Source organism: Scomber scombrus, chromosome 10 (assembly GCF_963691925.1).
Source record: "Scomber scombrus chromosome 10, fScoSco1.1, whole genome shotgun sequence".
NCBI lineage: Eukaryota > Metazoa > Chordata > Actinopteri > Scombriformes > Scombridae > Scomber > Scomber scombrus.
The window spans coordinates 10,844,003-10,916,091 of NC_084979.1; the positions used below are offsets into that span (position 1 = coordinate 10,844,003).

Here is a 72,089-nt window from a genome sequence, read left to right on the forward strand (position 1 = left end):
ACAGTGAGACAGAAAGAGCGTGAAGTGTTCTGAATGTGTTGTCAATTAGCAGCAGCGGATCAATGGTATAAAGTGAAAGAAGAAGAAACAGGAAAGATCCTGAATGAGTCAAAGCCATCGGCTGTTTTTTATGCTGTCTGTGATGTGGACCCAGAACTAAATGTTTAATTGTGTGTTTTTCAGCCTCTTCAAAGATTTAGTGAAGAATTACGTTGACAAAAACAATGCAGCAGCTTGTGCAAAGAGGCCCTCAGTGTGCTGGTTGCTATATTGTCCCGGATGTTTCCTTTCAGTAATGTTCTTCCCTCCTTTTGCTGCTTTTCTTCCAGCTCTCTTTCAGGCCTGTCATTCATTCAGTGTAATTCATTACCACTCACATTCAGATACTTACACACATGCACACACATGAAAGCACGTACATTCAACTGTGTAAGAGAGGCGTGAGTGGTTTAGCTGTGCCATTTATTTTAAGTGTTTTATTCATTAATAGTTATACATGTATGCATGGATTTGATTGTGTGTGTCATTGGAAAAAGCACAAGTGTTACATACTGAAACCATGTATGATTACTGATTTTGTAAGTCATGATTTGAAATGTTTGGACCTGTAGTGTCTGTATGTCTCTACTGTATCTGTCAGTCTAGATGTGTTTTCTATTTATTTTATTTATTTAAAGGTTTAATGATCAGGGACAATGCACATTAATAAAACATTTTTAAAAATGTAAATATGCCAGAATTAGCCAAAAGACTATTTTACATCTGCTGTCCTTGGACTGATGTTGAGTAGTCACCCTAAAAGAATATAAAAAGATTTAGTTAAAAGCATACAAGTAATACATTAAAGAATAAGAAGACTAAACCTGAATAAAGATTAAAAAGCAGAAAACAATGCATAAATCCACACATACACACGCAAGCTAACAAAGACTCAGCTCAAACAGCAGACAGTTGCTACAGACAAAAACAAGAACAACATTAAGCAGCAACACAAACATCAACAAAATTGATTAAACAAAACACAATACCAAACTAGCAGGCCACAAGCAAGCAGGACATAGACAATAGACACATTATAAAAAGCCATGCACAGAAAGCAACAATAATTCTAGACAATTAATAAACTGACAGACAACATGATGGATGGCATCAGAGAGCACTGACAGGTAGAGCAGCAAACGTGGAGGAAAATTAAGCACTAAAATGTAATGTTGACAGTGTTGATTACTAATTAACAACTTTTTTAAAAAATGTTTTAAAAGAAGCATCATTTGAAAGATTTCTAATGTGAGTTGGAATGGAGTTCCACTCACAAGCAGCCCTGATTTCAAATGCAGACTGGCTAAAATCACTTTTTCTAAATGGGACAACACAGTCTCCTCTAGCTGCGAACAATTATGTCCTCCAACATGGTGAGACGACACATTATACAAACAAGTATAACTTCACCACATGTCCATCAGGTTCAAGATTAAGCCTTATTGTCATTATACAATACAGGTTTGTTCAATGTAGTTGTGTCCCTCTTCATGCTGCACATTTAAAAAAAGAGACATTTAAGTAGAATACAATAAAATGTTAAAAAAAAAAAGGTAGCAAAACAGCACAACATAATAAAAAACTGTAATTGGCACTTACAAGAAAGGGATTTACAATAGAAAATGCTGTATACAGTTAGACATATATACACACATACAGCTCAGTTAAGATACATTTTTTCTATCACATTTTTCAGGTATAACAACATAAATGACTGCAACCAACAACCTTTCCAACATTTCCCATCTTTATACATCAGAATCACATACTATTTCAGTTTTTAGACATTTTACAATCTTACAGCGTACATTAATATTCAAAAATGAACTCCTACCAGCATCCATTAGATTTAAACCACTGTGCCAACATATTATGGTAGTCACTTACAGTTAGCATACAATATTTTTTTCCCATGTATGACACTTTTTTTATTAAAATCTGATTCATGTTTAAGCATTCTAACATTAAATACATTGTAGAAAAAAAGCCTGATTTGAAACTTGTAGAATAAAACTACTCCAATCGACAGGAGTAAAGCTGCTCTATCTGCAAGCTGATATATCTGCAGCATATTTAGCATCTGCATTACTTTCATTGATTTAGGAAAATGTATAAAGTAAGAATAATATGGCAGTTTTATCAGCTCACAAAAAACTACAGCCACACAGAAGTCTGTTTAAATAGTTCTCTGAAGTGTCTTGAAGGTTGTAATACTGTGAACACAATATACATGAAAAACAAATATTTGTAATAAAAAAGAAAAGGTATTAACGTTTTGAATGTACAACTTATAGAATGTGCTGTAAGATGTCTGAGGAACTGGCAAAGTATCACTGATTTACAACAATTTAATGTATGTATAATATGATGAAAAATAATTTGTTTTAAAACAAAAAAAGATGATCTACAATGTTGATATACTGATTTACAGTATGAACAGGTAAAGTAGAACTGATGCATGTATGCTTTTGCTAATCTATCAAAGTGTCAAGTGAAGCATCAAGTGATCACTACATTACACTTTTTCCCATCACAGAGAAGTTCAGTTGATCTCACACAAAGTCACAGAGCCCTTCTTAAACCAGAAACCTGGGTAGAGGGGTTTTGTGAATTTGGTTTTGAAGGTGTGAATGAGGCTCAGCTCTCCAGATGTGACACTGTAATAAGTCAGAGTGCCACCTTTCTTATCTAGAAACACTGCTATTTTTTGGCTGAGGGGCCCTTCAATATCTATGGAATCTTTCCCATGCATGGCCCTATATCCAGTGCTCGAGCACACCAGACTCCAGGACATGTCATTGAAGCCTAGGCCACCAATACTGTCCAAGGTTCTGCTCATTTGTTTATATGCCACTGCGATGCCGACCGTCCCACTCCACTCCACCTCCCAGTAGCAGAAGCCTTTCAGGCCCTCCTCACACAACACCTGATTCCACTTAAACCTGTTCTTGTTTTCAGGTTGAAACTTCTTCTCCTTCACACTCTCCATAGTTTTCACTCTTCTGTTCTCTTCAGACAGAATGAGCCTTCTGTTTGCTGTGTTTTCATCAAGCCTCAGATCTTCACAATCTGATAGACAAAACAAAGAACACATAATTCAGCATGTTTCATGTTTTGTTGCAGTTAAAATACTGTATAACATTGAAAACAATGTAAATGAACCAGACAACAAAGAAATCAAGATATGTCATATGTCTAAAGAAAAGTAAAATCTTTTTTTAAATCAGATGTCTTATCGTAAAATCATTTCAAAATTATCAGACATCAGCTTGGTGTCCAAATGTTGGAAATCAGAAAAAGACTTACACTTCTTCAGCCCTGGTTTTAATCGATGTTCTCCACCATGGTCCAAACTGTACAAAATGAGGGGCAAAAATGTCCAACTTCAATACAAAAGGTTTGATAATTGCTGTTATTTGTAGGTTCAATCATGGGTCAACTTCACAAGTGCTACCTTACAATTTGCCTTTGTGGGTAACCATAAGACCTCATATATAAATATGTGTTTACCTACCGTTATACTTCAGAGCAACACTTGCAAAGGCTGCAAAGGATTTGAGCTGCTGCCATCTCTGGCATACTAAAAGTTAGCATGGTAAGTGTTTGGGTGAGATGTGTGTCCATGTGTTTGTGAGAGTGGCTCAATGTGGTACCATTTAAAATGTTCACTACTGATATGTATCAAAAAGACAATATTTTAACAAAGTACATGTTCGATTAGTAAGCAGAAGCACACTTGTCACATAAATTGTCTGAAATTGATTCACTGAGCACACCATTATCAGCTCAGCCATAAAACACAATACATAAGAAGAATACAAACTGTATGTGCCATGCTACAACACATAGAAGGTACTACTGAAGTGAATACAGTCAGAATCAGTGCTGAACATCATGTCTGTATGAATAATGATGCAACCACTTAGCTTAGCTTAGTGCAAACTACATAGTCATTGACTACTGAACTTTGAATTGGAATGAAGTTGATGAGTCACAAGATTTAGATTTAGATCTAGTATGAATATATTCTGCTGTAGAAGAAGTATCTGTATGAAGACTGATACACTGATATCCTGACATGTTAACATACCAGAGTGTCTTCAGCTTCATATTTGGGTCCTCAGCTATAGCAGAAAGCATCTCCACCCCTTTTTCTCCAGGGTGATTGTAACTCAGATCCAGGTGTTTCAGGTGGGAGGCTGTGTTGGACCTGAGAGCGGAGGCCAGGAAAGAGCAACCTTTCTCTGTCACCTGGCAACCCAACAGTCTGCAGACACACACACATTGTATTGTATGATTGTATTATTAAATTTCTCTTTCTTTATCACAACAAATGTTTAGTGATGACGAATTTAATTTATAAAGTCTGAGAAACATGTTGCTTTCATTTAGTCATTGCATTTGGCAGAAATATCTAGACAGCTGGGGTCAAATGTGTAATCAGACCCTAATGTTGAGTATGAGCCCAGATGTGTGTCCTGATAAATGAAAATATTGGATGCTACCAACTACTCCACAATGTGGGAGAATGAGTCCACTGTCCTCTAATTGGACATTTGTCAGACATTTATTTTCAGCAGCCATAAAAGTCTGAAATAAAAGTTTGATGTTTTATTTTGATGAAGTGTGTTAATGTTACCTTTTGTAGCAGCAATTTATGTCATCGATGGGCATATTGACAGAGCCTAAACATTGTATCTATGAGCCTTGTCCTGGCTATATGAATAGATGATTTGTACAACATACATGACTTGTTCATTCACATAATGAATCAATTCATAATATGCCATCAGTTTTTAACATTTTGGTACTTATTACCAGTAAGATTTTCAATACCATCAAATAATAGAACATGTTCTGAGAGCCAAAGCAAAACTGGAATCCAGAGATTTTTTTAAAAAAAAACCCTACCTGTGTGCTTTTCCTGTCACTCCATAAAACTATAGAATGTGCAGCAAATGTAATGTACACTTACTTGAGAATCTCCAGTTTACAATGTAGACTCTCCAGACCATCAGCCAGTTGCTGCAAACCTGAATCCAGCAGATCATTATGACTCAGGTCCAGTTCTGTGAGATTAGAGGAGGCGGACCTGAGGACTGAGGATGACAGACCTTTGCAGGACTCCTCAGAGAGCTCACACCAACTCAGCCTATGAAACATATTTCTAATCAGACCACCATCAAAGTCATAATGTGCAACTAGTGGAGCTACAAATTTGTAATCCCCCATTCATTTCCAACACTGCTGATTCAGGAAAACCCCAGATAAGAAGATTCTGTTGTGCTGACCAAGTGTGTTTAATAATTTGGCTTGCAGAATCATTAACTACTGAAGTTAGCTGCTAATGGCCCTATTTGTTCCTCTTGGGTTAGATACAGTACTAATAACATGCTGGTTAGTTGTATGTGACTTAGAAACTAGCCAAACAGTGTTAGCTTGCTTTTTAATTGTGTGGGAGCAAGTAAAAAGGGAGGTGGTTCTGGGACTCTGGAAGCCCCTGTGTCCTGTGTCTTGGACCACATGCAATGGAATATGAGTTATCAAGTTGGAGAATGGTGTGGAAAACGTTCCAATTGTGAGATTATTGGATCTGAATAAACAGGGATGGTGACTGGACTGATGACCAGGTAATACAATTCAGAGGAAACTGTCTATCAAGCCAGTGGGTCCAGCCACTATGAATTAGCCTGAGCAGATACGATGTAGATATAAGTTCTGGTTGAGCAATGGGTATCTACTCTTTACTTTTGGCAAGTGTACAACTCACAGGCATTTAACAACATTAGGTCAAAGTCAGAGGGCTAATGTCAGAGGGCTCAATAGATTTGTGACAGCATAACTTAAAACCTCCTGTAGGGCCTAAAAAAGGTACACAAAGTGAGGTACATTTACCATTTGTATTCATAAAACATGAAGCCTACTTGTTGCCATGTAAAGATTTATATTTAATGCTGTATGTAGCAACATAAAATCATATTTGCAAGAGAGATATTTCTTTAATTACTTACAAAGTAGTTTTAGAGACCTTGACCACCGGCAACATTCCTAGAAGAACGCTCTCTGATTTCTTGTACTTTTTCAGATCAAACACATCAAGGTTCTCATCTGATGTCAGCAGCACAAAAGTCAGAGCTGACCACTGGGAGGCAGAGAAATGTTCAAATGCCTGTGTTTTTGAGTGGAGGTACTTTTTGACTTCTTCCACAAGAGAGTGGTCATTGAGCTCATTCAGACAGTAAAAAAGATTGAGGTTTTTGTCTGCATCACTGATCTCTTCCCTGATCTTCTCTTTGATGTACCCAATTGTTTCCTTGTTGGTCTTGTTGTTATTTTCTGTCTTGTTCAGCAGGTCTTGCAGTAGACTCTGATTAGTCTCAAGAGAAAGTCCAAGAAGGAAGCGGAGAAACAGATCCCAGTCTCCATTTTCACTTTTTAAAGCCTTGTCCACTGCTGTCTTGTAAAAGTCTGATGCATTAGAGTCTGCAACAGTTAACGCAGGTTCAGTAAGCAGGTTTTCACCTTTGTTATTGAATGTGTGAAAGACATAAAAGGCTGCAAGGAACTCTTGAATGCTTAAGTGTACAAAGCAGTACATTTTCTGTTGGTACAGCCCACAGCCTTCTCGTTTGATCTGAGTGAATAATCCTGAGAAGACTGCAGTTTCTGCATCAATCTCACACTTTTTCAGATGATCTTCAGTGAAGAGAAGGTTTCCTTTTTCTAGCTCTTCAAAAGCTAGTTTACCCAAAGATAGGATTGTTTCCATGTTCCTTTTATTCAAGCATGAATCTGTCTCACCTCCACCATACTTCACATTAGCCTGTCTGCATTGCAACAGAAGAAAGTGTATGTACAGGTCAGTCAGAGTCTTGGGCATCCCATCTTCTTTGTTTTGGCTCACAATGTCCTCCAGAATCTTTGCAGTGATCCAACAGAAGACTGGGATGTGACACATGATATAGATGCTTCTTGATTTCTTCACATGTGAAAGGATTTTTTCAGCCAGATCCTCATCACTGAATCTCTTCCTGAAGTACTTCTCCTTCTGCTCATCATTGAATCCTCGTACTTCTGTAACCTGGTCAACTATTTTAGCAGGGATTTGGTTGGATGCTGCAGGGCGGGAGGTGATCCAGATTTGAGCATTAGGAAGAAGGTTTCCCTGGATGAGGTTCGTCAGCAGAACATTCACTGATGTTGGCGTTCTCACATCCGTCCAATAATGACCTCCGCTGAAGTCAAGATCAAGGAAACATTCATCAAGGCCATCCAGGACAATCAGGATTTTGTACTTATCATAGTCGCTTATTTCTGATGTCTTCATAGCGGGGAAGAACTGATGAATGAGATCCTCAAAGCTATGTACGTTATCTTTTCTCAAATTCAGCTCCCGCAAAGGAAGTGGAAATGTAAAGAATATGTCTGTGTTGCCTGTACCCTCAGCCCAGTCCAGCATGTACTTCATTGAGGCAATGGTTTTCCCAATGCCTGCCACTCCAACTGTTAGCACAGTTCTGATGGGTGTATCTTTCCCAGATGCTGGTTTGAAGATGTCACAATATTTAATGGATCTTTCTTCAGTCCCTGGTTTAAACTTTGCATCTTGAACCTGTCTGGTTTCACTCTGACGATTGACGTCACCCCTCTCACCTTCTATGATGAAGAGATCTGTGTAGATCTTATTCAGTCGGGCAGATGTTTCCTTCTTATCAATCATCTGAGACACACGATCAAATTGCTCCTGGAGCTGAGATTTGACTAGCTTTTGACTTCTGATATCAGGCTTCTCTGTAAGAAAAATGTTGTTGTGGACAGAAATTAGCCAATAGTTGTGATTAATTGTTTGGGCAGTAAATTACATTTTAGCACGAATCTAGCATAAATCATCAAATATTTGTATTTGTTTCATTTAGGCACACTATGTTCAAAACATGGCAAATGGACTAGTATGAACCCATTATGTTGTTTGTACTTTTTCTGATGTTAAAACATTTAAACCTCAATCAACCACAAGATTAACATGGGAATTATGAACAGTATTGGATAAGTTATGGAGTTAAGCCACTTTCAATCACTAAGTTACTTAAAAAGCAATCACTTTGTCACACGTTACATATTAGTTTCAAAAGTAACTACATTTCTTTACAAATGACTCACTAATTAATTATTCTTTACATTTCTCAGCATAGCTCTGTCAAAATTGCCCTTTAAACAACTTACAAGCCTCCACAACTACATGTTACATCTTCTGTGTTTGACATGTAGAAAATAAGGTGTTGTGGTTAGGGCTGTCAAAGTTAATGCATTAATAATGCGTTAATGCAAATTCACTTTAATGGCGTTACTTTTTTTTAACTTGTGTACCTTCTGTTTGACCCTTGTCCCGGCCTGTAGTTTGGAAATAAGGAAGTGATGCTGAAGTAACGTTTTGGATGACAACAGCAATGGATAAAGAAAAGAGTCTTATGAACGGCAAATTCAGCTCCAAAACCCTGCTAGTGTTCTATCCACAAGACCAAAGTTATTTGTTTTACAAAGTACGTCGAGTCTCAAATACCAGTCACTGACCAAGCAGCTGATACTTCTCTTCAACTTTGAAGATGCCTGACTGGCACACTCCTACAGGTCCACCTCACAAAAAAGGTAGGAGAAAGTTAAGGTAACAACACAAGGCCCATTGTGTCTAAAATGTTGTCTGTTGAAATAGAGGGAAAAAACGCTGAATACCAATTGCAACGACTGCAGCAATTGGTGGTCCGAGACGAAAAAGGATGACAGCATCTATTATATCAGCGACCTGTCTGTGCAGGCATCCAGTGGGACACTGTAGATGTAGCACAAAAGGGTGGAGGAGCTTAAATTGCTCCTCTGTTTCTACAAGTAATATCCCTCCAAGAATTTCTGAGGATCATCATATCCAGAAACATTTTTACATGAACTGAGCTCAGAAGAATACTAAAATAACTGAGTAAAGCTGCAGATAACTATTCTTATGTCTGGCCAAATTTCGAGCTGACGTGGGTATATTTTCTTTGAAAGAAATAGGTATTTTACTGTCAGCTGGGGTGGGATATGCACAAGGTGTAAACACACTGAAGGTTTGTTCTTGTCCCCATAAAATATGTGAAATTATGAAAACCAAATGCTGTGTACTTGTCTTTTCTTTGTGTGGAATCCATAATTGTCTAAAGCCTATAAAGATAATTAGTAAAAGAAAAAAATCTTATGCCTAAGATATCTATTATCCAGAACTAGGACATACTGAAATCATAGTTGTGCTCTTTTTGATTATTTATAGTCGTGACCAGGTGATTTTGATGAAGCCTTGGCTGCACACTTATTTATGAAGCTTTGGCAGCCTTCATCTATTTGTATACACTTACCTCGTATTTGTGTCTTCCTGTCCACAAATGAATCAGGCAGCTTTTTAGGAGCTGAAGGTCTGGAGGTGATCCAGAGCTGAGCAGAAGGAAGCAGCTTCCCTCTGATGAGGCTTGTCAGTAGCACATCCACTGAGGCTGACTCTCTGATATCTGTCACGGTCTCTTTGTTGTCAAAGTCAAGAGGAAGTTCACAGGCGTCCAAACCATCCAAAACAAAGACAACTTTTAAATGTTCATAGTTGGAGATTACAGAGTCTTTGGTTTCCTTGAAGAACCTATTTAGAAGTTCCAACATACTGAATTTTTGCTTTTTAATCGGATTCAGCTCTGACAGTCTGAGAGGAAATATAACCTCTAGATCGTCTTTGGCTTTGCCAAGTATTGCATTTGTAAACCAAGTGAAAACTGAAGACTTGTCACTTTTAGCCCACTCTCGTGTGAACTTCCGTGCATGGAAGGTTTTTCCAATATCAGCTTCTCCAGTGGTCAGCACGGTTCTAACAGTCTGATCATTTTCACATTTGAAGATTTCAGATATTGAATTCACTGGTATTTTTGAGTCCTTCATAGTCTGTCCATTTTTCTCTTCAGCATTGACCTCACTACTTCTGTCTTCTTTCATGATGTGTTCTGTATCTTTCTGGTTAGCATGATTTCGGTCTTCAACTTGAGTGTTTTCTCAAAGAAATGTTTTCTTCAGGTTTGATACCAGCTGCTGCCGCCGCTTCACAGTCTCTGAATAAATAAAGCAAAGTTGAGCAAATTATTATAAATATTCACATATTTAATGTGGAAAACAGTGATCAACCTATTTTTTTACCACTTTCTGAAGTTTTATAGAGCAAACCATGAATGGATTAATCAAGAATATCAAGCAGATGATTAATGAATAATCAAAATAATTATTTGCCATCCTACATAAAAGTGATTTGTTTATTTTGTTGTGATGCAAATCACACTCTGTATAGAAGTATTTTTCATCATTTGTAGTCTGTCCATCTTTTGGGCGGATTATATTGATAAACTTGCAAAGATTTTATTGCACTTACAGTAATGTAACAAGTTTAGTTGTTGTCAACTCTCCACTATAAAGGGGCCACTAGAGACATCATTCAGAATTACCATTCACATACATATATTTGCCCTCTCTCATACACATTTTAAACCAACCTCATTCACATACCATACTGAAAACCACACACACTTACAAGTTAAATGCCTTTACATACACAACTAATGTGCTCTCATTAAAACTACTCAAACGTTTTCAAACGTAAAAAAGTAAGATGTGCTCATATACAGTTAAAATGCTCTCTCAGAGTAATTTAATTGAATCTGCACAAAGGATGGACAGACAATGTGGTGGAGGGTGCACAGACCAATTATTTATTAATTTCATTTAAATATGCTATATCCAGATATTTATCATTATTGGGACATTCGATTTTGGTCATATCATCCAGCTCTAGTGACTGCTAAAGTTTCATACCTTTACATTTTGTCACTTTGTGGATATATCGTGTAGGAATCTTGTCAACTCCTGAAGGTTGAGAGATGATCCAGAAATGAGCAGAGGGAAGCAAATTCCCTTTGATGAGGTTTGTCAGCAGCACATCCATCGAGGCTGGCTCTTTAATATCAGACAGGTCCTTGTTGTTTTCAAAGTCAAGAGGAAGTTTACATTCTTCCAAGCCGTCAAGGACAAAGACTATTTCACATTTATCATAGGGGCAGACTACTGTTTGTTTCATGTCAATGAATAAATGAAGTAAATCCTCCATGCTTAAATCTTTGTCTCTTTTTGAATTCAGCTCACTGAAACAGAGTGGGACTACCAGGTGTATGTTTTTGTTGGATTTCCTGTTTGCCCAGTCAACCATGAACAGCCTTGTTTGAAATGTTTTGCCAATGCCAGCCTCTCCTACTGTTAACACTGTTCGCTGTTTGTTGTTCTTTAAAAGATTGACTATTGCATCATATTTAATCTGTGGGGGTTTATCTTCATCTTCATTATTTTTAGCAGATTTTATTTCATAGAGCTCTGTGTCAGTCTTATGATGTTCCTCTTCATACTGCTTGCGAATTTTCTTCTTCATGTGATCTGTGAGTTTGTCTTTGGCATATTTCTCTGAAGTGAGAAAAAAAACATAGAAGAATTTATGCAAAGACCTGAGGAAGAAGTAATGACTGTAACCTTGCATTCATGAGTAAGGTTACAGTAAAAACAAAACAGGTTAAAATAATTTTTCTTTTTTGGGGAGGCATGGGGGGTGTAATGGTTAAGAATGCTAATACTAACATATTACTTATAAATTAAAACATCTGGATGGCAAAGTTAAGAAAAATTACAATGTATATGCTAATTTTTCTGTTAACTTCTGGTTTTCTCAATCTGACTAAACTGACATTGATATTTCAATTAGGTAATCACTGCCTGCGTTCACATAAGCTATGGTATATGTGTGTTTGTGTATATCTACACGCACACACACACATATTTGTTTATACTCCAAGACTTTCTCAATTTACTTTTATTTGAAACACAATCAAAACACACATATATTACACCTGAAACAGTGTGTCGAGTTGATGGTTAATGGTCTAGTCATGATTTGCTTAACTGAACTGGACCGGTATATTAGCTCTGACTGGGTTCGGGTTAGGCTATGAGTCTCAATTAAACCATTTAAAAGAACACAGTAACTTTTACATATTTAATACAGTGTGTTCCTGTGTGCTTACTTGAGTCCCAAATGGGCCGTCCATCTACTTTTATACACTTACCTCGTATTTGTGTCTTCCTGTCCACAAATTCATCAGGCAGCTTTTTAGGAGATGAAGGTCTGGAAGTAATCCAGAGCTGAGCAGAAGGAAGCAGGTTTCCTCTGATGAGGCTTGTCAGTAGCACATCCACTGAGGCTGGCTCTCTGATATCTGTCACGGTCTCTTTGTTGTCAAAGTCAAGAGGAAGTTCACAGGCGTCCAAACCATCCAAAACAAAGACAACTTTTAAATGTTCATAGTCGGAGATTACAGAGTCTTTGGTTTCCTTGAAGAACCTATTTAGAAGTTCCAACATACTGAATTTTTGCTTTTTAATCGAATTTAGCTCTGACAGTCTGAGAGGAAATATAACCTCTAGATCGCCTTTGGCTTTGCCAAGTATTGCCTTTTTAAACCAAGTGAAAACTGAAGACTTGTTACTTTTAGCCCACTCTTGTGTGAACTTCTGTGCATGGAAGGATTTTCCAACACCAGCTTCTCCAGTGGTCAGCACGATTCTTACTTTCTGATCTTTGTCACATTTGAAAATTTCAGATATTGAATTCACTCGTATTTTTGAGTCATTCATAGTCTGTCCATTTTTCTTTTTCATGATGTGTTCTGTGTTTTCCTGGTTAGGATGATTTCGGTTTTCTTCTTCAGTGTTTTTTTCAAGAAATGTTTTCTTCAGCTTTGATACCAGCTGTTGCCGCCGTTTCACAGTCTCTAAATAATCAAAGCAAAGTTAAGCAAATTATTGTTGACGAAGGGTATATGCAGCATGAAATAATTATCTTTAGTAATGATTAGTCAATTAATAGAATAGCAAATTAATCATTTCAAGTCATTTTTGAAAACATATTAGAATTCACATATTTAATGTGAATATTGTGTCATTCAATTCATTTAAATTATCATTAGGAATTTGAAATGTATTTAAGAGTATACAATCTTTTATTTTTGACATTTTAATTCCTCTGTCAAACATACAGACTTTATGGCTGGTAGAATGAGTGTTATTTCTTGTTTGAATACCTGAATCTTTCGTGTTGTCCTCAGACTGGTCAGTTATCATGGAAGTGGTGATGGCTTGACTCTGTGACACAAGCATGCTTCAACAGAGAAAAAACAATTTAAGAATTTGTGTCAATAAAGAAAAAATATATCTGTGTTAAAGGATTTGGCTGGCAACTTTCTGTATTTTTCTCATTGTCAACAAATCTCATGTGCAAAGCCAAACCAACAATGAACTCATCCTTCTTACAAAGTAGTGTGTGTGTGTGTGTGTGTGTGTGTGTGTGTGTGTGTGTGTTTGTGTGTGTGTGTGTGTGTGTGTGTGTGTGTGTGTGTGTGTGTGTGTGTGTGTGTGTGTGTGTGTGTGTGTGTGTGTGTGTGTGTGTGTGTGTGTGTGTCCACAGTCTCTTTAGCTTTTTTAGAAACAGCTTCCTTTCTTATGTGAGCTTTAACGTAAATATAAGAAATGCTTTTACAATTCCAAACTTCATCACATTTTTCCATTCTTTTTTAAGGACTTTTTTGGGGCATATTTTACCTTTATTTGAAAGTACATGGCATATACGCTGACAGGAAACTGGGAGAGAGAGAGGGGAATGACATGCAACAAAGGTCCCTTGCCAGAGTCTATTATGTGGCATGCGTGGTAACCACTTGGCTACCAGAGCGCTCCAAATTTTTACATTCCTACCATCATTTTTGAGCTTCTCCTTGGAATTATTTCGCTTTATACGTCAAAATGATTCTGTTCAGTTCATTTTCACTTCATTTCTGAATATTTATGTATCAAACATTCAACATTAGCAGTTAACTTACCCTGGTAATCCTTCACTGAATTTGTGAGGTTCATCCTTGGATCTGTCACTCTTCATGGAAACATCACTGGGTGCAGGAGAGACTGGTCTTCCTTTCTTATGTGAGCTTTAAATGAATATAAGAAATGCTTTTACAATTCTAAACTTTAAAAAAAATGTATTTTTGTTTTTTAAAGAGTTTTTTGGGGGAATTTTTTATTTTTATTTGAAAGTACATGGCATATACGCTGACAGGAAACCGGGAGAGAGAGAGGGGAATGACATGCAACAAAGGTCCCTTGCCAGAGTCTATTATGTGGCATGCGTGGTAACCACTTGGCTACCAAAGCGCTCCAAATTTTTACATTCCTACCATAATTTTTGAGCTTCTCCTTGGAATTATTTCACTTTATACATCAAAGTAATTCTGTTCAGTTCATTTTCACTTCATTTCTGAATATTTATGTATCAAACATTCAACATTAGCAGTTAACTTACCCTGGTAATGCTTCACTGAATTTGTGAGGTTCATCCTTGGATCTGTCACTTTTCATGGAAACATCACTGGGTGCAGGAGAGACTGGTCTTCCTTTCTTATGTGAGCTTTAAATGAATATAAAAAATACTTTTACAATTCCAAACTTCAACACTTTTTAAATTTTTTTTGAAAGATTTATTTTTTGTCATTGTTTCCTTTTATTTGAAAGTACATGGTATATAAGCTGACAGGAAACTGGGAGAGAGAGAGGGGAATGACATGCAACAAAGGTCTCTTGCCAGTCTATTATGTGGCATGCGTGGTAACCACTTGGCTACCAAAGTGCTCCAAATTTTTACATTCCTACCATAATTTTTGAGCTTCTCCTTGGAATTATTTCACTTGATACTTCAAAGTTATTCTGTTCAGTTCATTTTCACTTCATTTCTGAATATTTACAGTATGTATCAAACATTCAACATTAGCAGTTAACTTACCCTGGTAATCCTTCACTGAATTTGTGAGGTTCATCCTTGGATCTGTCACTTTTCATGGAAACATCACTGGGTGCAGGAGAGACTGGTCTTCCTTTCTTATGTGAGCTTTAAATGAATATAAGAAATGCTTTTACAATTCCAAACTTTAAAAAAAATGTATTTTTGTTTTTTAAAGAGTTTTTTGGGGGAATTTTTTATTTTTATTTGAAAGTACATGGCATATACGCTGACAGGAAACTGGGAGAGAGAGAGGGGAATGACATGCAACAAAGGTCCCTTGCCAGAGTCTATTATGTGGCATGCGTGGTAACCACTTGGCTACCAAAGCGCTCCACATTTTTACATTCCTACCATCATTTTTGAGCTTCTCCTTGGAATTATTTCACTTTATACATCAAAGTAATTCTGTTCAGTTCATTTTCACTTCATTTCTGAATATTTATGTATCAAACATTCAACATTAGCAGTTAACTTACCCTGGTAATGCTTCACTGAATTTGTGAGGTTCATCCTTGGATCTGTCACTTTTCATGGAAACATCACTGGGTGCAGGAGAGACTGGTCTTCCTTTCTTATGTGAGCTTTAACGTAAATATAAAAAATGCTTTTACAATTCCAAACTTCAACACATTTTTCCATTTTTTTTTTAAGGACTTTTTTTGGGGCATTTTTTTCCTTTTATTTTAAAGTACATGGCATATAAGCTGACAGGAAACTGGGAGAGAGAGAGGGGAATGACATGCAGCAAAGATCCCTTGCCGGAGTCTATTATGTGGCATGCGTGGTAACCACTTGGCTACCAAAGCGCTCCAAATTTTTACATTCCTACCATAATTTTTGAGCTTCTCCTTGGAATTATTTCACTTTATACATCAAAGTAATTCTGTTCAGTTCATTTTCACTTCATTTCTGAATATTTATTTATCAAACATTCAACATTAGCAGTTAACTTACCCTGGTAATGCTTCACTGAATTTGTGAGGTTCATCCTTGGATCTGTCACTTTTCATGGAAACATCACTGGGTGCAGGAGAGACTGGTCTTCCTTTCTTATGTGAACTTTAACGTAAATATAAGAAATGCTTTTACAATTCCAAACTTTAAAAAAAATGTATTTTTGTTTTTTAAAGAGTTTTTTGGGGGAATTTTTTATTTTTATTTGAAAGTACATGGCATATACGCTGACAGGAAACCGGGAGAGAGAGAGGGGAATGACATGCAACAAAGGTCCCTTGCCAGAGTCTATTATGTGGCATGCGTGGTAACCACTTGGCTACCAAAGCGCTCCACATTTTTACATTCCTACCATAATTTTTGAGCTTCTCCTTGGAATTATTTCACTTTATACATCAAAGTAATTCTGTTCAGTTCATTTTCACTTCATTTCTGAATATTTATTTATCAAACATTCAACATTAGCAGTTAACTTACCCTGGTAATGCTTCACTGAATTTGTGAGGTTCATCCTTGGATCTGTCACTTTTCATGGAAACATCACTGGGTGCAGGAGAGACTGGTCTTCCTTTCTTATGTGAACTTTAACGTAAATATAAAAAATGCTTTTACAATTCCAAACTTCAACACATTTTTCCATTTTTTTTTTAAGGACTTTTTTTGGGGCATTTTTTTCCTTTTATTTTAAAGTACATGGCATATAAGCTGACAGGAAACTGGGAGAGAGAGAGGGGAATGACATGCAGCAAAGATCCCTTGCCGGAGTCTATTATGTGGCATGCGTGGTAACCACTTGGCTACCAAAGTGGTTCAGTTCATTTTCACTTCATTTCTGAATCTATCTGTATCAAACATTCCCGTTAGCAGTTAACTTACCCTGGTAATCCTTCACTGAATTTGTGAGGTTCATCCTTGGATCTGTCACTTTTCATGGAAACATCACTGGGTGCAGGAGAGACTGGTCTTCCTTTCTTATGTGAGCTTTAAATGAATATAAGAAATGCTTTTACAATTCCAAACTTTAAAAAAAAAATGTATTTTTGTTTTTTAAAGAGTTTTTTGGGGGAATTTTTTATTTTTATTTGAGAGTACATGGCATATACGCTGACAGGAAACCGGGAGAGAGAGAGGGGAATGACATGCAACAAAGGTCCCTTGCCAGAGTCTATTATGTGGCATGCGTGGTAACCACTTGGCTACCAAAGCGCTCCACATTTTTACATTCCTACCATCATTTTTGAGCTTCTCCTTGGAATTATTTCACTTTATACATCAAAGTAATTCTGTTCAGTTCATTTTCACTTCATTTCTGAATATTTATGTATCAAACATTCAACATTAGCAGTTAACTTACCCTGGTAATGCTTCACTGAATTTGTGAGGTTCATCCTTGGATCTGTCACTTTTCATGGAAACATCACTGGGTGCAGGAGAGACTGGTCTTCCTTTCTTATGTGAGCTTTAACGTAAATATAAAAAATGCTTTTACAATTCCAAACTTCAACACATTTTTCCATTTTTTTTTTAAGGACTTTTTTTGGGGCATTTTTTTCCTTTTATTTTAAAGTACATGGCATATAAGCTGACAGGAAACTGGGAGAGAGAGAGGGGAATGACATGCAGCAAAGATCCCTTGCCGGAGTCTATTATGTGGCATGCGTGGTAACCACTTGGCTACCAAAGTGGTTCAGTTCATTTTCACTTCATTTCTGAATCTGTCTGTATCAAACATTCCCGTTAGCAGTTAACTTACCCTGGTAATCCTTCACTGAATTTGTGAGGTTCATCCTTGGATCTGTCACTTTTCATGGAAACATCACTGGGTGCAGGAGAGACTGGTCTTCCTTTCTTATGTGAGCTTTAAATGAATATAAGAAATGCTTTTACAATTCCAAACTTTAAAAAAAAATGTATTTTTGTTTTTTAAAGAGTTTTTTGGGGGAATTTTTTATTTTTATTTGAAAGTACATGGCATATACGCTGACAGGAAACCGGGAGAGAGAGAGGGGAATGACATGCAACAAAGGTCCCTTGCCAGAGTCTATTATGTGGCATGCGTGGTAACCACTTGGCTACCAAAGCGCTCCACATTTTTACATTCCTACCATCATTTTTGAGCTTCTCCTTGGAATTATTTCACTTTATACATCAAAGTAATTCTGTTCAGTTCATTTTCACTTCATTTCTGAATATTTATGTATCAAACATTCAACATTAGCAGTTAACTTTCCCTGGTAATGCTTCACTGAATTTGTGAGGTTCATCCTTGGATCTGTCACTTTTCATGGAAACATCACTGGGTGCAGGAGAGACTGGTCTTCCTTTCTTATGTGAGCTTTAAATGAATATAAAAAATGCTTTTACAATTCCAAACTTCAACACAATTTTCCATTCTTTTTTTAAGGACTTTTTTTTGGGGCATTTTTTTTCCTTTTATTTTAAAGTACATGGCATATAAGCTCACAGGAAACTGGGAGAGAGAGAGGGGAATGACATGCAGCAAAGATCCCTTGCCGGAGTCTATTATGTGGCATGCGTGGTAACCACTTGGCTACCAAAGCGCTCCAAATTTTTACATTCCTACCATAATTTTTGAGCTTCTCCTTGGAATTATTTCACTTGATACTTCAAAGTTATTCTGTTCAGTTCATTTTCACTTCATTTCTGAATATTTATGTATCAAACATTCAACATTAGCAGTTAACTTACCCTGGTAATCCTTCACTGAATTTGTGAGGTTCATTCTTGGATCTGTCACTTTTCATGGAAACATCACTGGGTGCAGGAGAGACTGGTCTTCCTTTCTCATGCAAGCTTAAAGATTAATATAAAAAATATATAACTAAAAAATCCCAAACTAATTGTATAATCTTTTAAACATAATTTTTGAGCTTCATAGTATTTCCGTAGACATAAGTTATTTTTTTCAGTTCATTATAACATCACTTGATTTCCATATCTATTGAGCTGAGACTTAGCAGATTTAAAAGTGTCACTCACTTGTCAGCAGATGTGTTACTGCCATGTTCCTCAGACATTCTGGCTTTACAGGCAGTGAGGCAGAATACAACAATGGTTATATGTTGCTCCTTTTGATGAGAATTACATTATTTACAGTTCCTTGTATTTTTCACAAAGCTGTAGTCTTCTTTTTGTTCTAGCTGTGTTTTTGGCTTCCCTTCATCACAATGGCTGCCCATCACCTTCTCCAGAGCACAGATAGGTTTTAAGACAGTCTTTCTCTACATACTGACTTAGTAAAAGATCTCTCTGTCCCAAAATCCGCTCATTATTGGACTCATACCATAATCGATGTTTAGTTTCACTCAACACCAACACTGGACCAAAACGACTCTCACTTCAAACCTTTAAATCCAGTCAGCCAGCCACAGTAGAAGTTCCCTGAAAAATAAATAAGTTAAAAAAACACTAAGCTCCTCTGACTCCTTCAAGAAAAATCTGATCAAAGTGTAGTTAGTATCTTGTTACTACTTTGAAGGTTATTGTGGGAGGGTAAAGTCAGTGGTTAATGATTAATAACATAGAGATTGTAAAATATGGACCTTGACCGTGACTTTGACTTTGATATGTAGCTTGATAATTTAACTATTTGATAAAGGATTAATTCCCACTTCCCCCTGAGGATATGCATTGTCTATAAAATAAATGCAAGCCAGACATCTAAAGCTTGTACAATTAAAATTAGTCTAAATAAAGGTTTGTTGTTTTTTAATCACATGATACTTACAGTTAGGTCCATAAATATTTGGACAGTGACACAGTTTTTGTAATTCTGGCTCTGTAGACCACCACAATGGATTTGGAAATGAAACAATCAAGAAGAAGTGCAGACTGTGGCTGACCACTGCTCCTAAATAGTTAAGATTGGTATATAGGATAACATCATAATGGTAAGGATATCATACAGAGTATATGAAAATGTACTTGGAAAATAAAGAGATTCTGATTCTGACAGGATGGTAAATTGATTTCTGTATCAACAAGCACTAAACAGTCCAAAACTGTCTCACAATCCACATTCCCTGTCAGGTCACTAAATTTTAACATATATATTTTTGTAATGTTTATATCCATGTAGTGGGTCATCTTGCAGCATTCATGAGCACTATGGTCCATGTTTCCTTATGAGTGACACAGTGACCAATACCTCCTGAAACAAAGACAGTTTATTTTTGACCCATGACATGATGACCGTGAAAGCTTTCTGATACCTAATCTGGGCATTAATAATCTAAAATGGCCTGACCAATATTGTGGTAGTAACTTATGGGCTGCACATACAGGGACACACACTTGCACACAGACACACAGTACTTTGGAAGGAAAGTGTTTGTTTGTTCATCTTCATCAGTATCCAATGAAACCCCAGATTTGGCTTGAAGTGCCTCTGGGCTGTTTAAACAAACAAACGTACTGTATTCATGGTATTCAAAAATAGCTTTCAGTGAAAGACCAAATCATAAAAAATGATAATATGTGAGGACAAGTTAAGAGAAACACACATGCAAGTTCATGTTATCACAGAAAAAGGCCACATTTTCCTTTTTTAATTGGTTTCATTTTCATGGTTGTAATGCTGTCTTGGTGTGTTTGTTTGCTCTAGTACATCAACCTTTGTAAGGACCAATTTGAGTTTTTGTGCATCGACAGACTATAAAGTGAATAAGTGAATGAGATTCAGAGTTCAAGAACAAGAATGATTTACTACACATTCATAAATGAGTTGGATGCTGCTTGTGTCTTCAGAGGGCTAGTTTAGGGTTGAGACTTGGTTTGGGGTGAAGGTTAGAGTTGAATTTGGTTCCATTAGATACATTTAGTTGTGACAGTTAGGGATGGGGTTAGGGGAATGAAAGTATATAAGGACACACAAGTTTGTCTGCAGTCAAAGGTGTGTGTGTGTGTGTGTGTGTGTGTGTGTGTGTGTGTGTGTGTGTGTGTGTGTGTGTGTGTGTGTGTGTGTGTGTGTGTGTGTGTGTGTGTGTGTGTGTGTGTGTGTGTGTGTGACTTGCTATCTCACTCTGTCACAAATCTCTGCTCATCAGGTCAACATACACACAATGCAAAGACAGATAATGACACACATTACCCTGCAGACTTGTGTGGTGTTTTGTCTGCATATCTGTACAGGAGAAGCCATTTGACTTTTACAGCACCTGTTCAATTCAATTATTACCCATGCTGCTCATTGACCCTTTATTACCCTTCCACCTTGATTCACCCCTTCTTCGCTTTCCTTCTCCTTATGTGTCGCCGAACCACCTTCTACCTTCTGCCTGCCACCCTTAAAAGTCACAAATTTAAAAAAGAAGGGTCAAAATTGTGCAGAGGCCAAGATCTTGACACTTTTGGGTTGAGCTCTAAAAATGCCCAGACATCCCACTATGTAACTCAGTTTCTATTAAAAAGACACTTCTTTCATATTACTCCAACATCTGTTAGACTACACGCCCTCAAGCTTTTTGCAGTAGAACTACTAATAAACTGACTTAGATGTATAAAATGGCATGGGTTTCCTATAATCAATGGCATTACATGCTTACATCTATTTCCCAAATTACCAGATCATATCTTACAACCATACAACTGCAGTACCTTGTCTCTCAAGTGGAAAAATTGTGTGTATCAAAAATGTAAATGTAATGCCAACAAGCACTGGAACATGTTAAATATCACAAGTTGAGAATTTCAAAGGGGAACGTTTAAAGGTTTTAATCGTTCATGTTACTCCACTGCCATTATTTTCCTTCATGTGTCTTTTCTGTCTTCCATTCATATTCTATTTGTCCCTTCCCTTCATTTTTATTATGAGTAGCTCACTGAGCCTTCATTAGTCCTATACTGTTTCTCTGTTTTCAAAATCCCACTATTTCAGCCATCTGACTAATTTATACCCTCTTTTTTCTGCTTTTCCTTTTCTGCTGTCTTTCTAATTTTGATATTTTATTACGTGTGAATTGTACATCTGTTTTTCTATCTTGGTTTTCATACATTTTCCTGTTTTTTTTATTTAGTCTGTTTTCCCTTTGTCTGCTCCATGCGTTATATGATCAGTCTGTATTTAATTTCATGTTTCTGTTTTTTATCTTCATATTTTTTATCATTCCCTCTTCTTGTTGATTGGTTGTCCTCTTGAGTTACTGATAAACTAACCAATATGTTGCCAGAGCAGTGGTAATTGTAGGTTTGAAACATAATGTTTTATGTATTTAACTTACACTTAATCAGGAAGTCCTTGACATTGAAATCTCTCTTCTGAGGCCTGGGACACAGGATGTGTGAGCAATGCGTGTATGTCACTGAACATGTTGCTTTTTATTTTGGTGCCCATGTTAACAGATTATAGCAGCCAAAGAGTCCATGTGAGATGCAGCTGCCACAGCAGGCAGTGTGTGGGCAGTGTACGCATAAAAGAAGCAGTGTGCATGTAGACATCATGATTATACAAAACATTGAAAAAAAGGTAGCCTGCACAACATGCAACATGTTTTTATTTGAAATCAATTAATACATGTATACCTTTTAAAATAGTAGATGCTGTATTCAATCAGAATTTGATTAAGACATTAAAAATCTTTTTTTTAACAAAAAAAACTATCAATACAAAGGTTTTTCCCCCAATATCTATAATAAAGTATATGGGTCAATGACGTATAAGGATGTGCAACAACTCAATTTTAGAATAATACAAACAAGCATATCTAATGCAGTAGTTCAAACATTCAGAATGTTGTGTACCTGAAAGTTCATATTATACATTTGAAATTAAGTGATTTTAGTGGGTTTTTTTCAAGATTAATTGGCACTGGCCTTAAAAAAATTCACGTGCTGCGACCATGATTCATCTTGAAATAAATTAATTTACTTAACACGCTTCACATCTTTTTTTACAAGTTTTCAGTAATATAAAGTGTTTGGAAACAAAGTATTTGCATTTTTTAAGATATATAAGATATAAGATATTTCAAGATGAATCATGGTCGCACCACATGACTTTTTTTTAAGGCCAGTGCCAATTAATCTTGAAAAAACCCACTAAAATCACTTTCAAATTGTAAAATTAATTGTCAGGTACACAACATTCTGAATGTTTGAACTACTGCATTAGATATGCTTGTTTTTATTATTCTAAAATTGAGTTGTTGCACATCCTTATACGTCATTGACCCATATGCATTTCCGTAATGTATAAAATAACATATTTTTAGTTGTAAACACATATACAGTGGAACATTGTCACTACTGACAATGAGCATCTACAGGATTGCAGGATTGTAGATGCGATGTGGGTTTGCACAAGATTTGGGGGAAAATAAGGAGAGAAGATAAACTGTTCACTACTGTGTTCAGACTTTTGAACATCTGTTACTGTACTTGAGTCTGGATGCAGAAACATGTGCTGTATGAATACATGTACATAAGACGAGATAGATGATAGACCTCTATCATGTTAAAACCAGGGAAAAGAGACCTGTGAAACACAGAGACTATACTGTACATGTCACAAGCAGACATTTGCTGGATGTTTAGGGTCATAAGGAAAAGCAGGACGTGATACAGACAATGGAAACGTATAAGTCAGTGTGTGTGGGTGTATGCCCTGCCACAATAAAGTTATTATATTTGTACTTTTAAGCTTGGATGTAACATTTTATCATGTGATGCTGCTGAGCTGGTCAGATGAGCCACTTTCACATGACCGCATTTGATTGTCACTATAGTGTCATATAACTTAACTGTCACATCGATAGCAGCAATAAAGTTAATGAGAAACTGGATTATAAAGTCAAGAAAGGTCACAAACATGTAGTTACTGTTTTTACTGGCACTATTTAGCTTGTGACTAAAAAATGATCTCCTTCTGTTCATCTCCTGTTTTGAGACATTTCAATGCTGAAAATTTGTTTTGGGAAAATGTACTAATAACAACAAAGGGCTAATATGAATGTTCATTACTTTTGTTATAGTTAAAACCACTGTTGCTAAAGTCATTTAAATAGGGAAATTCTGAAGCTCTCATTCATTTACAGATTAATTCAAGTCACAGGGCTCTATTTCCCTGCAGGTGTAAGGCAGCACTGGTCCAAACGCAGTCTCTATGCAATTTTCCCTGAATGCAAGTCTACTTTTTGTACGTCTGTTCTTGTTTGGTAAATTCAAGAACCCAAAGGCATTCACTTGTGCACTTACACTGGCATGGAAGGAAAGGAACAGCTGAGAGTTTATGGAGAATGGTGTTGGATTAACAACACTCACTGTAAAAAATAAAATTGATAATTTTTTCTAAAGCCTCCAATCTTAGATATTTGAGGCGGCATGTGTCTGCTGTAATAAATCAAGGCACCAGCAGATATACAATATTTATTTTTAAAATGTAAATGTGTATTTTTCCCGTCCTTCACAGGTGTAATTCATTACCACCTACACTACCGTTCAAAAGTTTGGGGTCACCCAAACAATTGTGTTTTCCATGAAAAGTCACACTTATTCACCACCATGCGTTGTGAAATGAATAGAAAATAGAGTCAAGACATTGACAAGGTTAGAAATAATGATTTGTATTTGAAATAAGATTTTTTTTACATCAAACTTTGCTTTCGTCAAAGAATCCTCCATTTGCAGCAATTACAGCATTGCAGACCTTTGGCATTCTAGCTGTTAATTTGTTGAGGTAATCTGGAGAAATTGCACCCCACGCTTCCAGAAGCAGCTCCCACAAGTTGGATTGGTTGGATGGGCACTTCTTGCGTACCATACGGTCAAGCTGCTCCCACAACAGCTCAATGGGGTTCAGATCTGGTGACTGCGCTGGCCACTCCATTACCGATAGAATATCAGCTGCCTGCTTCTGCTCTAAATAGTTCTTGCACAATTTGGAGGTGTGTTTAGGGTCATTGTCCTGTTGTAGGATGAAATTGGCTCCAATCAAGCGCTGTCCACTGGGTATGGCATGGCGTTGCAAAATGGAATGATAGCCTTCCTTATTCAGAATCCCTTTTACCCTGTACAAATCTCCCACCTTACCAGCACCAAAACAACCCCAGACCATCACATTACCTCCACCATGCTTAACAGATGGCGTCAGGCATTCTTCCAGCATCTTTTCATTTGTTCTGCGTCTCACAAACGTTCTTCTTTGTGATCCAAACACCTCAAACTTGGATTCATCCGTCCACAACACTTTTTTCCAGTCTTCCTCTGTCCAATGTCTGTGTTCTTTTGCCCATCTTAATCTTTTTCTTTTATTGGCCAGTCTCAGATATGGCTTTTTCTTTGCCACTCTGCCCTGAAGCCCAGAATCCCGCAGCCGCCTCTTCACTGTAGATGTTGACACTGGTGTTTTGCGGGTACTATTTAATGAAGATGCCAGTTGGGGACCTGTGAGGCATCTGTTTCTCAAACTAGAGACTCTAATGTACTTATCTTCTTGCTCAGTTGTGCAACGCGGCCTCCCACTTCTTTTTCTACTCTGGTTAGAGCCTGTTTGTGCTGTCCTTTGAACACACCGTTGTAGGAAATCTTCAATTTCTTAGCAATTTCTCGGAATAGCCTTCATTTCTAAGAACAAGGATAGACTGTCGAGTTTCAGATGAAAGTTCTCTTTTTCTGGCCATTTTGAGCGTTTAATTGACCCCACAAATGTGATGCTCCAGAAACTCAATCTGCTCAAAGGAAGGTCAGTTTTGTAGCTTCTGTAACGAGCTAAACTGTTTTCAGATGTGTGAACATGATTGCACAAGGGTTTTCTAATCATCAATTAGCCTTCTGAGCCAATGAGCAAACACATTGTACCATTAGAACACTGGAGTGATAGTTGCTGGAAATGGGCCTCTATACACCTATGTAGATATTGCACCAAAAACCAGACATTTGCAGCTAGAATAGTCATTTACCACATTAGCAATGTATAGAGTGTATTTCTTTAAGTTAAGACTAGTTTAAAGTTATCTTCATTGAAAAGTACAGTGCTTTTCCTTCAAAAATAAGGACATTTCAATGTTACCCCAAACTTTTGAACGGTAGTGTACATTCAGACTCTCACACACATGCACACACATGAAAACAATGCACAGACATTCGACTGTGAAAGAGAGGCGTGAGTGGTTGAGATGTGCCATTTACTTTAAGCGTTTTATTAACAGTAATAAATGTATGCATGGATGCGTGTGTGTGTTATTAGGTTTGAAAAAGTGTGTTACATACTGAAACCATGTATGATTACTGCTTTTGTAAGTTCCATCCATCCATCCATCCATCTTCTTTCCGCTTATCCGGGGTCGGGTCGCGGGGGCAGCAGCCTAAGCAGGGAAATCCAGACTTCCCTCTCCACAGCCACTTCGTCCAGCTCTTCCCGGGGGATCCCGAGGCGTTCCCAGGCCAGCCGAGAGACATAGTCTCTCCAGCGTGTCCTGGGTCTTCCCCGGGGTCTCCTACCGGTGGGACGTGCCCTGAACACCTCACCCGGGAGGCGTCCGGGAGGCATCCTAACTAGATGCCCGAGCCACCTCATCTGGCTCTTCTCAACGCGGAGGAGCAGCGGGTCTACTCCGAGCTCCTCCCGGATGACCGAGCTTCTCACCCTATCTCTAAGGGAGAGCCCAGCCACCCTACGAAGGAAGCTCATTTCGGCCGCTTGTACCCGCGATCTCATTCTTTCGGTCACTACCCAAAGCTCATGACCATAGGTGAGGGTAGGAACGAAGATCGACTGGTAAATCGAGAGCTTCGCCTTTCGGCTCAGCTCTCTCTTCACCACGACGGATCTGTGCAGAGCCCGCATTACTGAAAACGCCGCACCGATCCGCCTGTCGATCTCCCGCTCCATCCTTCCCTCACTCGTGAACAAGATCCCGAGGTACTTGAACTCCTCCACTTGGGGCAGGATCTCATCCCGACCCGAAGGGTGCACTCCACCCTTTTCCGGCTGAGGACCATGGACTCGGATTTGGAGGTGCTGATTCTCATCCCGGCCGCTTCACACTCGGCGGCGAACCGATCCAGTGAGAGTTGGAGGTCACGGTCTGATGAAGCCAACAGGACCACATCATCTGCAAAAAGCAGTGACCCAATCCTGAGGTCACCAAACCGGAACCCCTCAACGCCCTGGCTGCGCCTAGAAATCCTGTCCATAAAAATTATGAACAGGATCGGTGACAAAGGGCAGCCCTGGCGGAGTCCAACCCCCACCGGAAACGAGTCCGACTTACTACCAGCTATGCGGACCAAGCTCTGACACCGGTCGTACAGGGAACGGACGGCCTGTATCAGGGGGTCCGATACCCCCTACTCCCGGAGAACCCCCTACAGGACCCCCCGAGGGACACGGTCGAATGCCTTTTCCAAGTCCACAAAGCACATGTGGACTGGTTGGGCAAACTCCCATGCACCCTCAAGGATCCTGCAGAGGGTGTAGAGCTGGTCCACAGTTCCACGACCCGGACGAAAACCACATTGCTCCTCCTGGATCCGAGGTTCGACTATCCGACGGACCCTCCTCTCCAGTACCCCCGAATAGACCTTACCAGGGAGGCTGAGGAGTGTGATCCCCCTATAGTTGGAACACACCCTCCGGTCCCCCTTCTTAAAAAGAGGGACCACCACCCCAGTTTGCCAATCCAGAGGCACTGCCCCCGATGTCCACGCGATGTTGCAGAGTCGTGTCAACCATGACAGCCCCACAACATCCAGGGCCTTGAGGAACTCCGGGCGGATCTCATCCACCCCCGGGGCCTTGCCACCGAGGAGCTTCTTGACCACCTCGGCGACCTCAGCCCCAGAGATAGGAGAGCCCACACCCGGGTCCCCAGGCCCTGCTTCCTTACCGGGAGGCGTGTCGGTGGGATTGAGGAGGTTTTCGAAGTATTCCTTCCACCGATCCACGACGTCCCGAGTCGAGGTCCTTTTGTAAGTTATGATTTGAAAATGTGCATTCGTCCTGTGTTTATTTTAAGTACGCCTTCCTGTATGTGTGAGAACTATACAAGAACCAGAGCTTCTGATTGGAGCAGAAATTATTAAAAAATGTTCAGGGTATCTGACATTTTTTTCTGTGTTTGGTTTGGATACTCAAACTATTTTTTTATTTTTTTTAAAGGGTGACACTACCCTTCTATTTTCTCTTATTTCTGTTTAACTCTTTTGTTATCTGTACAATATGAATAACATTAATAGGAATCATTTCTCCCCTCAGTCTTGACCACATGTGTCAGTCTAAATGTGCTGTTTCACATCACACATCTTACTGTAAATGTGTACGGATGGTTGAATGTGTGAAATCTCGCCTGCCCACAACTTTCTGACATCAGAATTGGGGAGACAGCTTGTGATCATTTCTGTAACTTACCAAAACAGACAAAGGGACATTCACATCCGCTTCATTTGGAGAAACAATAGGCTTTTCACACCAACTTCAAGTCTGGCTTTTTTGAACAGTGTCAAACAATTCTGTCCTCCAATATGGTGAGACACATTATACAAAGAAGCATAACTTTACCTTATGTTGATCAGGTTCAAGGTTCAGCTTTATTATCATTATACAATACAGGTTTGTTCAATGTATCGGTTGCCACCTTTATGCTACGCGTAGCATTTTTTTTTGTAAACATGAACAAAAATTAAATTTAAGTAGAATACAATAAAAAGAAAACATGTTCAAGATAGTATAATATAAAAAAACGGTATTAATAACACTGACAAAGGAAGAAAAATACTGTATTTACAATGGAAATTGCTGTAAACAGTTATACATATATACACACACACATACAGATCAGTTAAGATCAATAATGGAATTGTTATAATTGTTTTCCATCACAGCATTTTTCAGACATAACATCAATGACAGAAACCAACAACCTCTCCAATCTTTACACTTTAGAATCATATTAGTTATTATTAACTATTTCTATCTACAGTTATTTTACAATCTTACAAGGCATATACATATTCCAAAAATAAATCCCTCATCATCCATTAGATTAAAACAACTGTGGCAACACATTATGGCAATCACATACAGTTAACAAACAATCTTTTATGTTTTGTTTTTCTATTACAGTTTACAGTTTTATTACAGTCTGACACATGTTTAAGCATTTTAACATTAAATACATTGTAGAAAAAAAACTGATTGAACTGAATTGAAACTTGAGTAAAATAAAACTATTACAAGTGACAGGAGTAAAGCTGAACTACGTTTGCTCCCATCAGAAGCAGGTTTACCTTCTGCTCTATTTTCATCGATTTAGCAAAATATATGAAGTAAAAATAACACAGCAGTTTTATCAGCTCATAAAAAAAAGTCTGTAAAAAGTCTGTAAAATAGTTCTCCTCTGGAGTATCATGAAGGTTTTACAGTGAACACAATATACATGAAAAAAACCCATTTGTAATAAAAAAGGTGTAAACATTTCGAACGTAAAGAAACTAGATGTAGATAAAGAAAAACTAAGAATTAGTTTTAAAATTAAAAAAGGCTACATTGTTAATATATTCATTTACAGTATGAACAGGTACAGTAGTAGAGCATGACTGATGCATGTATGCTTTTGCTAATCTATCAAAGTGTCAAGTGAAGCATCAAGTGATCACTACATTACACTTTTTCCCATCACAGAGAGTTTCAGTTGATCTCACACAAAGTCACAGAGCCCTTCTTAAACCAGAAACCTGGGTAGAGGGGTTTTGTGAATTTGGCTTTGAAGGTGTGTATGAGGCTCAGCTCTCCAGATGAGACCCTGTAATAAGTCAGAGTGCCACCTTCCCAATCTAGAAACACTGATATTTTTCGGCAGGGAGGCCCTTTAATATCTTTGGAAACCTTCCCATGCATGGCTTTATATCCGGTCCTCGAGCACAGCAGACTCCAGGACATCTCATTGCATCCTAGGCCACCATTTCTGTCCCATGTTCTTCTACCCACATCTTCATATGCCACTGCAATGCCGACCATCCCACTCCACTCCACCTCCCAGTAGCAGACTCCTGTCAGGCCCTCCTCACACAACACCTGACTCCTCTTAAACCTGCCTTCATTTTCAGGTCGTAACTTCTTCTCCTGCACAATCTCCACAGTTTTCACTCTTCTGTTCCCTTCAGACAGAATGAGCCTTTTGCTTGCTGTGTTTTCATCAAGCCTCAGATCTTCACAATCTGATAGAGAAACAAGGAACATATAATTCAGCATGTTTCATGTATTGCTGGAGTTAAAAGATTGTGAAACATTGAAAATAATTTAAATGAGCCAGACAACAACAACAAAAAACAAGATGTGTCATACAGTATGTCTCAAGAGAAGTTGACATGAATTTGATTTGGATCTGAAAAAAATAAAATCAATTCAATTCAATCATTATTTCAGACCAGTTCGGTCCATAAAAACACACATACAACAAGAAACAACACACAAAGAAACAAAAAAAAACATATCTAAAAGACATAAAAACCCCCTCTCCAGTGCCTCCAAAAACTAGAGAAATAGCAGGTACTGCTCTTTTTAGGCATGACTAAAGCCATAATAATTTCATTTGTAGAGTGCTTCAGCCGCACCATAAAAGTAAACATAAAATTCCTAAGAAGAGCGTCGAAGGTGGGAACATTGCTGTGTACAAACAACTGACTGGCACTCGTCCATCTAGGGAGCTTCAACAAGATTTGCAGTGCATCATTATATGCCACCCGAAGTTTGTTAAATTTAGCCTTACTGTAACGGCACCACAAGTGGGCAGTATACAGTGGAGTACAATAGGCTTTAAACAAAGCAATTTTAACATCATCTGAACACATATAACATTTTCGTGACAGCATATTTGCCTGTGCATACAATTTACAGTACTCTCGCTGTATATCATCATCATCACTCAGGTCATCCCTGATGATGTGACCAAGATATTTCACCTTGTCCACAACAGTCAGTGAATTCTCTGCCAAGAGGAAAGAGGGTAATATTCTCTTCATGTCTGCCTCAGTCTTTATAATCATAACTACACTCTTTTTAGAGTTAAATTTGATATCAAACTGCTTTCCGTAGTCTGAGCAAACTCTAAGAAGTTGCTGCAGACCACCAGAATATGGAGACATGATGACCAAATCATCAGCGTACAGTAGGTGATTAATCAACTTTTTCTCCCACCATACAGCCTGTCCTACACCCTTTAAGCCTTTTAGAGAGCTCATCCATATACAAACTAAACAACATAGGTGACAGAATCCCACCTTGTCTAACCCCATTTGTCACTGGAAAGGTTTCAGTTGTAATGTTACCCCATCTTACCTGCATGGTTTGATGTGGGTACCAGAAATGTAAAACCTGCAATAAATAAAGAGGGGCCCCTCTCTCGTAATTTTGCAAACAATTTCCCATGATTAATGCGATCAAAGGCCTTAGAGGCATCTAGGAAGCACATAAACATGGTAGAGTTTTGTTTTCTATATCTACTGACAGCCTCTTTCATAGCATAAATACACATGTCAGTGCCATGTTTATTTTTAAATCCAAACTGCTCATCAGCGGCGGTTATATATTCCTGTAGCCTATCTAGCAGGATTCTCTCAAGCACTTTTGACAAGACACTGGCCAGAGCAATGGGCCTGTAATTTTCAGTACAGGATATCTTCCATGTGTTGTCTTTAACTACTGGCACCAGCAAAACAGACAGCATAGAGCCAGGTAGTGTGCCATGCATCAACATTCCAGAGAAGCACAAAGAATGTAGAACAGAAACCCTGTAGCTAGAGAATTTCAGATGTTCTGCTGTAATCTGATCAAGGCCACAAGATTTATTTAATGCCAAATTCCCAATAGCATAGCTGACTTCATCAGGCATAATAACCACATTTTCATGGAAAACATCACCAACACAAAAAACATCAAAGGTCACTGTAGTGTCTTCAAAATGACCAACAATCTTTTCTTAAAAACAGATGTCACATGGTAAAACCATCATGTAACTCTTTCAACTAAACTACTAAAATTACAGTGTATACATTATTAAATCCACCAAATGCAGTTTGGTGACAAAAGCACATCATAATCAGCTTAGTGTCTATACTCAAGTGACAAAACATTGTAAACCATAAAAAGACTCACACTTCTTCATCCCTGGCTTTAACCGATGTTCTCCACCATGGTCCAAACTGTACAAAATGAAGAAACAAACAGAAATGTCCAACTTCAGTACAATAGTTAGAAAAAGAAGTCAGAAAAGCCTTTATATTTGCTGTTATTTGTAGTACCTGGAGGGGTATGGAGAGGAGATGGTTCAATCATGGGTCAACTTTACAACTGCTACCTAACAACTGCCTTGGGGGGTGGGGGGGGGGGGGGGGGGGGGGGGGGGGGGGGGGGGGGGGGGGGGGGGGGGGGGGGGGGGGGGGGGGGGGGGGGGGGGGGGGGGGGGTAACCATAAGACCTCCTATAATTACCTACTGTTCCTATACTTCAGAGCAACACTTGTTGCATAGGCTTCGCAGTTGATGCTATCTTTAGAATAGAATAGAATAGAATAGAATAGAATAGAATAGAATAGAATAGAATAGAATAGAATAGATCCTTTATTGTCATTGTCACCAGTACAAGTAAATTAGCACCCTGGCTAACTGTTGGCATGTTCAGTGAGAGGGAGCAGGGCAGCTAAAGTGTTTGGGAGAGATGTTTTTTGTGTGAGTAGCTCAATGTCAAAAACAAAGTGTTGGTAGTATTTAAAATGTTCACTACTAATATAAAAACAAAAACTTAGTGTTTGATTAACCAGCTGGAGCTCTCCTATTTTGTCTAAAAAATTGTTGTTTAAACCACAGAAATTGTGGTTTGAAGAACAATTAGCCTGCATATCAGAGTTGTTTTTTTTCTCCAAAAATAGCTGGATCCTGTGGTTGTAGGCTGAACCTCAAAATGAAATGACTTCAATGAACCACCACTGTCACTGAAGGAATCAGTAGCTTCTAGAAGTGGAGCTCAACCGAGATCACCATTATCAACTTTGCTGCAATACACAATAAGGCTGATAAACACATACACCTTATGTGCAGTGCTTGTATAGGCTAACTTTGTACTGAAATTAACTTCACAGCTTGGACTAGCAACAGACGGAAAGTAGTGTGAAACGATTTTTTAAATTATTTGACTCGAACCTGAACCTAATTCAATGCATTTTTTTGAGTGATATGAATACATGGAAAACAAAGTATTATTCAACAATTTATTTTTTAGTGCAAAATAACAAATCTTTTTAACAGAAATCTGTCGGGACCTGTAATTTTGTTTCTAAATACGGGACAATTCCGTTTTTCAAGGGATGGTTGGCAACCCTATCCTGAAGTGAACAGTCAGAATCAGTGCTGAGTATCACGTCTGTATGAACAATGATGCAACCACTTAGCTTAGCTTATTACAAACTACAAAGTCATGTATGAAACTCTGAATTGGACAGAACTTGATGAGTCACAAGATTTTGTCTTAGTGCAGATGTACAGTAGACCATAACCTGCTCTAGGAGAAATAGCTGCACTCTATTTAGATTTACAAATAGAGATCCTGACATCTTAACATACCAGAGTGTCTTCAGCTTCATATTTGGATCCTCAGCTATAGCAGAGAGCATCTCCACCCCATTTTCTCCAGGGTGATTGTAACTCAGATCCAGGTGTTCCAGGTGGGAGGCTGTGTTGGACCTGAGAGCGGAGGCCAGGAAAGAGCAACCTTCCTCTGTCACCTGGCAACCCGACAGCCTGCAAACCACACACACACAAACACATACACACACACAAACACAGACACAGGCCTTAATTTAAGAGATGATTATGAAAATGTCTCTTTCTGGTTATCAAATATATACACAATGCCATTGTTGACAAATTTAGCATATACATTTTGAGAAACACATTGCTTTGAATTCAGGCATTGCATTTGGCAGAAATATCTAGACAGACAGACAGACAGACAGACCCTAATGTGGAGTAAGTGCCCGGGTGTGTATCCTGATCTATGAAAATAATGGGTGATGCTAAGTACTTTCACAATAAAGGCTAAAGTGTCCCCTAATTGGACGTTCGTCAGACTTTTATTTTCAGCAGCTTTAAATATCTAAACTAAATGTTTGATGATGAATTGTTATCTTTTGATGAACTGTGTTAATTTTTTTTTAAAGGTTTTTTTTGTTATTATTTGAGATATTAACAGTACTTATAGGCCTATTTGGATTGTATTTTGTTACCTGTTACCAGTAAGGTTTTTATTATTTAACAAGAAATATAAGTGTTTTTTTATGAAGACCAAAGAGAAACTGGTATTCACAAGTAAGAAAACCTAATTCAAAAATACATGTGGCAAGTCTTTAAAGAAGCACTCACTTTGTGAGTGTTTACGCTGTACTCCAAAGATGCATATTTAATTTTGTCAAAACATTTACTTAATTGCTCATCTGACTTTTTTGCACTTTGGTATAACTTCAATCTAAACATAGCATTCTCCTATCTCCAATGTTGATATTGTGTTGGTTTTCTGTCGCTCCATAAAACAATCAAATGTATAGCAAATGTTATGTACACTTACTTGAGAGTCACCAGTTTACAACGGAGACTCTTCAGACCATCAGCAAGTTGCTGCACACCTGGATCCAGCAGATCATTATGACTCAGGTCCAGTTTTGTGAGGTTAGCGGAGGTAGAGTTGAGGACTTTGGATGACAGACCTTTGCAGGACTCCTCAGAGAGCTCACACCAACTCAGCCTATGAAACATATTTCTAATCAGACCACCATCAAAGTCATAATGTGCAACTAGTGGAGCTACAAATTTGTAATCCCCCATTCATTTCCAACACTGCTGATTCAGGAAAACCCCAGATAAGAAGATTCTGTTGTGCTGACCAAGTGTGTTTAATAATTTGGCTTGCAGAATCATTAACTACTGAAGTTAGCTGCTAATGGCCCTATTTGTTCCTCTTGGGTTAGATACAGTACTAATAACATGCTGGTTAGTTGTATGTGACTTAGAAACTAGCCAAACAGTGTTAGCTTGCTTTTTAATTGTGTGGGAGCAAGTAAAAAGGGAGGTGGTTCTGGGACTCTGGAAGCCCCTGTGTCCTGTGTCTTGGACCACATGCAATGGAATATGAGTTATCAAGTTGGAGAATGGTGTGGAAAACGTTCCAATTGTGAGATTATTGGATCTGAATAAACAGGGATGGTGACTGGACTGATGACCAGGTAATACAATTCAGAGGAAACTGTCTATCAAGCCAGTGGGTCCAGCCACTATGAATTAGCCTGAGCAGATACGATGTAGATATAAGTTCTGGTTGAGCAATGGGTATCTACTCTTTACTTTTGGCAAGTGTACAACTCACAGGCATTTAACAACATTAGGTCAAAGTCAGAGGGCTAATGTCAGAGGGCTCAATAGATTTGTGACAGCATAACTTAAAACCTCCTGTAGGGCCTAAAAAAGGTACACAAAGTGAGGTACATTTACCATTTGTATTCATAAAACATGAAGCCTACTTGTTGCCATGTAAAGATTTATATTTAATGCTGTATGTAGCAACATAAAATCATATTTGCAAGAGAGATATTTCTTTAATTACTTACAAAGTAGTTTTAGAGACCTTGACCACCGGCAACATTCCTAGAAGAACGCTCTCTGATTTCTTGTACTTTTTCAGATCAAACACATCAAGGTTCTCATCTGATGTCAGCAGCACAAAAGTCAGAGCTGACCACTGGGAGGCAGAGAAATGTTCAAATGCCTGTGTTTTTGAGTGGAGGTACTTTTTGACTTCTTCCACAAGAGAGTGGTCATTGAGCTCATTCAGACAGTAAAAAAGATTGAGGTTTTTGTCTGCATCACTGATCTCTTCCCTGATCTTCTCTTTGATGTACCCAATTGTTTCCTTGTTGGTCTTGTTGTTATTTTCTGTCTTGTTCAGCAGGTCTTGCAGTAGACTCTGATTAGTCTCAAGAGAAAGTCCAAGAAGGAAGCGGAGAAACAGATCCCAGTCTCCATTTTCATTTTCCAAAGCCTTGTCCACTGCTGTCTTGTAAATGTCTGATGCAGGCGGGTCTGCAACAGCTAAAGCAGGTTCGGCAAGCAGGTTTTCACCTTTGTTATTGAATGTGTGAAAGACATAAAAAGCTGCCAGGAACTCTTGAATGCTTAAGTGTACAAAGCAGTACATTTTCTGTTGGTACAGCCCACAGTCTTCTCGTTTAATCTGGACCAATAATCCTGAGAAAACTGCAGTTTCTGCATCAATCTCACACTCTTTCAGGTGTTCTTCAGTGAAGAGAAGGTTTCCTTTTTCTAGCTCTTCTAAAGCTAGTTTACCCAAAGATAGGATTGTTTCCTTGTTCCTTTTATTCCAGCATGAATCTGTCTCACCTCCACCGTATTTCACATTTGCCTGTCTGCACTGCAACCGAAGAAAGTATATGTACATGTCAGTCAGAGTCTTGGGCATCCCCTCTTCTTGGTTTCGGCTCACAAAGTCCTCCAGAACCTTTGCAGTGATCCAACAGAAGACTGGGATGTGACACATGATATAGATGCTCCTTGATTTCTTCACATGCGAGATGATTCTTTCAGCCAGATCTTTATCTCTGAATCTCTTCCTGAAGTACTCCTCCTTCTGCTCATCATTGAATCCTCGTACTTCTGTAACTCGGTCAACTATTTTAGCAGGGATTTGGTTAGATGCTGCAGGTCGGGAGGTGATCCAGATTTGAGCTTTTGGAAGAAGGTTTCCCTGGATGAGGTTTGTCAGCAGGACATTCACTGATGTTGGCTTTCTCACATCTGTCCACTTTACATGGTCTTGGTCCTTTTTGCTGAAGTCAAGATCAAGGCGACATTCATCAAGGCCATCCAGGACAATCAGGATTTTGTACTTATCATAGTCGCTTATTTCTGATGTCTTCATAGCGGGGAAGAACTGATGAATGAGATCCTCAAAACTATGTTCTTTGTCTTTTCTCAAATTCAGCTCCCGGAAAGGAAGTGGAAATGTATAGTATATGTCTGTGTTGCCTGTACCCTCAGCCCAGTCCAGCATGTACTTCATTGAGGCAAATGTTTTTCCAATGCCTGCCACTCCAATTGTTAGCACAGTCCTGATGAGTGTATTTTCTCCAGATGCAGGTTTGAAGATGTCACAATATTTAATGGGTGTTTCTTCTTTCACTTGTTTAAGATTTGCATCTTGAACCTGTCTGGTTTCACTCTGACGATTGACATCTCCCCTCTCACCTTCTATGATGAAGAGATCTGTGTAGATGTCATTCAGTAGGGCAGATGTTTCCTGCTTATCAATCCACTCAGACACACGTTTAAATAGCTCCTCGAGCTGAGATTTGAGTTTCCGTTTACTTGTGATGTCAGGCCTCTCTGTAAGGAAAACATTTTACAGTTATTGTAAACAGAAATGATCCAACAGTTGTGACTTAATGTTTAGGACACAATCTTCATACAGGGTTAAGTGGTTGTTGATTTGTTCAGTATACAACATTTAAAACATGATTTAAATGTAGTAGTTAAATGAAGTAGTAAAGTTGCCATGCTACCCTGTTTGAGACTGCCATGGTAGTGATCTGAGCAAATGGACTCATGCATCCTTCATGTTGTTTTGTAATTTTTCTGGTGTTTAAACATTCAAGAATCAGCTGAGAAAGTAGTTCTAAAAGTAATTATTATCTTGTTACTAATCACTCAACAGCGGCCCCATCAAAGGTACTACTACACATTTTAGGATTTATATATCAACAAGGACTCCCCAAACTCCCAAAAACTGGGGTGAAATATTTTTTTCTTCAAAAAACTATAATTCATGCCATAGAGGGTTAGGGAGGCAAACAGCACACGTGAAACTTTTCCCCCCACCAAGTTTGGAGGCTCATCACTGGGCGACAGAGACCTTCACCTCCGTGTTCAATCGAACACAATAATGGATTGGAAGGTTAAGGATTCATTTATTTTTGTATTCCATTGCCCCATGTACAGTGACTTGAGGGATCAATAGTCTGAATAGAGCCAATCAATGAATCCCAATTTGTTTTTGCTGTCTTAAACTGACATGTTGGCTTTTTAATTTGTAAATTTAATGTGGAATTTTAGTTTTGACAATTTCATAGAAAATCTATGGCAGCTAAGACACAGAACACTTGACACGCAATGGGCCTCCAGAAGAAGCCATATATGAACAAATTCCCTCCTATTTTCATTCATATCTACGATTTGTTCTTTTTTAGTTGTTTACTAGCCTTATTTTTCCTTGTGCCTCAGGATCACCTTCACCTTATACTTAGCCTGCCAGAAATCTAATCCCACTTCATCCTGCCCACACCAGTACCACTCTTTCGCCCGCCATTCTACCAGCAGCTCACTTCCCCCCTGACCTCAGCCTCCATCAGAATAAACCCAGAAATAAACACTTCTTTACTCATTATCCCGCTCTGTAGCTGTGTCCCAATTCAGGGGCTGCATCCTTCGAAGGACCCGGCCTTCAAAGGCGACTCCTTCTGAGGTGCCTCTGAAGGCCACATCAACCGTTGTTAAATGGGACGGTCTAGCCTTCGGAGAATTTCCTGGTTGCGTCACCAGATGTTCCTGCCCTTACCGTTACGTCACGATTTCTGAAGCCCAGGCCCGCGAAAGTAAGAGAGAAAGAGCAAAAAGAAGTGCATTCGAAAGAGCCTTCGAATTGGGACAGCCTTCGCGCGAAGTTGTGACATAATCGGCCTTCAAATGTGTTCAAATTCGTTCAGGATGCAGCCCCTGAATTGGGACACAGCTTGTGTCCTGTTCTTGAGCCAAACTCTTGTTCATAACACCAATGATTACTGGGATTGTCACTCATATCTAAATCCGCCACTGGTAGTTCGTTTGTATTACAATAATCCTCATCAATAAAATTAAATTTCTTATTTAATGACAGTTTTGAGTATTTTTGGATATTTGTCGGCCAGTGTTTGCTTTGAATGTGATTGTACTTATTTATGAAGCTTTGACAGCCTTCATCTACTTTTATACACTTACCTCGTATTTGTGTCTTTCTGTCCACAAATTCATCAGGCAGCTTTTCAGGAGCTGAAGGTCTGGAGGTGATCCAGAGCTGAGCAGAAGGAAGCAGGTTCCCTCTGATGAGGTTTGTCAGTAGCACATCCACTGAGGCTGGCTCTCTGATATCTGTCACGGTCTCTTTGTTGTCAAAGTCAAGAGGAAGTTCAAAAGCGTCCAAACCATCCAAAACAAAGACAATTTTGAAATGTTCATAGTTGGAGATTACAGAGTCTTTGGTTTCCTTAAAACAATCATTTAGAAGTCCCAACAAACTGACTTTTTGCTCTTTTGTCAAATTTAGCTCTGACAGTCTGAGAGGAAATATAACCTCTAGATCACCCTTGGCTTTGCCAACAAGTACCCCCTTCAACCAAGTGAAAAATGAAGACTTGTCATTTTGAGCCCACTCATGTGTGAATTTCTGTACATGGAAGGATTTTCCAACACCAGCTTCTCCAGTGGTCAGCACGATTCTAACTGTTTGATCTTTTTCACATTTGAAGATTTCAGATATTGAATTCACTCGTGTCACTGATTTCACCACAGTCTGTCCATTTTTCTCTTCAGCATTGACCTCAACACTTCTGTCTTCTTTCAGGATGTGCTCTGTGTTTTTCTGGTTTGGATGATTTATATCTTCTTTGTGAGGGTTTTCCTGAGATCTTTTCTTCAGGTTTGATACCAGCTGCTGCCGCCGCTTCAAAGTCTCTGAATAGACAAAGCAAAGTTAAGCAGATTAATAGGCACTAAGGCACTTTACACATAGAGCAGGTCTAAACCGTCTCCTTCAAGTGATAATTATTAACAATACATGCTGACTGAGTAAATGATCTTTAACAATGATTAGTCGATTAATTGATTAGTCAATTGATAGTAAATTCATCAGCAACAATTCTAATAATCGATTAATTGTTTCAGACCAAACAGTGATAAACCTTTTCACTGTTTTTTTGAAATTTTATAATTTCTTAATCAAGAATATTAACTGAACAATTAATTAATTCATAATCAAAATTATTATTTGCAATCATATGTTAAAGTGATAGTTTTGAACAAAGTAGGATAAATTCATTCACAGTGAACCAGTGTTAAAAAAAACATTTCACTCTGGGTTTTCTAATTCAAAAAATCTAAGTAAAATTTTAAAATATTTGAAATAATAGTTTATTTATTATTAAATGTAATAATAAATAAATAATTTAATCAAAATTATATTCCCAGTGTGACCAAAATAATTACATGATACAGATCATGAAATGTGAGTGATTAAAAAGAGCCATGAAAAATGTTACTATCATAATTTCATACCTTTACATTGTGTCACTTTGTGGATATATCGTGTAGGAATCTTGTCAACTCCTGAAGGTTGAGAGATTATCCAGAGATGAGCAGAGGGAAGCAAATTCCCTTTGATGAGGTTTGTCAGCAGCACATCCATCGAGGCTGGCTCTTTCATATCAGACAGATCCTTGTTGTTTTCAAAGTCAAGAGGAAGTTCACATTCTTCCAATCGATCAAGGACAAAGACTATTTTACATTCATCATAGTAGCAAAGTACTGGTTGTTTCATGCTAATGAATAAATGAAGTAAATCCTCCATGCTTTGATCTTTGTCTCTTTTTGATTTCAACTTACTGAAACAGAGTGGGACTACCAGGTCTATGTTTTTGTTGGATTTCCCTTTTGCCCAGTCAACCATGAACAGCCTTGTTTGAAATGTTTTTCCAATGCCAGCCTCTCCCACCGTTAGCACTGTTCTCTCTTTGTTTTTCTTTAAAAGACCGACTACTGCGTCGTATTTAATCTGTACAGGTTTATCTTCATCTTCCCTGTTTTTATCAGATTTTATCTCATAGAGTTCTGTGTCAGTCTCACGTTGATGCTGTTCCTTTTCATACTGATCAAGGCTTTTCTTCTTCAGGTGAGCTCTGACTTTGTCTTTTGCATCTTTCTCTGTAGGGAGAAAACATAGAAAAATGTAATATTAGAAACTTCACAAACCAAGTTTCAGTTCTCATTTAATAACACTTAGTATTTTTTTATATTTGTTGGACAATATTTGCTTTGACTTTGATAGCAAATGTATTTATGAAGCTTTGGCAGCCTTCATCTACTTTTATACACTTACCTCGTATTTGTGTCTTCCTGTCCACAAATTCATCAGGCAACCTTTCAGCAGCTGAAGGTCTGGAAGTGATCCAGAGCTGAGCAGAAGGAAGCAGGTTTCCTCTGATGAGGCTTGTCAGTAGCACATCCACTGAGGCTGGCTCTCTGATATCTGTCACGGTCTCATTGTTGTCAAAGTCAAGAGGAAGTTCACAGGCGTCCAAACCATCCAAAACAAAGACAACTTTTAAATGTTCATAGTTGGAGATTACAGAGTCTTTGGTTTCCTTGAAGAACCTATTTAGAAGTTCCAACATACTGACTTTCTGCTTTTTTATCGAATTCAGCTCTGACAGTCTGAGAGGAAATATAACCTCTACATCATCTTTGGCTTTGCCGGATGTTGCATTTTTGAACAGAGTGAAAATTGAAGAGTTGTTGTCATTATTAGCCCACTCTCGTGTGAACTTCTGTACATGGAAGGATTTTCCAATACCAGGTTTTCCAGTGGTCAGCACGGTTCTAACTGTTTGATCTTTTTTACATTTTAAGATTTCAGATATTGAATTCACTTGTGTCACTGATTTCACCACAGTCTGTCCATTTTTCGTTTCATCATTGACGTCATTACTTCTGTTATCTTTCATGATGTGTTCTGTGTTTTTCTGGTTAAGATGATTTTCAACATGAGCGCTTTCTTGAAATCTTTTCTTCAGGTCTGAAACCAGCTGCTGCTGCCGCTTCAATGTCTCTGAATACACAAAACAAAGTTAAGCAAATTAATAATTCATTATTAATAATCAACAATAAATGCTGCATGAATAAGTTATCTACAACAATGATTAGTAAATATATCAATCAGCCAATCAACATGAATCATTAACTATTCATTCATAATTAATGGTTTCAAGCCATTTTTAAGAAATATTAGAATTATCTCATTTCATGTGAATATTTTGTGGTTTCTTTAGTAATTAATTTGACACAGACCAATTACTTATTCATTGAATTAAAATGTGCTATATTGGGTTATGTCATCATTATCAGGATTTTGGTCATATCACCCAGCCCTTGTCATAGCTTCATACCTTTACATTTTGTCACTTTGTGGATATATCGTGTAGGAATCTTGTCAACTCCTGAAGGTTGAGAGATTATCCAGAGATGAGCAGAGGGAAGCAAATTCCCTTTGATGAGGTTTGTCAGCAGCACATCCATCGAGGCTGGCTCTTTAATATCAGACAGGTCCTTGTTGTTTTCAAAGTCAAGAGGAGGTTCACATTCTTCCAAGCCGTCAAGGACAAAGACTATTTCACATTTATCATAGGGGCAGACTACTGTTTGTTTCATGTCAATGAATAAATGAAGTAAATCCTCCATGCTTAGATCTTTGTCTCTTTTTGATTTCAGCTCACTGAAACAGAGTGGGACTACCAGGTGTATGTTTTCGTTGGATTTCCCGTTTGCCCAGTCAACCATGAACAGCCTTGTTTGAAATGTTTTTCCAATGCCAGCCTCTCCTACTGTTAGCACTGTTCGCTGTTTGTTGTTCTTTAAAAGACCGACTACTGCGTCGTATTTAATCTGTACAGGTTTATCTTCATCTTCCCTGTTTTTAGCAGATTTTATCTCATAGAGTTCTGTGTCAGTCTCACGTTGATGCTGTTCCTTTTCATACTGATCGAGGATTTTCTTCTTCAGGTGAGCTCTGACTTTGTCTTTGGGATCTTTCTCTGTAGGGAGAAAACAGAAGAAATTATTCAAAGACCTGAAGAAGAAGTAATGACTGTAACCTTGCATTCTTGAGTAAGGTTACAGAAAAAAGGTTAAAAGATCTTTCTTTTTGGAGAGGCATGGGTGTTTTAATGGTTAATAAATGCTAATACTTAATATATTACTTATAAAACATTAATAAAAAACATTTGGATGGCAAGGTTCTGAAAAATTACAATGCGTATAGTCATTTTTCTTTTAATTTCTGTTTCCTTCAATTCGACTAAATGTTAACAGACAGATTAGTTACCAGAGCAAAATCACAGCTTTATTATTTTTCTACAAATAAAATAGTTTTTAGTTCCATCAGGTGTGTAGTGTTTGCTATCTTCTCTCTTTCTCTCTCTCTCTCTCTCATTCATTCTGGGTTTGACAGACTGGCAATCTACCAGCATGGTCTTTGTGATTGACTGGTGGACTGCGATCAATGTATTGTTTTTTGGGCAAAAAAGTGAAACCACCCTCCAGAGTGGAAATCTTAAAAACGCTCCACCGTCGCGTTCCCGTCCAAAGGGTAAAAATACAAAAGTCTGCCTTAAATGCAGCAGAGTTTTCGCTGCGGTCCGTAGCTGTAACCTAGGTGACAGACACTCTTCCATGCGTCACGTACCTATCCTTCTGCTGATACCTGTGTGCTGCAGCGGGGCCAATAATGACAGAGGAGGGGGGAGAGAAGTGTAGTCCGAGACAAAATGGTCAGTTTTTGTTTGCTTCTTAGCCATGTTTTGGTTTTCCATTTTGCGCTACTAGGGAGATAAGTAGAGGGTAGGTTCTAAACAGGCGCGCAGACTTTGTGGTGTTGTGGCCGCCTGGCGTGCATTCAACATTGAATTCCACAAACGTTTGCGTCACCGTATGCGCGCAGATTTCCCCCAAAAAACGCTTGTCTAAACGTGGAATAAAAAGTGAGAACGCAACGTCCCTTCTGCGTTTTCTGTTCAGATCATTTCCATGTAAGCATAGCTTCAAACATCCAGTTTGACAAGTAAATCACATTTTTGAGTGGTGGGGGACTTTTATTATTTAACTCAATCATTCCAATTTGAATAGATGTAAAATGTTCAGCAGGCCACATAACCGACATAAAGGTATGTATGTTTCTACAGTAGCCCAGGATGGACAGACCAAACACGGCTTCTAGAGAGGGCCTTTCATGTTTTTCGTAAGTTTTGTGACCACGACCTCCTCTTTGTCATCGACACCTATTGATTTCCACATCAATGAGCCACACTGTTGCACTGGGTGACATGTTCCTCTGCCCCAAATGATTACAAGAGTTTGTTTAGAAACAAAGAGTAAAATAAGACATTTTAAATCCCAGGAAATGAAGCCAATTTTCCAGGGAATCCTGGGAAATCAACGATTTTTAAAAAGGCAACATTAGCTGAGCCCTGGTCATTTCCAGCAACAGTCAATGCAATGTGGTGACATTATGCATATATGGGTTCCCAATCCGACCATTTTTTGTGTATTATTTTATCATTATTAAGGCAAAAGAACTCAATTGATGTCCATCGACATTATAATGAATAAGCTATAGGCTTAATATTAGTTTGCATCCAACGTGCTGTGTGGACATTATATCTGCTGCACGGCTTTTACCACAATTATGAAATGGTAAGTTTATTGTCTGTGACTGTGACCCTCATAAAAGTAATATTTTACAAATCTGCATTATATAAACTAATGAAATTCGTTAAAGTAAGTCATTTGGCGACTTCTAAGTCATTCAGTTAAACTAAGTCTATTCCTGCGAGCGTGAATGATCACTCGAAGTGATCGAACTTTCTTACTTTTACTGGAGTAAAGAGTTGAATCAGTACGTCTTTTTTACACAAGTATCTGTAGTACTTTTGCCACCTCTGCATACTACACAGGCATGATTCAGAAAAACATGCTTGCACTTTTTAATCATAGTACGTTGTGTTAATTGATCGACTGTGTTGTGTTTTACCGGCGCACAGCACGCGAACACACACCTGTGCATTGGATTTCCCAGGAATTCCCTTTCCCAGGATTAAACCCTAAGGAGCACACGGTTACATACACAACGCACAATGTATGTGTCGGAGGCAACCGTGCTTGAGTACACTTGGGTTTTAGGTAATGTGAGTGCGGGCCAGCGGGGGGGGGGGGGCATTCGTGCTTCAGCACGGTACGGAACAACTGGCTCTAGTGTGAGTGCACCCTAAGACTACATATTCAGTTCTGGAGGAACTCAAATCTCCCTTTAGGAAATCGATTCAATGAGTTAAAAACTAGGCATCTTAGACTATTTCAAATCATGTCCAAGAAAGCCAATTTAGGTTATTTTGAATTGAATCCTGTGACAGAGGGTGTATGGGGCAGGTGAAGAGTACATTAGTAATTCCAAACCATTATTAATTCTGCAACATTTCAAGCACAAAGACACATGTAAGCAACAAATCATGAACAACCTGATAACTGATCAATCGCTTATGATTCCTGGTTTGTGATTAAAGAACTAATTGTGAATATGTCTGGTGTCTGGGATGTTATACTTTATAGGGGGGACTCACAAAAAGGTAAACAATGGAACGATAATCATAAAGTATTGGGGATTATTTAGTAACTATTCAGTGCTATATATTAGGAGATAGAAGAAGAGCAACTAATGTTTAAGCAATTACTTGTTGGTTTTATTTACTCTTTTGGTTTTATTTACTCTTAGACCTCTTGTCTTTTTTATTGTTTTTTTAATGTCTGTTTGTTGCTTTATTACTTTCATGCTTATATTGAGCTATTGGAAATCTAAATTTCCCATTGGGATAAATAAAGTGTCTATCTATCTATTGTTTTGTGCCATTCTGCAACTCAGAGGTAATTAGGATCAACTACAAATATAAGCAAAGTTGCCAGTATGTCCCCTCATCGATATTTATTGACTAATTTTTGCAAAATGATTCATTATTATTATTGGCTGTTGTCCAGCAGCTCATTAAAATATACTAGAAAAGTATTTGAAAGCAATTATCAAATTCTTTGGTGGCATTGTCAGTATTTAAATTAGCTTTGGACATTTCAACTCTTAACATCTGGTGGGTGGTGCGTTGTAATTTATCTATCGATGATCCTCTTACCAGTGGTGCAGGTCTATTATTATTATTATTATTATTCAACCGTGCTAATAAAAATAAACATTTGACTGTCTGACCATATTGCTGATGAGAAGTGCATTTTTAGGATTTGAAAGTCAAGGTCAACATTTCAGATGTGACTTGGACTAAGGACTTGTATCATGCACAGTGGTGGTTCTAGCTTGTACATTGCCCTTGGCAAACCCCCTTCCAGTCCCCTTTAGGGGGGCCACTATATATATACACATAATTATAACATAACACACTTGTACATTTTGTTTTATTTGGTAGTGTGACTAATATTACTTTTTACATCAACAGGTTACCATACAAATTTGGGTGCACTAGACTCCCCCGCTCTTCCTACCTCAAGCTTTCAGTGAATACACCTGAGGTCAACCTACCCCGGCTTCTCTCCCCATCTCCTACTTCTCAACTCAACTCAACTCAACTTTATTTATATAGCACTTTAAAACAACCACAGCTGAAACAAAATACTGTATATAAATAGATAAAACAACACAGGAACATAAAACTATTAACAAGAAAAATACTAAAATAATTGTTTATTGTTTTTAAAACAAATTAAAAACAATAAAACAATAACTAAAAACAAACCATACAACACTAAAACAGGAGCAGAGTATATCATGCAGGGTTGAAAGCCAAGGAATAAAAATGGGTTTGAAGACGAGTTTTAAAAATGGACAGTGAGGAGGCTTGTCTAATATGTAAAGGAAGCTCGTTCCATAATTTAGGAGCAGCAACAGAAAAAGCTCTATCCCCTCTGAGCTTCCGTTTTGACCTCGGTACCTCCAGGAGCAGCAGATCAGCTGACCTGAGGCACCGAGCAGGAGTGTGGGGGTGAAAGAGCTCAGAGAGGTAAAGCGGGGCCAGACCATTTAAAGATTTAAAAACAAATTAAAGAATCTTAAAATGGACAGGCAGCCAGTGGAGGGAGGCCAGGATGGGAGTTATGTGCTCCCTCTTACGTACTCCAGTTAAGAGGCGAGCGGCTGCGTTTTGCACCAACTGGAGACGTGCGATGGAGGACTGACTGACTCCAAAATAAAGTGCATTACAGTAATCCAGCCGAGATGTGATGAAGGCATGGATTACTGTTTCAAAGTGCTGTTGTGTGAGGAAAGGCTTCACCTTTGCCAGCTAACTAATCTGAAAAAAGCTGGACTTCACAGCACTAATTTGCTGATCCAATTTAAAGTCACTGTCCATCTTAAAAGTTTGAGACTGTTGGCTTTAAATAATCTGCCAAAGGGCCCAAGTCAACAGGAGGGGGTTCACAAGGGCCACTGGGACCTAACACCATCACTTCTGTTTTTTTCCGTTGAAGTTTAAAAAGTTCAAAGCCATCCAGGCTTTGATGTCTTCAAGACATGCCAGAAGTGGTGTGAGGGAGAAAACATTTTTGTTTTTCAGCGGCACATACTGTATATCTGACGGTCATCAGCATAAAAGTGGAAAGAAATGCCATGCTTTCTCAGGATGGAGCCCAGTGGCAGTAAATACAGAGAAAAAAGCAGGGGCCCTAAGATCAACCCCTGTGGAACCCCATACTGCAGTGGAGCAGAGCTGGATTCCGAAATTCCAAGGCCAGATAAGATTTGAGCCACTCCAGTGCAGTACCACAGATGCCCACTAGGTGGCGTAGCCGAGCCACTAAGGTGTTGTGGTCCACAGTGTCAAAAGCTGCAGTTAGGTCCAACAGAACAAGAATTACATGATCACTAGAGTCATTTGCTAGGAGGATGTCATTAAAAACCCTTAGTAAAGCTGACTCTGTGCTATGCAGGGTTTTAATGCCTGATTGAAAGACCTCCAGGACATCATGCTCATCCAGAAATGACTTTAGCTGAGCATGAACAACTTTCTCCAAGATTTTTGAGATAAAAGGCAGTTTGGAGATGGGCCTAAAATTGGCCAGCACGCTGTGATCAAGGCCAGGTTTTTTAAGTAGAAGCTGTATCACTGCATGTTTAAAACTTAGGGGAACGACACCAGAAGACAGACTGCTGTTTATGATAGCCAGAACAGACTGCCCTATACTAGGGAAAACCTCTTTAAAGAAACTAGGAGAGACAGCATCACAGGGAGAGCCTGATGGCATGGGACAGAGGGGTCCAGGTGCAGGAGCTGAGATGAGAGTCCTAGCAGTAACAACCTTATCAATAAAAAAGTGCAGGAAGCTATTACACTTCTGACTGTGAGATCTTCTCAGCAGGTAGAAACCTACTAGTTCACAAACCAGAATGAGGGTGCCCACTGTAACAAGGTTAATTGACCCACATGGTGACATTATATCATTTACGTGACATGCAAATGAGCGATAGAAAACCAATCATTTTTTTCTTGTTTTTCTCTTTTGACGCATGCACCCTGTGCCACCCCTGGCAAGATGCAGCCCTGGGTATATCTAAATCTACCACTGATCATGCATGACATGTATATTTCATATCATATCATATGTGTTAAAGGGGTTGGGTAAAATGTAAGGAATGGCTACAGCTGTTTTTTTGCTACAGTCTGCATTTTTTGAAGCGTCACAAATATATTTTGTTTTCATATGATAATAGTTTTGAGAATTTATCGCCAATGTTTGCTTTGACTGTGATAGCAAACTTATTTATAAAGCTTTAACAGCCTACATCTACTTTTATACACTTACCTCGTATTTGTGTCTTTCTGTGAACCAATTCATCAGGCAGCTTTTCAGCAGCTGAAGGTGTGGAGGTGATCCAGAGCTGAGCAGAAGGAAGCAGGTTTCCTCTGATGAGGTTTGTCAGTAGCACATCCACTGAGGCTGACTCTCTGATATCTGTCACGGTCTCATTGTTGTCAAAGTCAAGAGGAAGTTCACAGGCGTCCAAACCATCCAAAACAAAGACAACTTTTAAATGTTCATAGTTGGAGATTACAGAGTCTTTGGTTTCCTTAAAACAATCATTTAGAAGTTCCAACATACTGACTTTTTGATTTTTAATCGGATTCAGCTCTGACAGTCTGACAGGAAATATAACCTCTAGATCGTCTTTGGCTTTGCCAAATATTGCATTTGTAACCCAAGTGTAAATTGTAGACTTGTCACTTTCAGCCCACTCTCGTGTGAACTTCTGTGCATGGAAGGATTTTCCAACACCAGCTTCTCCAGTGGTCAGCACGATTCTTACTTTCTGATCTTTGTCACATTTGAAGATTTCAGATATTGAATTCACTGGTATTTTTGAGTCCTTCATAGTCTGTCCATTTTTCTCTTCAGCATTGACCTCACCACTTCTGTCTTCTTTCATGATGTGTTCTGTGTTTTTCTGGTTTGGATGATTTCGGTCTTCAACTTGAGTGTTTTCCCGAAGAAATCTTTTCTTCAGGTTTGATACCAGCTGCTGCCGCCGCTTCACAGTCTCTGAATAAATAAAGCAAAGTTAAGCAAATTATGTTGATGAAGGGTAAATGCAGCATGAATCAATTATCTTTAATAATGATTAGTTGATTAATTGAATAGCAGATTAATCGATAATCGTTTCAAGTCATTTTTAAGAACATATTAGAATTCACATATTTACTGGAATATTTTGTAATTTTGTCCTCTATGACCATAAACTGAATATGTTTGGGTTTGGAACAGTTAGTCGGGACAAAACAAAATATTTGAAGGGGCACCTGAGGCTTTAAAAACGGAATCAATATTTTGTCACAATTTTCTGACATTTTACAGATCAAATAATCATTTGCAGGCCTAAATAAAAGTGGTTGTTTTGTACCAATTATGATGTTTACAGTGCAACACAGTCAACAAGCAATAGCAAAAATCTTTTTAAAAACTTTTCTTTTTAAAAAAAAAATCACTCTGGGTTTCTAATTAAATAAATCTCAGAAAAGTTTATAAAATGTTTGAAATAATAGTACACTTTGTCATGTATTCCAGCTTCTGTTGTTTTATTTAAATAAAATCACATTTCCCAGTGTGACCAAAATAATTACATGACACATAGGATTACATATGAACAGTTATGAGCCATTAAACATGTTACTGTCATAGCTTCATACCTTTACATTCTGTCTCTTTATGGATATATTGTGTAGGAATCTTGTCAACTCCTGAAGGTTGGGAGATGATCCAGAGATGAGCAGAGGGAAGTAAATTCCCTTTGATGAGGTTTGTGAGCAGCACATCCATCGAGGCTGGCTCTTTCATATCAGATAGATCCTTGTTTTTTTCAAAGTCAAGAGGAAGTTCACATTTTTCCAATCCATCAAGGACAAAAACTATTTTACATTTGTCATAGGAGGAAACTACTGGTTGTTTGATGCTATTGAAGACATGGATTAAATCCTCCATGCTTTGAACTTCATCTATTTTTGAATTTAGCTCACTGAAACAGAATGGGACTATCAAGTCTATCTCTTTGTTGGATTTCCCGTTTGCCCAGTCAACCATGAACAGCCTTGTTTGAAATGTTTTTCCAATACCAGCCAATCCTACTGTTAGCACTGCTCGCTTTTTATTTTTCTTGGAAAGATTGATTACTTCATCATATTTGATCTGTTTAGATTTCTTTCCTTGGGCATATTTCTTATACAGTTCTGAGTCAATCTCATGTTCACTAAGTTCTGCTTTATATTGACTGATTTTTGTCTTCAGGTGAGCTGTGAGTTTGTGTTCGCCATCTTTCTCTAAAATGAAAAAAATACAACAAAAATGATTAAGACCATTCAAAGAAGTCAGTATGTAGTAAATCCAATAAATTCACACACAACAATATGATGGCAGCTATTAATTACAGTAATATACAATCTTTCTTTTTTATTTGAATTCCTCTGTCAAACATACTGACTTTATCGCTGGTAGAATATGTGCGTTGTTCCTTGTTTGAATACCTGAATCTTTGCTGAAGTTGAGTGGGTCATCCTCAGACTGGTTACTGTTCATGGAAGCACTGCTGACTTCACTCTGTGACGCAGGCGGGCTTCAACACAGAAAAAAACAATTTTGGAAATGTGTCATTACATATTTATTTTTTTCAGTGCTAAACGATTTGGTCGATGATTTTCTATACTTATCTTATTGTCAACAAATCTCATGTGGAGAGCCAAACCAACACATTTTAGTCATTGGACATGTATCTTAAGTTATTTTCAAGTTCTTCATGCTGACACCAGCCGACTTCATTTTTCCCACGCTCAGGATGGCAGAATGCCGACTCTGTCATTCTGACAGTGTCAATCTGCAACATTCTAAGTGAATTGATCTTATTGATTTGACTGTCTCCTCTGTTTATTGATCTAATGTTCATTGATTTCACTGCTTTCTCCTACTGTTTTTAACTACTGTGAATCAGACCAAAAGGCTGGCATTTTTCAACTCAGCCTTTCAGGACACTGCTGTTTGGGACCCTTGCTCCTGCTCAACAGCAAATCGCCAGTCATCTGGGACTGACATGGTGGTCCATGGTCACTCAGACTGTCTCTACCCCTCGCCTGAGCCTGTCCATCTACTACACAGCTCTGTCTGATGACTATCTGGTCCATCCATCTGGTGTCCTTGCTGCTTTATCTCTCCCAGATCTGGACAAGAACCCACAGCTTGCCCTCCATAGGTCACTGACAGCTCTCAAGTGGCTGGCAACTCCAACAGGAAGCACATAAACAGCCCTCATCCTGGTCTGTGACCTCATAAGCCTGGCAGAGGATCCTTAATGAGGCTGTGCTCTGTCACATTGGCGGTCTCCCTCACCCTGAGCTGGCAGGTAATCCTTCTCCCAGGTGTGATGCCACTGCTTCGGCACAGCACTTGTCCATCCAGACACACAATGTGGACCGGGCACTCTCCTGCCACTCTGTGTTTCCCAGGAGCCACAGTGCCAGTTATCCTGGATAAGCTCTATGGACTGCGGTTTTCACTCCCACCTTCTACAAACTAGGAGTGTGTCCACTGGGATGTAATGACCCAGCTCATCACCAGTCTGAGGTGACAAAAGGATTTTAATTACGTTTTTAACCTTTTAAATAACAGTGTGGGGAATGTTTTTTTTAGCATTTAATTTACAGACTACTCAAGCCAGACAATTTTTTATCCAAGAGCTCTCAAGTTTGATTTATCTCATTTCATATCAAAGTCTGACAACATTTTCATTTTATGGACATTTCTGAATCTTTTAACCTCACTCAGGTAATACATAAACCCATACATTTCCAGCATCATACTCTAGATTTAGTTCTGCACTGTGGTCTCAGCCCACACAACTTTGAGATTGAGGATATCTGTCTTTCTGATCACAAAACAAGACAATTTTATTCAATGTGGTTTTAAACCAATTAACTTTTAATCAAAGTACTCCCATCCACTGCCATGTTTTTGACTCCGTCTGCTAGCAAGTAAGAGAGAGAGACAGAGACCTAGAGACTGAGAGTGGTCATGTCAGCATAGGATGAGGTCATAACACTGGCAGAGTCAAGGGAGGATCCCAAATGCCTGAATAAGAAATTCAGAGATATGTAACCCAGAGTCCAATGTGATAATGGAGCGGTGTAACTTCAATACTTGATACCAAAAACTTGGTAAAACAATTGACACACGTATGAGTATATCATGAAATCAGGCTAAAACCTGCAGCTTTGCATTACAAGACAGACCGGTTTGTGGAATAAGCATTGACACTGTCAGATGTGCCATGCTCAAAGACACTGACCCCACACTAGTTAAAGCTGTGCACATTTGCCAAATAAGTGAACTCAATGAATAACACAGCGAAGTCCTCTCTGCAACAAGAAGTGAAAACTGCCAGCAGTGTGGATACCAGAAAGATAAAATGCAGCAGCAAATTCAAAGGTAAAATGTAATATATGATGAAGTGAGAACATCTAGTAACAATTATCTCAAGCTTCAAGAATTGCCCTCAGCCTCTAAGCCTGTCATGTATCAGTCTCATCAGCCCTGCTCTGTCTCCTTTCTACTAAACTGGGACAACAAAAGTTGCATGGTTGACAGGAAGACAATAGGAGAGTTAAATCATCAGTTTTCTGTTCAATCTTTGTTGGATCCAGTGGCGGTTCTAGCTTGAATGATGCCCTGGGTGAGACCCCGCCCAGGAATTTTGTTTAATATATATACTATATGTCCACAAGGACATCTAAAAATATATGTTAAATATAAAGACATTTACAAGATCTGTGGAAAAAAAGAATAATAAAATAGAAATGAAATAAGAATTAGAATAATATTTCTCAATTGCACAAATCCTTCATCAGAACAATGGAAAAACACACTTAAGAGAATCCAGTTATTACACTATTGCACTTAGAACAGGGAACACACTATTTAATGTGCACAATCACCACCTCCAACATTGCCACAAGACAACAAACCCAATTCTGCACAAACTATGACTACTCAACATCAGTCCAGGGACAGCAGATGTAAAATAGCCTTTTGGCTAATTTTGGCATGTTTACATTTGTTAAAATGTTTTATTAATGTGCATTGTCCCTGATCATTAAACCTTTAAATTAAATAAATAAATCCATAAATATACACTATATACATATATATGCCAAAAATATAAACAATCAGAAATGTAAGAAGAGCAGAAAGCAACAATAATAATATAATACAAATAGAGAATAAATATTCTTAATAGCACAAATCCTTCTTACACAAATGGGAAAACACACTGGAGAGAATCTAATTATTACAGTATTGCACTTAGAACAGCAAACACACTTTCAATGGTATAACAGCCAACTAAAGCCTGACTCTTCTGGCCTTCCTTCAGGCAAAATCATCAATGATGTCATCATATGAAATCTGATGCCCTATTTCGTGATTGACACTAAGACTAAACCAATTCACCTTGGAGGTGCACAGATTCGTTTTGTATTACCCATTTTTTAGCTATTTCACACAACCCAGAAAAAAAAAAGGTGCATGAACTATAGGCCTGTATTTATAATATTATGAATGAAATGTGCGTTATTTGGAAGAAAGTAGAGGTGTGACTGACTTTAGCCCACTAATTCCATTAGAGTATTGCTCTATTAAGTGGATCCCCGTTCCCCCTGCCCATTCCAGTAGAGAGACGCAGAGGTGAACTGGGTTGTGGTCAAGCGCACACCTCATGTTTTTTGGCGCATTGCTTTTTTGAGTCAGAGAATGGCATGTTCAGAGAACTGACAAGAGGAGATGTGAAAATATACAGCACAAAGCAAGTTGTTTTTGTTTTTGTGGAAAATGGGTCTCGGAACCACGTCTGCTTCTGAACAAAAGCCAGTCCGCTGCCACTTAGTGATTTAATCAACGAAAAAAGCATCTGAACATATGTGGTTAAAACATCTGTATTGATCTGATAATGAAAGTGGATGATTCTTACAGTGTCTGTAATTCACAGCTGTATATACCGTACTAAAAGTTTCTTCTTCATTTCGTTAAATCCCAGCAGCATCTGATGGCAGCAGGTCTGATAAATCTGTGTTGTGCAGAGCACAGTGTCATTACACACAGCCGCTCACTGTTCACTAAATCAGCTGATTACACCAGGCTGCTACAGTATAACCACACACACCTCTCATCAGAGTGGTCAGTTATAACTCCATATTCTTCCTTTTATGAATGACACATTGGGTTGACACAATCTGAAGAGGTTCACACTGATCCAAGATGTCAACATGCTCAAACAGTGAGTCAAATAATGTTGTTTATAGAAAATATGTGTAGGTATTTAGTTTTTGGAACCAAATGCACCCAAAATAGCTCCTCCCACTCTGTAACTCCAACATTTTCTATTTACCTTAACCTTAAGTTAAGAGGGTCATCTGTGGACAGGTCACGTTTCATGTAGACGATGCTCAGTACAGGTGAAACTAGTTGTTTATATTTAATTTTTTTGTTTTTCTCACAATTTCTCATGGCCCATTCCCCAGCAATTGCTTCCCGTTGTACGAATTAAAATTTCCTCCTCTCATATTTGGTAGCTCTGAACAGGGCTGCCTTAAAATACATATTGCATTTTATCAGTGCAGTTATCCTCAGTGCTGTCTACTGTTAAGTAGATACAATATAACTTTTTACATACTAAAAGGAGACACACATCCCTAAATATTGCAACAGCCACACTTTTTAACAAAAGCTAGATAAGAAGTATTATACTACTGTCATGGCGGCTAAGATATACTGTATGTGAAGCTACAACCAGCAACTGGTTAGCTGAACACAAAGACTGAAGAGGGGGAAACTGTAAAACTGCAAAATCAGCTTACCAACTCCTCTAAAGCTCACTAATTAAATCATTATATCTTATTTGTTTAATCAATACAAAAATTGAGCAGCCTGGTGTTAATGTGCAGATAAATCCCTGGTATCACAGGTGCTTTTTTGGGTATAAACACTCTATTGATTTAAAATGTTTACATTATTGTTGTCTATATCAAAGCCCCAACAACTAACCTAAAATTTGAATCCACATCCTCTGATTCTTCACTTTTCATGGAACCTTCACTGGATGTAGCAGAGACTGCCGTTTCTTCCTCATCCCAGCTTTAAATCAAATTTCAAAATTGTCTTTACCAAACTAACAATTTTTAAATCTTGAACATTATTTTTGAAATTCACAGTTGAAATTATTTCAGTTTGTTTTGTCTCTGTATGTCTGTATCAAAGCTCCAACAAGTGAATTATCTTACCCCGTCAAATTTGGAGGTTGATCCTTGGATCTGTCACTTCTCATGGAAACATCACTGGATGCAGCAGAGACTGGTGTTTCTTTCTGATGCAAGCTTTAAATCAAATTTCAAAAAAGTGTTTACAACACTGAACTCTAAATATTTGAAATTGTGAACATTATTTTTGAGCTTTCGAACTTCAATGTTAAAACTATTTCTCTTGACATGTCAAATTTATACTTTTCAGTTTGTTTTGTCTCTGTCTGTCTGTATCAAAGCTCTAACAAGTGAATTATCTTACCCCGTCAAATTTGGAGGTTCATCCTTGGATCTGTCACTTCTCATGGAAACATCACTGGATGCAGGAGAGACTGGTCTTCCTTTCTTATGTGAGCTTAACATGAAAAAAATGTTTTTACAATCCCAATTCTAAACCATTTTTCTTTTTACATTTTTAACATTATTTTTGAGATTCACTGTTAAATTATTTCTCTTGGTCTTTTTACAATACCAAACATTAACAATTTTGAAGTCTTGAATATTATTTTTGAGATTCACAGTTGAAATTATTTCAGTTTGTTTTGTCTCTGTCTGTCTGTATCAAAGCTCCAACAAGTGAATTATTTTACCCCGTTAAATTTGGAGGTTCATCCTTGGATCTGTCACTTCTCATGGAAACATCACTGGATGCAGCAGAGACTGGTGTTTCTTTCTTATGTGAGCTTAACATGAAAAAAATGTTTTTACAATCCCAATTCTAAACCATTTTTCTTTTTACATTTTTAACATTATTTTTGAGATTCACTGTTAAATTATTTCTCTTGGTCTTTTTACAATACCAAACATTAACAATTTTGAAGTCTTGAATATTATTTTTGAGATTCACAGTTGAAATTATTTCAGTTTGTTTTGTCTCTGTATGTCTGTATCAAAGCTCCAACAAGTGAATTATTTTACCCCGTTAAATTTGGAGGTTGATCCTTGGATCTGTCACTTCTCATGGAAACATCACTGGATGCAGCAGAGACTGGTGTTTCTTTCTTATGTGAGCTTAACATGAAAAAAATGTTTTTACAATCCCAATTCTAAACCATTTTTCTTTTTACATTTTTAACATTATTTTTGAGATTCACTGTTAAATTATTTCTCTTGGTCTTTTTAGAAAATACCAAACATTAACAATTTTGAAGTCTTGAATATTATTTTTGAGATTCACAGTTGAAATTATTTCAGTTTGTTTTGTCTCTGTCTGTCTGTATCAAAGCTCCAACAAGTGAATTATCTTACCCAGTCAAATTTGGAGGTTGATCCTTGGATCTGTCACTTCTCATGGAAACATCACTGGATGCAGCAGAGACTGGTGTTTCTTTCTGATGCAAGCTTTAAATCAAATTTCAAAAAAGTGTTTACAACACTGAACTCTAAATATTTGAAATTGTGAACATTATTTTTGAGCTTTCAAACTTCAAAGTTAAAACTATTTCTCTTGACATGTCAAATTTATACTTTTCAGTTTGTTTTGTCTCTGTCTGTCTGTATCAAAGCTCTAACAAGTGAATTATCTTACCCCGTCAAATTTGGAGGTTGATCCTTGGATCTGTCACTTCTCATGGAAACATCACTGGATGCAGCAGAGACTGGTGTTTCTTTCTTATGTGAGCTTAACATGAAAAAAATGTTTTTACAATCCCAATTCTAAACCATTTTTCTTTTTACATTTTTAACATTATTTTTGAGATTCACTGTTAAATTATTTCTCTTGGTCTTTTTACAATACCAAACATTAACAATTTTGAAGTCTTGAATATTATTTTTGAGATTCACAGTTGAAATTATTTCAGTTTGTTTTGTCTCTGTCTGTCTGTATCAAAGCTCCAACAAGTGAATTATTTTACCCCGTTAAATTTGGAGGTTGATCCTTGGATCTGTCACTTCTCATGGAAACATCACTGGATGCAGCAGAGACTGGTGTTTCTTTCTGATGCAAGCTTTAAATCACATTTCAAAAAAGTGTTTACAACACTGAACTCTAAATATTTGAAATTGTGAACATTATTTTTGAGCTTTCGAACTTCAATGTTAAAACTATTTCTCTTGACATGTCAAATTTATACTTTTCAGTTTGTTTTGTCTCTGTATGTCTGTATCAAAGCTCTAACAAGTGAATTATCTTACCCCGTCAAATTTGGAGGTTCATCCTTGGATCTGTCACTTCTCATGGAAACATCACTGGATGCAGCAGAGACTGGTGTTTCTTTCTTATGTGAGCTTAACATGAAAAAAATGTTTTTACAATCCCAATTCTAAACCATTTTTCTTTTTACATTTTTAACATTATTTTTGAGATTCACTGTTAAATTATTTCTCTTGGTCTTTTTACAATACCAAACATTAACAATTTTGAAGTCTTGAATATTATTTTTGAGATTCACAGTTGAAATTATTTCAGTTTGTTTTGTCTCTGTCTGTCTGTATCAAAGCTCCAACAAGTGAATTATCTTACCCCGTCAAATTTGGAGGTTGATCCTTGGATCTGTCACTTCTCATGGAAACATCACTGGATGCAGCAGAGACTGGTGTTTCTTTCTGATGCAAGCTTTAAATCAAATTTCAAAAAAGTGTTTACAACACTGAACTCTAAATATTTGAAATTGTGAACATTATTTTTGAGCTTTCAAACTTCAAAGTTAAAACTATTTCTCTTGACATGTCAAATTTATACTTTTCAGTTTGTTTTGTCTCTGTATGTCTGTATCAAAGCTCCAACAAGTGAATTATCTTACCCCGTCAAATTTGGAGGTTCATCCTTGGATCTGTCACTTCTCATGGAAACATCACTGGATGCAGGAGAGACTGGTGTTTCTTTCTGATGCAAGCTTTAAATCAAATTTCAAAAAAGTGTTTACAACACTGAACTCTAAATATTTGAAATTGTGAACATTATTTTTGAGCTTTCAAACTTCAAAGTTAAAACTATTTCTCTTGACATGTCAAATTTATACTTTTCAGTTTGTTTTGTCTCTGTATGTCTGTATCAAAGCTCCAACAAGTGAATTATCTTACCCCGTCAAATTTGGAGGTTCATCCTTGGATCTGTCACTTCTCATGGAAACATCACTGGATGCAGGAGAGACTGGTGTTTCTTTCTGATGCAAGCTTTAAATCAAATTTCAAAAAAGTGTTTACAACACTGAACTCTAAATATTTGAAATTGTGAACATTATTTTTGAGCTTTCGAACTTCAAAGTTAAAACTATTTCTCTTGACATGTCAAATTTATACTTTTCAGTTTGTTTTGTCTCTGTCTGTCTGTATCAAAGCTCTAACAAGTGAATTATCTTACCCCGTCAAATTTGGAGGTTCATCCTTGGATCTGTCACTTCTCATGGAAACATCACTGGATGCAGGAGAGACTGGTCTTCCTTTCTTATGTGAGCTTAACATGAAAAAAATGTTTTTACAATCCCAATTCTAAACCATTTTTCTTTTTACATTTTTAACATTATTTTTGAGATTCACTGTTAAATTATTTCTCTTGGTCTTTTTACAATACCAAACAATTTTGAAATCTTGAACATTATTTTTGAGATTCACAGTTGAAGTTATTTCTCTTGATATGTCAAAATGATTTTCTTCAGTTCATCTCTCCAACATTAACAGTTATCTTACCCTGGTAAGTCAAAAGGTTCACTTTTGGATCTGTCACTTTTCATGGAAACATAGCTGGATGCAGGAGAGACTGGTCTTTGTTTCTTCTTTCTTCCCATTCCTTTAATATGGATATAAAAATTGCCTTAACAATTCCAAACACAAACCTTTTTTTTGTTTGCATTATTTTTGAGCTTCACAGTAAAATTATTTCTCTTGATAGGTCTATTTTCTTCAATTCATCAGTCGCTTTTCATGGAATCATAGCTGGATGCAGGAGAGACTGATCTTCCTTTCTCAAACCATCTCAAACCTTGAGATTTAACCGTGATATCAACAAATAGGGTTAGAATACAAAATTAGAGGTCCGGTGGTCTGCATGAAAAGGGTGGCCTGGAGTGGAGTCAAATTCTAGCCTGAATTATTGTCCCAGTCTGCCACTGCTCTAGAGCCTTCATTATTAACACCTGATTGTGTGACTTACATAATAGTCGATACTGTTCACCATGTATACATATCACTTTCACATCTAGTAAGGTGACACTGAGCGGATTTTAAAGTTTCACTCACTTGTCAGTTGATGTGACTTCCTCGTTCCTCAGACATACTGCTTTTACAGGCAGTGAAGATGAATACAACAATAGTTGTATGTTGCTCCTTTCTATGAGAATTACATTAATTGCAGCTCCTTGTCTTTTTCACAAAGCTGTGGTTTTCTTCTCCTTCTGTGTTTTCGACATCCCTTCATCACAATGGCTGCTCATCACCTTCTCTAGAGCACAGAGCAGATTTTAAGACAGTCTCTCTCTCCTTACTGACTTAGTCAAAGATCTCTCTGTCCGCAGATCCGCTCATTAATGGACTCATACCTTAGTCGATGTTTAGTTTCACTCAACACCAACACTGGACAAAAACGACTCTCACTTCAAGCCTTTAAATCCAGTCAACAGTCAATTTGCCTGAAAAATAAAAAAATAAAAAAATACTCAACTAATCTGATTCTTTCAAGAAAAATAACATTGTGAGTGTAAAATATGGACCTTGATATTGATGTGTAGTTTAATACAAACTGTAAAAATTAATTTGCTGGTTTAATTAAAAATTATTTGTAACCTTGGTGCCTTAAAATCTTGAATTTGACAAGCTAAGAAGCTTAAGTTGTTTGCACATATATCTTATGTTTCTTAAACTTAAAATCAGTATTTGGGGTGACAAAGGTGAAGCTGACAAAATTGTCCAACCTACTTTATAGTTAAAGTTCAATCAAAAAGTTATTTAGCAAGACTGACAAGACATTTCAGTTGAACCAACCTAAATCCAAGTTAAGACAACATAAGATCACTAGTAAAACCAACAAACTTGTTGTACAAACATTATTTATTATTATTATTTTCTTAGCATCTTGTTGAACCAATTTATAATTTTTAGTGGTACAAACATAATAAAAGTTGGCTTGACTTCACATATTGTTAAATTAACTGAACTTTTTCCAGGAACAATCTTAAGTTCATCAGGGCCTCCCTGATTTTATATTTAACGATAAAGCAGGGTATGCATTAGGGCGTGGCTACTTTGTGATTGACAGGTTGATTGGTTCACAGGTTCAGGAGGGCGCCTCATGCCCCTCCTGATGCCCATATACAGTGGGGCAAAAAAGTATTTAGTCAGCCACCAATTGTGCAAGTTCTCCCACTTAAAAGATGAGAGATGCCTGTAATTTTCATCATAGGTACACTTCAACTATGAGAGACAGAATGGGGGGAAAGAATCAAGGAAATCACTTTGTAGGATTTTTGATGAATTAATTGGTAAATTCCTCGGTAAAATAAGTATTTGGTCACCTACAAACAAGCAAGATTTCTGGCTCTCACAGACCTGTAACATCTTATTTAAGAGGCTCCTCTGTCCTCCACTCGTAATCTGTATTGATGGCACCTGTTTGAACTCGTTATCAGTATAATAGTCACCTGTCCACAACCTCAAACAGTCACACTCCAAACTCCACTATGGCCAAGACAAAAGAGCTGTCAAAGGACACCAGAAACAAAATGGTAGACCTGCACCAGGCTGGGAAGACTGCAATAGGTAAGCAGCTTGGTGTGAAGAAATCAACTGTGGAAGCAATTATTAGAAAATGGAAGACATACAAGACCACTGATAATCTCCCTCGAATCTGGGGCTCCACGCAAGATCTCACCCCGTGGGGTCAAAATGATCACAAGAACGGTGAACAAAAATCCCAGAACCACACAGGGGGACCTAGTGAATGACCTGCAGAGAGCTGGGACCAAAGTAACAAAGGCTACCATCAGTAACACACTACGCCGCCAGGGACTCAAATTCTGCAGTGCCAGACGTGTCCCCCTGCTGAAGCCACTACATGTCCAGGCCCGTCTGAAGTTTGCTAGAGAGCATGTGGATGATCCAGAAGAGGATTGGGAGAATGTCATATGGTCAGATGAAACCAAAATAGAACTTTTTGGTAAAAACTCAACTTGTCGTGTTTGGAGGAGAAAGAATGCCGAGTTGCATCCAAAGAACACCATACCTACTGTGAAGCATGGGGGTGGAAACATCATGCTTTGGGGCAGTTTTTCTGCAAGGGGACCAGGACGACTGATCCGTGTAAAGGAAAGAATGAATGGGGCCATGTATCGTGAGATTTTGAGTGAAAACCTCCTTCCATCAGCAAAGGCATTGAAAATGAAACATGGCTGGGTCTTTCAGCATGACAATGATCCCAAACACACCGCCCGGGCAACGAAGGAGTGGCTTCGTAAGAAGCATTTCAAGGTCCTGGAGTGGCCTAGCCAGTCTCCAGATCTCAACCCCATAGAAAATCTTTGGAGGGAGTTGAAAGTCCGTGTGGCCCAGCGACAGCCCCAAAACATCACTGCTCTACAGGAGATCTGCATGGAGGAATGGGCCAAAATACCAGCAACAGTGTGTGAAAACCTTGTGAAGACTTACAGAAAACGTTTGACCTCTGTCATTGCCAACAAAGGGTATATAACAAAGTATTGAGATGAACTTTTGTTATTGACCAAATAATTATTTTCCACCATGATTTGCAAATAAATTCTTTAAAAATCAGACAATGTGATTTTCTGGATTTTTTTTCTCATTTTGTCTCTCGTAGTTGAGGTATACCTATGATGAAAATTACAGGCCTCTCTCATCTTTTTAAGTAGGAGAACATGCACAATTGTTGGCTGACTAAATACTTTTTTGCCCCACTGTAAGTAGAATCCGTGTTTTTATTTTTCCCGGCATGCATCGAAATTTTCAACATGGCGCTGCCCAGATCCGAAACTATTGGCTTCCGCGCAGCAGTCCACAAACCAATGGGTGACGTCACGGATGTTACGTCCATTTCTTATATACAGTCTATGGTTAAGACCTGCCCTTCAAAGGTATTATTCGCTCGCTCGCTGTATGTCAGGATGCGGTGTAACACTGGCAATGTAAAGAGAGGTCAACTAAGGGACTGTTATAGTGATTTTTTCATGTCTTAGCAAGGCTAAAATGGATGAAGTGATTATTTTGTTGTGAATGCAGCTTGAAATGTTTTGCCCTGATAAAGTGCCATGCACTGTTATGTTGTTATAATTCTATTCAGAGGCATACTATGCAGTTTTGTTTTGTATTTGTTGGTGCACTTGGAAATTAAGTTATATGTCAGTTAAATGAATGAAATTGAATGAAAACTGATATGGCTCACCTAAACTGAGTGATACAATTTGAAATACATAGCCTTGATAAAATACCATGCACTGTTATGTTATAATAATTCTATTCTGTACCATACTATGCACTTTGGTTTTATTTTTGTTGGTGGAGATACATTTGATGTTGCCTGTCACTCTAATGAGTGCAATCTTAAATATCTGTGATATGGCTGACCTAGGCTTATTGTTAAGGTGTCTGATTTATGTTCAAAATTGACAAAAGTGAGTACAGTAGTAGTCCATGTGTGGATTTATGGGGCAGTTTATTTAATTTTCTTAGAAGGAAAAAAAGTGTGAGTTGTATTCAGTTACATATTAGCTGCATTTCTGTTTTTAGCCAGTGGAGGATGGGGACAGTTTGATGTTTCTTAGAATTAACCTAAAGTTTCTGCCAAAAACAAGCACTCAGACCCCGAGCAACATAAGAGCAGCTGCTTGTTAACAACTCCGTGTTTTTACAGCAGACAGGAGGGGAGACAGTTATCTGCCTCCACTGCTGAAGATAGTCACGGAGCAGGCCGAATTGGTCCGTCATCGGGTGGTTAATGTGACATGGCCTTTTTGTGGTCCTGAGTGTCAAAGATGAGTAAATAATAGCAAAATATGTGAAAAATGTGGTTATATTGTTTAGAAAATCAAATCCTGTTTTATATGAACATACAGAGCATTCATGCAATTAATCTTCCTGTTTTTCAAAATGTTCAACCAAACCAGAAAAAGCTCATATGGCGTGACTCTCCCAAGCACTTTTCACAAAGTTCGATTTTGAATAAAAACAAGAAAATGAATGCAATTCTTCTTTATTAAAGCAGATATTGATAACACATGTGTCTGCTCTTGTAAAAGTGGAGGTGTAACATTTTGAATCAGTCCTAAACAAAAAGTTTGGATATCATATAGTGTTATGCCATCTTATGTTTTTTAAACAGGCAATTGTTTGGAGACCCTCGGGGAGGTGGGGTCTTCGCTCCTTCAGGAAGTCATGAAAACATCTCCGCAGGACATTGTGCTGAATTTTTTCAATAAATCAAGTAATTTTGGCACTCCCACTTCAGTACCTTTAAACCAGGGGCGATTCTAGGATCAGACCTTTAGGGGGGCTCAGCGCCGTATGACAATTTAACATACAATAACCTGCAAGTGTTCGAACCCTCTGCTAAATTACTCATTTCACTGGATAACGTAAATTACAAGAAATGCAAGAAATATTAACATAGTTGAGTGGTCTACTGTAGTGTATAATAATAATGGTTCAGAATAAACGATAACAGATTTCTACAGAGAGGACTCTAAGATAGTTAATGAACCCTGAGGGAAAGATTATATATTAATGACAGAACTATCCAAAGTACATTAGACCTGTTTAAATAAAACCATTTGAATTTTTAGAGGAAAAAAATACAATGATAATTTATTTATTTTTAGGGGTGCTGAGATCAAATTTAGAGGTACTTGAGCACCCTTAAAAAGGGTCTAAAATCGCCCCTGCTTTAAACCTATGTTACCATGTTGCAGTGAGGATGTTGTTAGTTTGTTAGCAAATAACCACAAAGCTCATTGTTGTACATGAAACCTCATATGATGTGACGCCACATCATATTATGTGTCACACCATATGATTCATTTGCCACACTTTCTGATATGAACTTCATTTACTACATAAATAATGCTTTTTCATACAGAGTTTCTAACTAATAGTTAGGGATCTAATATTTTGTCATTGTAACATATTTTAAAACGTATTATTTAATTTCTATACTTACTCCACATACTGTATGGTGAATCCCTACTTGCCCACTACCTCATTTCTTATATTGAATCCATATTAAACTCCAACATTTTGCTATACAAATGTTTCCCTTTTATTTTTTTTCAGCTGGAGGCAGATTTCAGTAAAAGACGACGAGTGCAGAAAGAACGAGGAGATACTGCCTCTTAGTCAACTTTCTTAAACTCAACGGTGACAAAACTGAGGTCCTCCTAATCGGTACCAGATCAACCTTAGCAACACTCAACACTTTCTCCATGTCCATCAACAATTCCACTGTTCCTCCATCTCCTCAGGAAAAGAGCCTGGGTGTCATCCTGGACAGCACATTATCTTTCGAAGCCCACATCAATAACGTTACTCGGACTGCATACTTCCATCTACGTAACATCAATCGTCTCCGTCCCTCACTTTCACCAACCTGCACCGCTATCCTGGTAAACACCCTGATTACACCCCGTCTGGACTTCTGTAACTCTCTTCTGCAGAAATCTTTTCATAAACTCCAACTGGTACAGAACACAGCCGCTCGTTTCATAACCAGAACTCCCTCTATTGAACACATCACTCCTGCCCTGCAAATCCTGCATTGACTTTAAGATTCTACTCCTCACTTTCAAGATCCTCCACAACCTGGCACCATCATATCTCTCTGGCCTTATTCACATCTACACACCTTCCCGAACTCTCCAATCCTCCTTCGCCAACCAGCTCTTTGCCCCATCTGCCAACTTAACTACCATGGGGTCAAGAGCCTTCAGCCGATCTGCCAGGCCTTTGGAACTCTCTCCCACCAGACATTTGCACTTCGGACTCTGTTTCCACCTTTAAATCCCGCCTGAAAACGCACCTATTCAGAGTGGCATACTCTGTCTCACACTAACTATGCAATCGCGTTCTTGTTTATTTACTGCACTGATGCACTTTATAGTCACATTCATATTTATTCTTTACCTTTGCATTTAATGTTACCTGATTTATATTGTTTGATGTACTGTTGTTGTGTTTTATGTGCCTTGTAAGGTGTCCTTGAGTGCTTTGAAAGGCGCCTTTAAATAAAATGCATTATTATTATTATTATTATTATTATTATTATTATTAAATGCATATCCAGTAAGGAGAGAGGACGTCCTGAGAAAAAGACGAGCAAAGTAATTTGAAACATTTAACTTATTGGCAGTGTAGTAGGCACATCTGCATCAAATATGCCAGTTATGCAACATGTGCAGTTACACTGGGACCATAGAACAAGTTGAAAAGCACATTATATTTGGGAATCTCACAGCTCTGAAAGACACACCTACAGATATGCACAAGCGTGCACACACACTCACATACACATGCACACTCATCCACTCACGCATAGTAGAGTTTTGGATGCAAAAGCTAAAGATTTTACATTTTTATTTATCTATAGTAGTCTGAGAAAATAAGTACTGATTTTAAAGGCAACAATAATATGCATGTTGTCATTATTATAAGTAAAGGCAGTAAATTAAATTGAACTGATTAATGTTGCAGGGTATGTTTTTAAATACTAATTGTGCAGTTGTTGTTTGACTCATTCTTTAAAATTAATATATTCCTTGATTTTTTAAAAATGTCAGTGATTTACCAAAGATTATTGTAGTTTACATTCAGATTAAAATAAAAGGTACATGTCAGACAGCACCATGGAACTAATACTATTAGACTATTATTTATTTCTTTGATAAGAACCCTGTAAGTGCTGTACGATGTTCAGTGGCATGCTGTTTTAAACACTTTAGTGATTTTACTGTGAACTGTGACCCCATGATTGCACCCGATGTTTGCAATGCATTTAATACACGTTTTTTGCATTTACAGATTGTTGTGTGGTGTGATCATCCTATGGCATGACGCCATATCATTTGGTGTGACACTCAGAATTAGTGTCAGCAAAGGTTACAAGCATTTTGGTACTTTTAAATAAGGTATGGCAAAAGTAATTTTAAGTATATTGAAAGATTGAGAAAAAATGTCTTTATTCCACTACAAAATCTACAAGACCACACATACTTTTGGAAATGTAAGAGTCAGTACAACAGAATTCAATGATTTCAATCTGACATTTTTTGTCAAAAACTTTTTTTCCGCCTAATATGTCAACCACCCTATCCCACTAAGTACTCATAACATCCTTATTCATTCATTCATTCATTTTCCAAACTGCTTATCCTCTCTAGAGGGTCGCAGGAGGGGAGCCAATCCCAGCTGTCATTGGAGCGAGAGGCCATCGCAGGGCTAACATAGATTAGACAGACAACCATTCCCGCGCACATTCACACCCACGGGAAATTTCGAGTCTCCAATTAACCTAACATGAGAGAACATACAAACTCCACTATGCTTAGTATTTCACAAATTAGTGTTACAAGGGCAGAAAGACGGTGGGGGCATAGGGCAAGTAATGTAATCAGTGTATGACTAGCTTGTTTGGCATGATTTATTAACTTGCAAAAAATAATTCCGTGCTCAGAATCACATACTCAGAAATGGGTCGCAAATATAAATCCACAGTTTAGCTATGTTAACTGCAGCTAAAAAAGTCATAAAGTTATTAAAAGCTCCTGTTACAAGGTTTACTTTGACAACCCTGTGTAACATTTATCTAGTTTTCTTGTTCAACACTTAATTTAACAAGCATTTTGATAAATACGTGGATAGTAAAAGTGTTTCTTACCTTGTGAACCCTTGATATAAAATGGCAGTTTCGACGCTGTGGGAGGTGGAAAGCCCTTGTCGTCTGTGTGGGGTTTCCTGTGCATTGTACCAGGGGACCACAGACACATCCGTTGAGGCAACAAAGAAGTTGCTTGAACTACTCTGATTGTACTGAGTAGTTGGGCACAGTAAAACTTGATATTTTAAGAACAGCAAACATATTAGTTGAACTGACTTTGGAAAATGAGCTGAGGTAACTAAAACCTCAAATCCTTTTTTACAGTGCACATTAACTTTTAATGATTAAGGATTAATTTCCACCTCCCCCTAAGGATATGCATTGTGCATAAAAATGAATGCATGCCTGATATCTAAAGCTTGTATAATTCAAATTAGTCTAATTTAAGAGAGATTTAAAAAAAAAAAAAAAAAAAAAAAAAACACAGCAAGATTCTTATCTTTCAAACAAAGAAAGCTGAATGTCCTTTTTTTTCCTGCAACTGAATACTGTGTTATAAATATATAGCTTTGTACCCTCTGGTTTCTCTTTTTAGACCTCCAATTGCCAAAACTAACAGATACAAAAACTCTAATCATTTATGCTCTCTCAACATTTGTGAGGAAAAGGACCTGAACGCACAAATCTTTTCAGGATCCAAATTTTAAGAATCTCAAGATTTTATGCTAAATATATTTTTTATTGTAACGGTGATTGATGTTTTCATATGTATATGTCATATTCATGTGGCTTGAGTTTTTATCCTGTGTTACATAATGTGTATCTAAAGGAACATGCAGACCAGCATAATAGCAAGTTACTAAAATAGACACGCATTAAAGTATCATGAATCTTACCAGTATAGAGGAAGTGAAAATCCTTCGATCATAGTGGATAAAGTTCACAAAGGCAGTTCTCTCTAATGGAGGCTATACTCTTGTAACAGCATGCTTTCCTCTCTTTTAGTAGCACAGAGTTTCACTTTCAAATTCAGTTTTAGTCAGCAGCAAACATTTCCCCTCTGAGAGTTACTGAGAGAGGGGGAAGTTCACTGATGTGTTGGTGTAAGCTGCAGAAAAGGTGATGAAACAGGGCAGTGATAAAGTACTAAAGAAAAAAGAGGCAGAAGACCTGGAAGGGGCCACGACAGTTAGTCAGCAGCAAACATTTCTTTCCCCTGAAAGCTACTGGAGTATGGTAACTATGTCTTTATATACTGTATGCAGTGTTGGGGAGACTTAAACTACATGTAGTTGAACTACATAGCTTAACTACAATTTGCTGTAACTTGCTGGTAGTTAAACTACATTCATATTTTGTGCTGCGTCAAGTAGTTCAACTACTTTTTGGGTCATTTTTTGTAGTTTAACTACTCAATTTGCAAACTACAATTTTGGCCAATAACATGAAATATTTGTTATTAACAAAATACCTTTTAGACATTTTATTTTATCATTATTGTGTTCCAGTACTCTCTTTGAAAAAAGGCATGAATCATGTCATGACAGGCCAACATTGTTGTTCAAGACACACCGATCTAGAATATGTCTACCGCTTTGTATTTTTTATTACATTTTTTGTTGACTGATTTACATTTCTGATTTACAAGTGGGTATTGGGGTAGGATTTTCATTTTGTCTTTATATTACCCAGCATGTCTATAGATTACCCAACATGTCTATGGTGAACCTACAGTATGTTGACCAAAAATGCTTTTTTTCCTTAAAAAATTTAAACTGAGTTGAGAGCCATATTTCTGCTGGCATGTGAATTTTGTGTAGGCTATTATATTTTGTTCCATATACACATGTTGATTTATTTAACACTTAAATGAGTTAAATGAGTATAATGAGTATAAGTAGTTGCTAAAGCTACTTTTTTTAGCTGTAATTTTACAAACTACATTTCTCCAGGGGGAGATTGAAGAAAGCTGGTTCTGATCCCAACAACTTCAATAACCTTCGTCCGATTTCTAACCTACCATTTATCTCAAAAATACTGGAAAAAGCAGTGGCATCTCAGGTTCATACTCATCTCCATAACAATAACCTATATGAACAGTTCCAGTCTGGTTTCCGCCCACGTCATAGCACAGAGACTGCTCTCCTTAAGATCACTGACGACCTCCTGATGGCAGCTGACTCCGGACTATCATCTATTCTCATCCTCCTTGATCTGAGTGCGGCCTTCGACACCATCTCCCACCCCATCCTCCTTGACAGGCTAGCATCTATTGGAATATCTTACACACCCCTGGACTGGTTCATTTCCTACCTCTCTGGCCGCACTCTGTTCATTCAGCTAAAGTCATTCACATCCCAACCTTTTCCCCTCTCCTCCGGTGTTCCTCAAGGCTCTGTCCTCGGTCCCATTCTATCTATCATCTATCTCCTTCCTCTTGGTCATATTTTCTGAAAATAAGACATCCATTTCCATTGTTACGCGGACGACACCCAGCTCTACCTCTCCTCTAAACCCACCTCCACCTTCCCGCCCCCATCCCTCTGTGTCTGTTTACAGGAAATCAAATCCTGGTTATCCTCCAACTTTCTCAAACTCAACAGTTATAAAACTGAGGTCCTCCTCATTGGCTCAAAATCCTCTCACTAACACTCCCAGTTTCACCATCCCCATTGACAACTCCTCTGTTTCCCCCTCCACTCAGGTTAAGAGCCTGGGTGTCGTCCTTGACAGCTCTTTGTCATTCCAGACTCACATTAATAATGTTACCCGGTCAGCCTACTTCCATCTTCGCAATATCAACCGCCTCCGTCCGTCCCATACTTCCAACAGGGCTGCCATCCTGGTCCACACTCTAGTCACATCTCGCCTAGACTATTGCAACTCCCTCCTCTTCGGTCTCCCCCACAAGTCCATCCGTAAGCTCCAACTGGTCGAGAACTCAGCTGCTCCTATTGTCTCCAGAACTCCTTCCATCAATCATATCACGCCCGTTCTTCAACAACTCCAATGGCTTCCTGTCAAATTTTGCATAGACTTCAAAATCCTGCTTCACACTTTCAAGGCCATCCACAACCTAGCCCCCACATACCTCTTTGACCTCCTCCACATCAACACTCCCTCCCGGGCACTCAGATCAGCATCCTCCATCAGCCTCACTGTGCCCTCTGCCCGTCTTTCCACCATGGGGTCCAGAGCCTTCAGCCGCTCTGCCCCCTGCCTCTGGAACTCCCTCCCGCCCGACATCAGGAACATCAACTCATTATCCATCTTCAAATCACGTCTAAAAACCCACCTTTTCAAACTCTCATACTCACTTTAATTTGTCATCCACCCTGCAGTTTTTCTGATTTTATTTCTGTTTTTATTGCATTTATATGTCCTTTTTTTGCTCTTTTATCGTTGTTTATATGCGTGTAAGGCGACCTTGAGTGCCCTGAAAGGCGCCTTAAATAAAATGCATCATTATTATTATTATTATTATTATTATTCCTCAGAGACTCATGGACTTTGCTTGGAATCATCATAGAGCTCTGCATCAAAGGTCAAAGGCTGCATGTTATTCAACTGCAGAAATTGATCTCACAGTCCAAATGAACATGTACTAAACACATAGTAAAGACTTGATACCGTCAACAAAAATGTTCAGAATGTAGTTTTACTTTCAGGATAATCTATAACAGTAATATATTTTTATGCCTAACTTTGAGGCAAAATACAAGTTTAAAGCACCTCTCAAATGGGATTATTCTACAGTCACATTCAAAATTTGAATTAAGAAGTGAATGAACAAATCCACCTTTGTGTGGAAGGAATGGGTTATGAAAGTCATCCGTACCCTGGGGGATTTATACGAGAACAACATATTGAAATCTTTTGAGAAACTTGTTCAACAATATACTTTGCCCAGAAATCAGTTTTGGAGATATTTACAATTGAGATATTTACTGGTAAGCACATTTGGTTCCCCTCAATCCCCCCCTCAGGGTATGGATATGCTAAAGCTCTTAACCATTTTCGGGTTGGGTCACGAGGCCTCTATTTATTACTCCTTACTCATGGATTACGATGTTGATCGAAACAGGATGGTTTCGGATCTTAAAACAGTTTGGGAAAGGGACCTAGGACTCACTTTTTTGAGGAGAAGGAATGGGATGTTATCTCGGGGATTCCCAGGCAGGGATCTAGGGATATCAAAACAAAGCTGATACAATTTAAGATATTCCATCGCTTCTATTGGACTCCCTCCAGACTCTTCAGGCTGGATCTGAAAGAAGACCAGGGGCAGGGGAGGGCTCTTTAATGCATGCCCTCTGGACATGCCCAAAGATTAGTGACTTTTGGAACAGTATTCACGATCAAATTGTGGCGATCACGGAGACCGAATACGAATTTGGCCCCGGGTTATACGTTCTTGGGAATCCTCGCCCTCTCAAGCATATCTCAAAATCAGTAGCAGACTGGATACAAACTAGTATCATGATCGGCAGGCAGATAATAATGAGGGGGTGGAGGTCTCTGAAGGGGCCCTTGCTCAATGACTGGCTTCTGGAATTAAGTAAAGTAGCTGCTTTTGAAAAGGTTTCTTTTAACCAGACAGAAAGAGGTGGAAAATATCTTAATAAGTGGAGCAAATATTTAAAATGTAATTCTTTGTAAT

The 72,089-nt window shown here is 38.1% G+C and overlaps 1 protein-coding gene across 1 annotated transcript; it reads right to left on the bottom strand.

Moving 5' to 3' along the window:
- Nucleotides 1–2,581: 2,581 nt before the first annotated feature.
- Nucleotides 2,582–39,406, bottom strand: LOC133987311 (NLR family CARD domain-containing protein 3-like). Its single transcript, XM_062426628.1, has 9 exons — nt 39,403–39,406; nt 38,972–39,226; nt 35,533–37,324; nt 34,497–34,673; nt 33,497–33,673; nt 5,015–5,191; nt 4,130–4,306; nt 3,346–3,392; nt 2,582–3,108 (listed from the first exon to the last, which is right to left on the bottom strand). The coding sequence occupies exons 1-9, from the start codon at nt 39,404–39,406 to the stop codon at nt 2,582–2,584; spliced, it is 3,333 nt and encodes a 1,110-aa protein (XP_062282612.1).
- Nucleotides 39,407–72,089: the final 32,683 nt, after the last annotated feature.

What these genes read in the sequence shown, in the direction of transcription:
- LOC133987311 (XM_062426628.1), bottom strand. An exon ending in TGTAAACTGGTGACTCTCAA is followed by an intron (nt 33,674 to 34,496) that starts GTAAGTGTACAT and finishes TGTGGTTTGCAG; the next exon opens with GCTGTCGGGTTGCCAGGTGA. An exon ending in ATGAAGCTGAAGACACTCTG is followed by an intron (nt 5,192 to 33,496) that starts GTATGTTAAGAT and finishes TATGTTTCATAG; the next exon opens with GCTGAGTTGGTGTGAGCTCT.